This window comes from Acanthochromis polyacanthus, chromosome 3 (genome assembly GCF_021347895.1).
Source record: "Acanthochromis polyacanthus isolate Apoly-LR-REF ecotype Palm Island chromosome 3, KAUST_Apoly_ChrSc, whole genome shotgun sequence".
Lineage (NCBI taxonomy): Eukaryota > Metazoa > Chordata > Actinopteri > Pomacentridae > Acanthochromis > Acanthochromis polyacanthus.
Window position 1 is genome coordinate 32,030,283 of NC_067115.1, and position 72,089 is coordinate 32,102,371.

Below are 72,089 nucleotides of genomic sequence, written 5' to 3' on the forward strand. Positions count from 1 at the left end.
CACTGAACAAATTGTGTGTTTTTCTGGGATAATACTAGAAAAAAAAGAAATAGGATGTCAGCAAAATAAATGAGGGCCTTAACTTAATATACAGTAATGAACAACCATAAATGCTTCACCCAGTGATTAATTTTGTAATCTGTCCATTGTCTTGTCCATATAATGTCTAAAAATAGTGAAAGCATTTTCCTCGTTTGTACTTGCATATATTAGAATAGAATTAATTTTACAGTGGACAGGTGTAATTGTAAGTGAAAGGTTAGAGTACGTTATGCACTACGCAGGGATATGACACAAGATAATAGAAATAAATAATAATAATAATAATACCACTGAGGTATCTACACCTCTTGTAATCCTATTGTTACCTAGAGGGAAAAGTGCAAGGGAACAGCAGACAGTGTTGGAGATTAATATTATTGATAGAGAAATTCATTGAGATTGTCAGGAAGAAAACCTTCAGAGTGGCCACCTCTCACAATTTGGAGGGGACTCAAGTCGTGATGGCAGCATGTGGGAGATTTTAGGGTTGTTTGTCACAACAGAATACACCTGAAAGTGTTACTCAATGATGGAATCACCTTTTGTGTTTTTTAATGAAATCGATCATGTGTTACAGTACAAACAGTAGCTTTCAGCAGCTTTGCCTCTCCCTTTTCTTCTCTTCAGACAGAGGGAAAGCCAAAACTCTGGAGAGGATCCTGGTCAGACTGCAGCCACCATGAGGTGACGACTGTGACGTCTTGTCCTTTTGCTGACTTGAACACATGGCACGGTAGTAAACTGATCCATTACTCTGTTACTGATCTTTGGCACTTTTATAACAATGTCTTGCCTGATTAATCTCTCTACAATTCATAATGCAGCTTTTGTTCATGTGTTGTGCCTCCACAGGATCACTTTGTCCTGCCTGCCAGCCTCCTGGTACTGCAGCGTTTCCCTGTTGTCTCTGGGCTGTGCTCCCAGACAGAGGCTGCTGCTGCTGCTGCTGCTGTTCATCACCTCTATGCTCCTCCTGGCAGTCTACCAGAGGCAGCTGTGGGGCACCCAAAGGCGATCTGGGTCCCATGTCAACAAGTAAGAAGTTACTACAGATCAGAAATGAAAGAAATAGCTAGATAATTACGAACACACACACAATCTTCAAGTGTAATTGACTGTTGAATAATTAAAGCTTATAAAGTTTGAGCTGTATAGGGAGTCTGGCCAGATAAGTTTAAGAGGATGGATGGATGGATGGATGGATGGATGGATGGATGGATGGATGGACAGTCAGTCAGACAGATTTGTGTTTCATGTTAGCTATCTCTAACAAATTTTCCACAGATCTGCAACATAGACTTCCTATGTTGCAGGTGGTATTCACACTTACCATCAACAGTTGCCTTAAAGATGCAAGTGTTGATTTTGAATTTGATCATTCTTGATCCATCTATCCATTATTTATACATTGCTTAATGCTCAGTAGGATAATTTAGAATAATCAATTAACCTCAGCATGTTTTTGGACTGTGGGAAGAAGCTGGAGTACCCGGAGAAAACCCACACATGCACAGGGAGAACATGCAAACTCCATGTAGAAAGATCCCAGGCCCGGATGTGAACTGGGGATCTTTTAGCTGCAAGGTGACAGTGCTAACCACTACTTCACTGTGCAGCTCCACCACAAAATCAACATCTTAAAACATATACAAATTATTGGTAATTTTTAGCAGTGTACACAAATTAACAATAAACTTGTCTATTTTAAAAAAATGATTAAAATTCTTTTCAAAAATGATCCTATTCAGGCTTTTAAAAAAAATATTTATATATCTTACATTTTTCTACTACCTTCTGTTCACCATTCATATAAAGCTCCAGTCAGCAATACGTGTTTATTTCACAATGGTGACAAAATATTCATTGAGTTTTAGATCCTTCAGCAGATTAAAAACATGTGAGCTGAGAGCAAATTGCATCTGATTGCACAAAGCTCAACCTTCATGCACAAATGGGAAAAACATCTGCACCGCTCTTTATTAAACCCTGCTTCAATTACTGTACATGTTCTAAAATGCATACAAAACATTGCAATTTTTTCTCTCTTTTTTTTTCTTTTTAGAAATTATGTGTGTGTTTATATCTTTCTCTGGCTAATATAAAGAACATCTGCAGTCAGTCTCACAAACTGAGTTTGAGTCACCTTGAGCTGTCCAGCAGTTTTCACAAAGCTTATCAACTGTTACCATTTACCAAGAACTTTCCAGTTGAATGTTGACAAGTTCACAGGAAAAATAGGGGGGAGGGAAGTTCAGAAGAGCCTAGAGTTTAACATGATTTAACTGTATAATCTCATCTGTGTGGCTGATTATGAAATGCACCAACAGTTAGAGCAGGTTACAGCATGTTCCTTCATCTTCCTGTAACACTCGATAACCCTTACAGTGTTTTAGTGCTGCTTCACTACGTAGATTTTTTTTAGAGCCATGTTTCCTTCCACTTAGTTTCTGCAACACTCACTGGAAGATAATTTACTTTAAAAGCCCTCCAAATTGTATTTGCCAACTAGACACCAAAAAAAAATCAAGAATGACAGGGCTGCAGAGTAGCTTGGTGGTTAGCGCTTTGGCCTTGCAGCTAGAACATCCCTGGTTCACATCCCGGCATTCATGCATGGAGTTTGCATGTTCTCCCTGTGGATGTGGTGCTTTTCTCCAGGTCCTCCAGCTTCCTCCCACAGTCCAAAAATATGCAGAGGTTAATTGGTGATGCTAAATTGTCTCTAGCAACCCTAATGAGGATTAGGTGTTGTTTAGATATTGGATGGATGGATGGATTTTGTGTTGTGTTTCAATGCTGTATAAAAACCCGGCTTACTGTGCAGGAATATGTTGTTCATCTCTTAATGTGTCTGTTCCACACCAGATACCTCTCTATTGCTGAGTCCATGGAAACTACTGACATAAACAACCCTGCTCTAAATTATGGGATCGTGGTGGACTGTGGCAGCAGCGGCTCCAGGGTCTTTGTGTACTACTGGCCCCCCCACAACGGGAACCCCCACACCCTGCTGGACATAAGACAGATGAGAGACCACGACCGCAAACCTGTGGTCAAAAAGATCAAACCTGGTGAGGAAGGGGCGCTTGGTTGTAGCTGTTCGTTTCTTGTCCTCTCATCGTTCTATGTTTGCTGATAATTAGGGCTGGCCCGAATAGTGGTTTCTGGTCTCCGGATATTCGGGCCCTATTAAAGACGAATATCCAAATATTCGTTCCGCCCCATAATGTCCGTGGGGGGTGGCGGAGATGGCCCGAATATTCGGATCCATTCGTCTGGTCTTCCGGACTGAAGGAGACCCGCATGAGTATTTGGATCCATTTGTCTGGTCTCCCGGACGCAAATTTTGCACACTGCCTTCGTTTTGTCTTCAGTTAAACTGAAGAATTCCCAAACAGCGGAGGTCTTCAGCATCTTAATGTAGCCGCAAGGGGACACAAGCTAGTGTCTTATTGTGCTGGTCCCAAGCCTGGATAAATACAGAGGGTTGTGTCAGGAACGGTATCTGACGTAAAACTATGGCCAAATCAAACATGCAAATCAAATGTATGACTTCCATACCGGTCGGTCAAGGCCCGGGTTAACAACGACCGTCATCAGTGATGTCGACCTCCAGGGTGCCGGTGGAAAATGGACGACTGTTGGTCGAAGGAGGGGAGGAAGGTGTGTTCGTAGGAAGAGAGAGAAGAGGAACACCAAGAGTCTAGGACTGAGAGTAGGGACTTTGAATGTTGGAACTATGACAGGAAAAAGTAGAGAGCTGGTTGACATGATGCAGAGGAGGAAGGTGGACATACTGTGTGTCCAGGAGACCAGGTGGAAAGGTAGTAAAGCTAGAAGTTTAGGAGCAGGGTTCAAGTTGTTCTATCATGGTGTAAATAGGAAGGAAGAGAAATGGAGTAGGAGTTATTTTGAAGGAGGAGTGTGTTAGGAATGTCCTGGAGGTAAAAAGAGTGTCGGATCGAGTGATGAGCCTGAAGCTAGAAATCGAAGGTGTGATGTTCAATGTTGTTAGTGGGTATGCTCCACAGGTAGGATGTGAGCTGGAGGAGAAGGAGAAATTCTGGTTGGACCTTGATGAAGTGATGCAGAGCATCCCTAGAAGTGAGACAGTTGTCATTGGTGCAGACTTCAATGGACATGTTGGGGCAGGAAACAGAGATGATGAGGAGGTCATGGGCAGGTTTTATTATCCAGGAGAGGAACGCAGAAGGACAGATGGTGGTTGACTTTGCAAAAAGGATGGAAATGGATGTAGTGAATACTTTCTTCCAGAAGAGGCAGGAACATAGGGTGACCTATAAGAGTGGAGGTAGGAGCACACAGGTAGACTACATCTTGTGTAGACGGTGTAATCTGAAGGAGATCAGTGACTGCAAAGTAGTGGTAGGTGAGAGTGTAGCCAGACAGCATAGGATGGTGGTGTGTAGGATGACCCTGGTGGTGAAGAAGATGCAGAGGACCAAATGGTGGAAGCTGAAAAAGGAAGAGTGTTATATGACTTTCAGGAAAAACTGAAAGTCATACAACACTTCAATCTGTAAATTTATGCATGAATGATTCTTCTGTTACTGTAGCTGTGTAGCGCCTTTGTGTATTGCAGGCTCATTACTTCTAGTGCATTCTGCGAGAGTATGGATCAGTTATTGATCAAGAATCTGCCAAGCCAGAAACAGCAGAACAGCTCTGTTACTCAGTATATTTGATTTCAGTAGTAATTAAATAACTGGACTGACATCATGAATTTATGTGCAAAATGGGTGGTGAAAGACAGATTTGACCAAACTTTGCTGCAACAATTCCTGCTCTCCCCCCCCCCCCCATTTTGTGACTACAATGGTGCCACTGATGCAGAGCCAGTTAGTCACAACGTGCTCAGTGTTGTTGAACATTTTTGTGCCAGCAGGACAGCCATTTCTGTTCACTGTCTGTCCCTCTGGCTCACTGCCAAGAAAGTGAAAGACAGAGTGTGTGAAAGAGATAAGAGAGAACACACATGGATAACAGAAACAAGTTTTACTTTACAACCCTGTCTGCGATGATTTTTCCTTGTATGGAAAACTTTCTTGTTTTCGTCGTGCGTTGAGCTGTTTATCTATAGTGCTATTTCTGATGACGTTAATTCAGTTAATTAGTTCTATCAGTGGTGAGGACCATTCAGTCTCTGTGTCTTTGCTTTATCTCAATACACAGATTAGATATTCCTGTGTTCGTTCCAGCGGTTAAAGGCTACATGACACATTGAACCCCAGGACTTATATAACTTTCCACATTGAAGTTTCATAACTGACAGAGTCTGCCTGATTATAATTCTAATTTGTGATTTATTACAGTAGTGATCATGAGGGCTGACACTCTCAAGGCCGATATTGATTATTCACAATCAAGGAGGCTGCCAACAAGCACTCTGAACCAATTCAGTGTTTCCTCTAGGATTTTTTTCAGCAGTGGCAACGTAAACAAATGACATTTCACTGCAGATTTTACTTTTGCAACTTATTTATTGAATGGCCAATTTAAAATAGCTTTTTAACAGCTGACTGTAGAAATTATAAATAAAATAAATAAAACTATTTGAATAAGCTCATCTGGAAACGCAGTCAGCAGGTACATCATGATGTATAGATGTTAGTTAAAGCTATCATTTAGTTTACTCATGTTAGTGACACTGAGTTGGCACCGGGCCCGATTAACCTACGCTACTGATATGTTACGTAACGTTAGCTGGCCCTCAATATTTTGCAAATGTCTATTTAACTTGTAAAATATATTGAGTTATCTTAAGCTAATAACATTTCTCCTTTAAGTCGCTGCCCTATTTTCCAAGACCACACTCCTCTGACTCTGACCTGCTGCCTGGATGCTTGACATGACACGCTCTCGCAAGTAATTAACGTCATATTAACCTGACGTATCAAAGAGTAGATACTGAAAAAGATAGTTATCTTTAGTTTACCTTAGTACTCATTAGTACATGACACAATGCAGGACTCTGCTGTGAAGATGGAGACATGCAGCGGTGGTGTATTTTTGACAATTTAAAAAAGAAAAAAATTGGAGGAGCGGTAGCTAAGATTTAGGAATGGTGGACCGCCACTGCTGAATGAAAATAGAGGAAACTGCAATATGTACTTAGAGTAAAAATGAAATCCTGTTAACACAGATTCCAGTAAAATCATCTGTGTGTAACCGATCAGATAATGCTGTAGGTGGGACATTTCTCGAGACCACCGTGTGACGACAGATAGACGACAAATATGCTACTGACAGTTGGAGTAGCATATTTTAAATAAGTTAATTTTATAGGTAATTGAATATAAAAAAAAAGATACTAATTATCAGAAAAATGCTAAATATCAGATCCTATGATCAACCAAACCGATAATCAGTCAATCCTCAGTGATCAGTAGTTTTGGGAATCTAAAATGTAAATGAATAGAACAAATTAATTGTCACTTTATTTTAATCAAAGTCTAACTGATGAATGCGGTTAACTTATATTATTATTGTTATTAGCTTGTGGATTTTCTGTGTTCTTAGAGCAAACATAAATGCCTGAATGAATAGACAGGATAAGAACCGAGCTGGCTACCTTTTAGTCTTTTAATGACACCTGTTCCTCCTCATCTGATTTTTAAACCACAGAAGAGAGTTTCAGTGAATTCAGTGACCACTGTAATTTGTTGTTCTATTTATGTCTCACCCCATCCTGTTTAATTGGATTTTTTTCTATAAAAGAAAGTGAATTCTAGTCTGTTTTGTACCTGAATATTCTGAAATGTATTTGTGTTCTTTCAGGCATCTCCACCCTGGCAAAAACACCAACAAAGGCCAGTGACTACCTCCATCCTCTGCTCAGCTTTGCTGCTGCTCACGTCCCAAAAGCCAAACACAAAGAGACGCCGCTCTACATCCTCTGCACTGCTGGCATGCGGCTGCTGCCCGACAGGTTGATAGAACAACATGTGATAGCATATCAGCTTTTCACACAGTGTTCTTTTAATGTGCATTCTACAGTTTTTTTAATGATCTGTGGTTGATTTCAACATTGTAGTAGCATCTTTTCAAATCGTAATGAAAACTTTCAGTCTTGTTTTTTGTTTTTATCTTTGTGTTGAAGCTTTTTTCTTTGCAGAATTTGCAGAACATCATCACACCTTACATGCTTCTTTTTATTTAGAATTTATGTCAGCACAAATTTAATAAAAAAAAATGTCAGTCATGATAAAGCTCTTGCATTGTGCTTCACTGTTCTCCAACTCTGCATTTGTATGGTTTGCATGCTTACAGTCTCTGTATGTAGTCAACAGGCAGCCATCTTGGAGGACCTGGTCACTCATGTTCCCCTGGAGTTTGATTTCCTGTTTTCCCGTTCACATGCTGAGGTCATCTCTGGGAAACAGGAAGGTGAGGGGTCCTGCTTATTTGTAATGACTTACAGAGTTATGTGAATGAAACACTGTCAGTGGAAGGAATTATTCTTAATTCTGGGGTTTCTAACTGCTGCCTGACCATTTTTTGTGTCTCCCATCGTGTTCCTGTTGCCTCTCGACACACAAGGAGTGTATGCATGGATTGGCATTAACTTTGTTTTGGGCCGCTTTGATCATGCTGATGAGGGTGAGTGTGAAGTTAAAATGTTAAGCTGGCATTTGGAATCATGTCAGATATTAAATACTCCTTTTAATGAAGTAGGAAATATAGGAGCATTACTTCTCTTTTGTGCATTTATGATTTTTGTGCCATAACATTTGAGCTACAGTCAAACGTGCAAAATTGTGAAATCCGTGTTTTTAGAGGACGCCACAGTAGAGGTGACAACAGGGTCTCAAAACCAGCAGCCAATCAGTCGGCGTCGCACGGTGGGCATCATGGATATGGGTGGAGCTTCACTTCAGATCGCCTATGAGGTGCCCAGTGCCATCACTTTCAGCTCACCTCAAGAAGTAAGGAAGCACAGTGAAGTATCAGTCACTGGTGGGAGCCACTGTGACCGAATATTTTCATTATTGACATGTTTAGCCGGTGTATTAGTCTGGAGAGACGTTTTCTTTTACAGCAGTGTAATGTCACAATGTGTTTTTTCAGGAGGAGGCAGGGAAGAGTGTTCTCGCAGACTTTAATCTCGGCTGTGATGTTGAGCACACACAACACGTGTACCGAGTTTACGTCACCACGTTTCTTGGCTTTGGAGGAAACATGGCCAGGCAGCGCTACGAGGACCAGCTAGTGAACAACACCCTGGCCAAGAACAGGTTAGACACTCACTGCTGTGTGTTTTGTGTTGTACAGGCATGCCTCTGTTTGTCTGAGTTGCTCTGTGACACTTAAAAATATCTGCATTTGATAACTAGCTTAACTCTTTGATGCACAAGTGTGTTAAAAATGACCCAGTGAGGTTGTTTTCTTGCAATATCTTTGTAATGAAAAGTTTATATCATTTCATTTTCCCCACTATTCTTCAAAAAATGTTTCTGATATCACTCCATTTAATTTTTATGCTAAATTTTACACTTTTTAAAGAAATTGTATGATTTGTATTACTACCCAAAGCTCTTTATCAGCGATAAAATCATGCAAGAGGTGATGCACAAACTTGTAGGGACGGAGAGCAGCAACAGCTGGAGGAAAGGAATGAAAAAAATTTTGACAAAATGGATGTTGACATGCTTCTATTGTTGTTCTGTGTAATATTCTTCTTTTTAAATTATCAAAATGTTCAGAATTTTTTAAAAAGTGAAAAACAAGCATAATCCACACATGAAATTATTCTTGTGTGGACAAAAATATAGTACAAACAATAATACAAATGATAATTCTGAACCAAAATGGCATAAAAACACCGATTCTTATATGGTTCATTTCTGATCCACTTATGGAAGAGTAGAGTCCAATCACTGGAGCATCTAAGAGTTAAATTATCAAAACATCAAGAGACCAGAGTCTAAATTATTGAATTATTTATCTTCTCTCTTGTCATTTGTATTATTAATGTTATTCAAAATCAGAACTGTATTTTCTGCAGTCACTGAGGATTTACTTTTTGTTTTAACTCAAAATTCTCTGAAGCTTGTAAAAATGTTGTCAATTTTTAGTCAGCATTTCTTCCAACACCAGGTATTGTGAGAAACTGAAATGTTCAGCTGTGTTTTCCTCTGTCCTGTCTTGGTTTGTGCCAGACAGAGGCATATTTTCTTGGAAATCCAGCCAGGTGGCACATTATGTAAAATACAGTTTACATGCTGGTCAGGTCAGCAGTAGCAGTCTGTTGTTTATGACAATTATGTTCATATCTTCAAATGAAGGTGGTGATTCAGTCTTGTAAACAAGCTGTGACCGACAAAGTCTGGCATATTTAATTCTGTCTCAGTGATGAAAAAGTAAATAAATCTGACACTGACTGCAACTTCTAAGGTCTTTTTGTGTCATGTAGGGTAGATAAATTATTTTTAATGTTGTTGTCCAGGTTTCTAACCACACAGACAGGCATGAGTGAGGACAAACCCTACCTGGACCCCTGTCTGCCGGTCGGCCTGTCGGACACGGTCGTCAGAGACAACCGCACGTTGTTTCTGAGGGGCCAGGGCGACTGGACTCGATGTCAGGAGGCTGTGCGGCCTTTCCTGGGCCTCCACAACGGCACCATGTCACCAGGAGGCGTCTACCAGGTACAACGCCTTTACAGTAAATAAAGTATTCAAACACTGGTGTAAGTAGTTTCACTGAGCTGCATGATGGTACCCAGAAACATAGATTTGACCCTAAACAGGCAACATGTTAGTCTAATAGTGGTACAGTGACATGATGAAAATAGCATTTGGTTAGTTCAGAAATTCAAGTCTAGACAAAACCAGGTTCTTTGATGCCTTTCCTTCATTCGATATTCTATTTTAAAAATGAGAGCTAGAGATGGGATTTATGGCTCATTGAAAGGAGCCGGGTGTTGAGGAGTGTCATTGTAACTATGACAAGTACAGTCCATGCATGTTTAGGTCACGTGATTTGGTATTCGTACATAATGTGCACATGCATAACACACGCCTGTGCTCAGCGCACGGTCGTTTTGTTTGTGGGTACATTTATATTAAATGGACACATTCTATGTTGCTGTGGTTTCTGATTGTCATTAGTCGTTCACGTGAATGGAGCGTGGACAGCTCAGACTCATGGGGCACACAGGTGACACATGAAGAAAGCGTGGGCAGTTTGCTCATACAGACTTCTCACAACTGCAAACTGCTGTTCAAACGACTGACTCTTTTGTCACATCTCTAAGGAGAACTGCCGTTATGAACTCATTAAAGTCTTTACTCACTGAACATTCTGACTTTTATTCTTCATAAAGAGAAAATGTTCACTCCTCTGCTTTTTTTCAGGCTCCCATCAACTTTAGCAACAGTGAGTTCTACGGCTTCTCTGAGTTTTTTTACTGTATGGAGGACGTGCTGAGGATGGGAGGACAGTACAACAGTGAGAGATACTCCCAAGCTGCTACGGTATACAGACACTGCAGAGCACCAGTATCAGATTTTTACTTATTTACGGTTGTTGATAGAAAGTTTATCTGTTTGTTTTGGTATATTTAACAGGACTACTGCTCCACCAAGTGGTCGACACTGAAACAGCGCCTGGACAACCAGCTATTCTCTCAGCAGGCCGACATCAGCAGACTAAAGTAAGCTCACTTTTCCAGCTATTTTCATCTTGATCTGAGTCTCTGCTGCAAATGTTGCATGAATGAGGCGGTCCAATGTGTCTTTATGTTGAGTTTCTGTAGGAGGCACTCTTCTGTTCATACAAGCTGGTTGGCATTTCTTTTGCTAGTTACTGTTCAGATTTTTTCCACTGACAAATGACAGTGGTATCCACTGTTTATCACTTTGATTTTTTCCAGAAAGAGCTACCAGGTTATTATTTAACAACACATGCTAAATGGCTTTTGTGAACTTCACCTTTAGATGCATAAATGGGTCAGAAGTGACCCGAAGAGGTCGTTTGTTTGTAATATCTTCGCATGATAAGTTTTTTATAAATTCATATTCTAGATATCCCTCCAAAAACATGTTTTTGATATGATTCTGTTTAAATATTTAAGTTACCTGTTACACATTCAAAGAAATTGTGAAATTGTAATATGTGTATTACTACCCCAAGCTCTTTATCACTGATAACATCATACAAGAGGTGATCCACAAACTTGGAGGAAACGAGTGGAAAAATGTCAACAAAATGGATGTAGACATTATTCTACTGCTGTTCTGTGTAGTATTCTCCTTATTCAATTATCAGAATGTTAAAAATCAGTTATAAAATGAAAAATACACAAATTTCAAACATGATATCATTCTTGTGTGGGCAAAAATATAATACAAATGATTATTCTCAACCAAAATGACATAAAAACACATTAATTCTTATGGGGGTCATTATTGACCCACGTATGGAAGAGTGTAGGGTCCAATCACTGGAGCAGCTACAGGTTAAAATACACCATTTTTATGTTCTGTCAAATCGTATCGGTGACTAATCTTATCATATTAAAAGTTGAACTGTTTGCAAAAAGCATGTTGCAGGTTCTCCACAAGGAGGCGCTGTTCAGTCATTCACTACAGCCTGCCAACCTTTCTTAGTATGAACGTGCGTATTTACGTGTCTCCATGGTTGCTACTAATCTGCTTTTTGTCTGGCCCCGACATGATGCAGGTTGACTCAGAACAGCTAAAGATCCTACTGGGCGGCTGGAAATTGCTGGTTATTTATGTAGATGTCATAATTCGTCCCTGTTTGACCCGTTCTTTCTTTGCTCTTGTTACCTCAGATATCAGTGCTTCAAGTCAGCCTGGATGTTTGAAGTGTTGCACTCTGGTTTCCGTTTCCCCTCCGACTACCCGAGCCTGAAAACCGCCCAGCTGGTTTATGACAAAGAGGTTCAGTGGACTCTGGGGGCGATCTTGTTCAAAACCCGCTTCCTGCCTCTCAGGTAACTCAGCATCTCTTAAAACCTCATGATCAAATATATCATGGTTTAATGTTGTGAACGCATTAGTTGATAGTTTCACTTCGAGGCTCCTGTCCTGAGTAACCTTTGAAGCTTCCAATCTGTTCGTGCCAATCGACTAAAAATCATCTTGAAGTCATTCACAGTGAAATAAAACCCTAAGGTTAGAAAGAAGTATGCAGCTAATGTTTATTCAGGAAATGGGACACGTACCGTGTTAAAGGCCCCGTGTATTATACAATAACGTCCAAAAGTTTGGGGTCACTTAGAAATGTCCTCTTTGGTCTGTGCCGGTTCTGATGTCTTATTTTGAGATCCTTCCGCTGTGTCTAAACAGAAGGCTGCTGGTGTTGTTATGTTCATTAGTATGTGAGGATTTAACATGTGCTGCTCTGTCTGCTCTTGTCTTCTTCTGCCCCATGTGTTTCTCCAGGGACTTGCAGCAGGAAACGCTGCGGCAGAACCACCCCAGCTGGCTGCGCTCTTCTTTTGTCTACAACCACCACCTGTTCTCACTCTGCATCCTGGTGGTGGTCCTGGCCATCCTGCTCTACATCCTGCGCCTGCGGAGGATCCACCAGCGGGAGCAGCGGCAGGCCGAGGCCCTGAACCTCCTCTGGGCTGAAGAGGGAGAGGCTCTCCTCCCCTGAGATGTGATGTGAGGCTTCACATTAGAGTCTGGAGGACAGATATGGAAATTAGTCATCAGAACAGCTTGTGACTTTGGTCAGTGATGATGTAAGAACTGACCCAGGATTTGATTCCGTGGAAAAACATCACAGCACAGAGGCAGTTTAACGAGCCTGGACGTCTCACTCATTTGTATATTCTTTGATTGTGCAGCTTTAAACACAGAGCCCACCTCAGACCGGGCAGTTCTCTGGGTTCACTTCTTCTCTTCAAAACAACTTTGGATGAAAAGACTCACCCTGCATTACCGGATCAAACTTAACTTTATTTACCACCCATTTCATTTAGGATCTAGTTTCTCAGTTCAAGGCCGTCTGGACAGTTAACTGGGATTTAATATCTTCACCGCTGAGCAAGGAGGCCCCTGTGGTGAGGAAATACAGCAATATGAGCTCATTAAGGACTTAGTTCAGGAAATGTCACTTAAAGGGACAGATCAAAAGTAACGCATTCATTTACAGCCCTTATAGGTTTTTTTTTTATTTTTCTCATAGTTAAACTATCATCACCCAAATTAACACAGTCAAAACTTTGGTCCATAACAGAAAACCTCTGAAAGGCTAGCAGAGCATTGTTAGAATGATATAGTGTTTTATTTCATGGTCAAACGACCAAAATCAGACAAAATATTACAAAAACGAGACACTAAATGAAAAAAAATGAGACAAATGTCACAAAACAAAAAAGAGACAAAAAATGAGATAAAAAAGCTGCAAAGCGACAAAAAAATGGACAAATGACAAAAACGAGACAAGAAATGACAAAAGCGAAAAATAGACAAACAGCACAAGTGAGGCAAAGTAAACACAAAATGATACTCAAAACAACACAAAGAAAAACACAGTCACAAAAATAAGAAAAAACACTAGCGAGACAAAAAGGAAACACAAAACAACAAAGATGAAAAACAAAACGACAAAAACATGACAAATGACAGAAGTCAGACAAAAAAACTACAAAAACAAGACAAAATATAATAAAAATGAGACACAAAATGACAAAAGAAGAATGAGCAATCCATTATTTTATTTTATGATCAGAAAAACTTGTCATGTTCTAGAAATTATTTATAGTTTAACAAATTTACAATTTGGAGTTAATGTTTTATCTGTAGTTTTTACACTTTATAAAGTCGTCCCATGGGCTGGATTGGACCCTCTGGAGGGCCGGTTTTGGCCCGCAGGCTGCATGTTTGACACCCCTGCACAGGGTCAAATCCCATGTGTGCATCTATGAGTATTGTGTATTTCTGGACGATGATGATAGACGATTGCACGGTTAGTCGTTTCAGTTCTCATTATGTTCAGTAATTGGCTCCGGCTGACATTAGGAAGACGTGTTTGTGTTCTTTTTCCAGGCCAGTTTCAGTCTGAAAAGTGGACTGTTCTTTGCAGTGTTTTAGTTTGGTGCTGCTCATGTGTTGCTCTGGGTAAAATCTAACCCACACATTCCCTGAACGCAAAAATCCCCCCCCATCGACCCCTAAACCGGAACCCTAACACCCCACCCCCCACCCCCCCGGCTACAGATACACAACACACACATTAAAAACATTAACTTTCTGTACAACCAGAATCTAGTGCAGGAAGAGGCAGCAGAGGCCCGACAGTAGGCAGCAGCAGCGAGGACGTCTTTGTTGTATGCTAACTGAACGGGCGCCAGATGTTTATATGGACCACCCAATGTGAGACATAGATTGTGTACATACACGCCTGGATGCTGTATGAACCATACGGCTATAAATCAGTGCCTGCCTCATTTACTAAAAAGGGTCCAATTTAATTCATCAGAGCTTTCACAAAAGCAACAACTCATTCGTACTCATGACATGTTGACACAAACCCCAGTTACGAGTTGTTTACAAGTGACTCCAACGTTTCATGAGCACAGCTTTACGTAGCATGCTAATGGAACTGAAACTGTGAATGGTTCAGATCAAAGCACAGCTGAGGTTAGAAGAGCATTCTGGTTTGTTTCACATCAGTGTTGTGGCTTGTTGGGTCATGCTAACTGTAACGAATGAAGAACTGTTAAACATTGCCATCCGTTTAGACCAGGGGTGTCAAACTCAGAAACTTAGTTCAAGGGCCACATTCAGCCTAATTTGATCTCCAGTGACCAGTAAAATCACAACATAATAACCTATAAATAACTACAGCTACATTTTTTTTTTTGTTGCTTTAGTGCAAAAATGTTTACTTTTAAAGAATTCTGCTTTTACAAAACATCATGAACAACTGGAAATTTGTTAAGAAAAATAAGATAATTCCACAACATTTTGCTTCAGTTTATGATTTACACATTACAACTTCCAGATCACAGTTTATCTACAAAGAACCAAACATTTAGTCACAAGTATGTGGAAATGAATGATGTAGTATTTTACTTTATGATCAAAACGACATAAGTGAGACAAAAATAGACAAAAAAACAAGACAAAATATGACAAAAACAAGACACAAAAGAACAAGGAGCAAACTACTATTTTACTTTCTGATCAAAACAACTTGTCATCGTCGAGAAATTATTTTAAATATATAGTTTTCCAAATTTACAATTTACAGTTAGTGTCTTCTCTGTAATTTTTGCACTTTACAAAGTCGTCCCATGTTCCAGATCGGACCTTCTGGAGGGCCAGTTTTGGCCCGCCAGCCACGTGTTTGACACCCCTGCTTTAGACGGTGCTTCATGTCCCCAACTAGAAGAAAAAACTCAAACCTGCGGGACCGAACACTCAGCTCTCTTAGGTTTTTGTGAGCTTCCAGTCCACAACATAAAATGATGAGAAAAAGCCGATGCAGTTCGCTTAAATGACTCATGGTGACTCATATCTTTCTACTTTCAGTCAGACTTGAGAACAGATATTTAAAATGATGAGTATGAAAACCTGCTTTCTGTGATTAATCGCCCCACCCACTAAACTCAGTTTCCCCAAATCTCTTCAATGGAATTCAAAGTTTGTTTGACTTATAAAGCCACAGAGGCCACATTAATGATTGAAAATATACAGTAACTCTCCCGTCATAGCGGTCTGGAAAGAGCTGAACCTGAAAACCTGACAAGACCGTCTAGAGTGAAGAAAAGTATCCGTTCATAAATGGTTTGACTGAAACACGTTATGTGTTTTCCTGACATCTAGGTTCATCATTTGTGAGTTCAGATTTGTCTCGCTATCAAGTGTCTCCTTCCCCTTAATGTGTCCACTACTGTTCAAAAGTTTGGGCTCGCTTAGAAATGTCCTTATTTTTGAAAGAAAGGCAGTTTTTCAGTGAAGATGCTGCAACGGCTCCACCAGCAGATCTCACAGAGTTACAGCAACAGTCATAAAAGTAAATTTTACATGACTTCTCGACATGCACCGGCCGGCAACGACTGCAAAGTCATTCTCACTGCAGGATCCAGCTTATGTCAGTTGTGCATGGATTCATCTTGTGGGGCCTTTTAGCCCTCAGTGTCGCCTTACAAAATGCTCTCTCTGGCTGTACAGCCTCCAGCTGTTACTATCTTGGCTAATTTACTTTCCAAAATCTTTACCCTGAGCAAAACTCACTGAACCCAAGTTAAAGGATCAGTTTCACCCAAACGTGCACTGCTGTTCAAAAGTTTGTGATCACTTAGAAATATCCTTATTTCGGAAAGCAAAGCAGTTTTTTCAGAGAAGATAACATTAAATGAATGATAAATCCAGTCTAGACATTGTTAATGTGGTAAATGACTATTCTAGCTGGAAACGGCTGATTTTTAATGTAATATCTCCATAGGGGTACAGAGGAACATTTCCAGCAACCATCACTCCTGTGTTCTAATGCTACATTGTGTTAGCTAATGGTGTTGAAAGGCTCATTGATGATTAGAAAACCCTTGTGCAGTTATGTTGGTACATGAATTAAAGTGTGAATTTTCATGGAAAACATGAAATTGTCTGGCCAACCCCAAACTTTTGAACAGTAACGTACGTGCAAATTTCAACCCATCCAATGAAAAATATCTTAATTGCTAAAAAGGATTTTTGTAAGGTTTCATTAGCGTCATTGAATTTATATAAACCCTAAAAGTATACGACACAAACATTTAATATCTCACAGAAATGGTTTCTGAAACACTTCTACTGGAGGCGTTAGCTTCACAAGCTAGTCAGTGCAATCTGTGTTGCTGTTAGTTAACACACAAACTTAAAGCTTCGATGCAAACAGAATCATGACTGATAAACATCTGTGTGTATTTTCCACAAAAAAATGTCTTCTAGAAAAGTTAGCAGGGAAGCTACTTGTTCATACTGTTAGCATCTGTCCGTCGGCTTTGCCCATATCCTTTAGAGGAGTGTAGGGCGTACTTGACTGCAAAATGACTGCAAATAAGAAAACCAATGAAGCTGTCCTTGTTCCACCCCAAGTCATGGTGACCGTTACCGCCATCTAGCAGCTGAACAGTTCATTGCAATGAGGTGAGATCCCAGTGGGCTGCCATCAAAGACTGTTTCATACACCTCCGTCTGTCCCAATGGGAGGATTTCCTCAAAAGCAATCCAACACGCCGATGATTTCAGCTGCAGAACTCTGGCCTCATATTGTGCTTTGATGCTTGAACGCCACTGTTGTCCTGCCAAGACCCCCGTCCAGCGCAGATTTTTATCAGAGCAGAGATGGAGCCAAGAGGCTTTTCAGCTGAGAGATCTGCTCAGCGTCTGGATTGAGGCGCTGAAAGCAGATGAAGACCCCAGAGGCCTGATTTAAGCAGACGGCATTTGATTTTTCAACACAATAACTCAGAGAAAGGGAAGAAACTTGTTTACTGGGACACCGCAAAAAGTACCGGACAGATCTCAATATGTGAGATGAACGACTTAAAAGCCATTTTTTGAGGAAAAACAAGCCTTACCCTAAAAAACGATTGTGTTTTCTTCATTTTCTGTGTCTACTGTAGTTCCTAGATGTAAAATGAAGCCGGTGTTTGTGTTTTTTAGTGTCATGTTGTGTGCTGACAGGCTGGTCCAACAAACCATGACGATGCAAATGTGTGTCTGAGCAGCACCTGGTGAAACTTCCTGAGGAGTTTCATAATCTGTTGATCCCACAGCGGGAGACTGTTTTGAAATGTTTGAATTTACGATTTATTCTTACTGGTTCTATTCAGAGGCATGATTCATCAAACTGAGTGATGATGACTTCATCCTTTCATAAGACAGGTTGTAAGCTGTACTGTGGTGCTAATGCGAACGATGTGTTGTCAGAAGAGAAGGGAAAGTGTTGGAGAGCTTCGTAAGATTGAAGCTAAAGCTGTTCTAGACAGTTGTTCTCTTTTCTTCTTGTCTTGACACAGATGAGTCCTGACATGTCCTTGTCAAACTGTCAACAGGAGCGTGTTAGCCTTCTGAAATACTTTCCACCTGTGAATCCTCAATCAGTAACAGCATTCCAAAGTGATACTTTATTATCGAAAAGAATCAAGAACTGTAAACCTCTCTCTGATCCATCCTCATGTGGATTTTAGTAATTCTGCTGCTTCTCTCATGTTTCAACTCCTGACAAAGGACCAATCGTTGACTGTGTTTTTCCAGAGCTGGGCATTGTGCAATGTTGAAGACTAATCAACTGAACGGGATGCTTGATTTTTTTTTTAATGTTTGTAATTGAGGTACCTGGAACATAAATGTGAACAGAAACTATTTCAATCCAATAAAGGAATCCTTTTGGAATAAAGTTTGGACTTTGCCAGTTTGTTCCCACAGCAGACAGGACAGGAGGTGGTTGAAATTAGAATTAGAGTGAATTGAAGTGCTTGGTGGTCTGCAGTGTCGCCCTGCAGCTAGAAGATCCACAGTTCACGTCCATCTTTCTGCATGGAGTTTGTATGTTCTCCCTGTGCATGCGTGGGTTTTCTCCAGCTTCCTCCCACAGTCGGCTGTGGCTCAGGTGGTGGAGCGGGTCATCCAATGATCAGTTTGATTCCTGCTCTCACCTAGTCATGTGCTTGGGCAAGACACTTTACCTGCCTTGCCTTCAGCGCTGCTCTCACACTGGTGTATGAATGTGTGTGAATGTTGGTGGTGGTCGGAGGGGCCGTAGGCGTGGATTGGCAGCCACGCTTCCGTCAGTCTGCCCCAGGGCAGCTGTGGCTACAAATGTAGCTTACCACCACCAGAGTGAGAATGTGTGAGTGAATGAATAATGGGTCCATTGTGAAGCACTTTGAGTGGCCAGAAAAGCGCTATATAAAGCTAATCCATTATTATTATTATTAAAAACATGCTGAGGTTAATTGTCCATAGTTGTGAATGTGATTGTTTCTCTATAAGGGTTATTCCACAACTGGAGGAAATTTGGGTTTCCACATTTTTGAAAAATAAACCTTCTCTTTTACAATTTTCTGCTCCATATTCATCAATAATAGGAAATGAACTATCAAAGGCTTGATTGGCTCAGCTTACACATCAGTGGTACCATTTTTATTCCATGTTTTATTTGTTGTTTACTAACCCTACTCTAATCACAGTAACAGAGTTGCTAATCCATGCTAATGTTAGCTTTTTCTCAGCAGTAGAAGCTAGATATTTAGCTAGCTGTTACTGCTGACCAAGAGGACAAACTGACTGATGGAAAACAGTGAAAAGAATTTGTCTGATCCTGATAATATGAGGAAGAGCGAGACATTTAATGAAGTCTGACAATGTTATGAAAATCTGAAAAATAGAAGTGAGGACATAGCTTGGCTCGCCTCATTCTTTTGGAAAACTGTTTGGTGATGTTAGTTTTCTTCTTCTGTCAGATAAAAAGGTTATGCTGACAGGGTACCATGCATAATAATGATTTAAAATATTTTGATTACATTTTTTACAACAATAACAAGAGACATCAATGAAAAAAATAATACCCCAAAAAATAGATTTAAATTTCATTTTAACTGTTTTATTTGAGATTCAGTTTATTCATCAGGGAGGTGGGACAAAAGAATAATGTCATTTTAGGGGAAACTCCTGACTAATTTGGTACTTTTAAAAATATTTTCAAACATTCTTTTCTCCTAGTTTTTTTTAATTTTATTTTTAGATTTGGTTTTGGGACAAATAAATTTCCAAAGCAACTTTATGTTTTAGTGTTTTGTACATGGTTATTTGAAATTTGATGGTAAAATGTCCTAAAATTCTGGGATGACCCACCTATCTGATGGCTTAGTTACTCGTTGCACACATACACACGTGGACAAAATTGTTGGTACCCCTCAGTTAAAGAAGGAAAAACCCACAATTCTCACTGAAATCACTTGAAACTCACAAAAGTAACAATAAATAAAAAATTATTGAAAATTAAATAATCAAAAACAGCCATTACTTTAGAATTGTTGATTAACATAATTATTTAAAAAAACAAACTAATGAAACAGGCCTGGACAAAAATGATGGTACCTCTATAAAAGATTGAAAACTATTTGACCAGAGTGACATGATTAACTCAGGTGTGTCATTTAATTGACATCACAGGTGTTTCCAAACTCATAATCAGTCAGTCTGCCTATTTAAAGGGAGACAAGTAGTCACCCTGCTGTTTGGTGAAAAGGTGTGTACCACACTGAACATGGACAACAGAAAGCGAAGGAGAGAATTGTCCCAGGACATCCGAAAAAAAATTATAGACAAACATCTTAAAGGTAAAGGCTATAAGACCATCTCTAAACAGCTTGAAGTTCCTGTGACAACAGTGGCTCATATTATTCAGAAGTTCAAGACCCACGGGACAGTAGCCAACCTCCCTGGACGTGGCCGCAAGAGGAAAATTGATGACAAATTCAAGAGACGGATCGCTGGAATTGTATCCAAAGAGCCCAGAGCAACCTCCAAAGAAATTAAAGGTGAACTCCAAGGCCAAGGTACATCAGTGTCAGATCGCACCATTCGTCGTCGTTTGAGCCAAAGTGGACTTCATGGGAGACGACCAAGGAGGACACCACTGCTGAAAAAAACTCATAAAAAAGCCAGACTGGAATTTGCAAAAATGCATGTTGACAAGCCACAAAGCTTCTGGGAGAATGTCCTTTGGACAGATGAGACCAAACTGGAGCTTTTTGGTAAGGCACATCAACTCTATGTTCATAGACTCAAAAACCAAGCATACGAAGAAAAGAACACTGTCCCTACGGTGAAACATGGAGGAGGCTCAGTAATGTTTTGGGGCTGCTTTGCTGCATCTGGCACAGGGTGTCTTGAAAGTGTGCAAGGTACGATGAAATCTGAAGACTATCAAGGCATTCTGGAGAGAAATGTGCTGCCTAGTGTCAGAAAGCTTGGTCTCAGTCGCAGGTCATGGGTCTTCCAACAGGACAACGATCCAAAACACACAGCCAAAAACACCCAAGAATGGCTGAGAGAAAAGCGCTGGACTATTCTAAAGTGGCCTTCTATGAGCCCAGATCTCAATCCCATTGAACATATGTGGAAGGAGCTGAAACATGCCATTTGGAGAAGACACCCATCAAACCTGAAACAACTGGAGCTGTTTGCTCATGAGGAGTGGGCCAAAATACCTGTCGACAGCTGCAGAACGCTCATTGACAAATACAGAAATCGTTTAATTGCAGTGATTGCCTCAAAAGGTTGTGCAACAAAATATTAAGTTATGGGTACCATCATTTTTGTCCAGCCCTATTTCATTAGTTTGTTTTTTTAAATAATTATGTTAATCAACAATTCAAAAGTGATGGCTGATTTTGATTATTTAATTTTCAAAAAAATTTTATTTATTGTTACTTTTGTGAGTTTCAAGTGATTTCAGTGAGAATTGTGGGTTTTTCCTTCTTTAACTGAGGGGTACCAACAATTTTGTCCACGTGTGTAACATAAGAAGCCGTTATAGAATATGACATGTTGGTACTAATTAAACTTAAATACGTTTATACTGATATATCAATCACTAAATTAATAAGTAGCTATTTTGCTATTTTTAATTGTCATTGTTTCACCTTCACAAAGGTGATGAAGTGCTGCTTTTAATTGTCTTAATCATCTGAATGTATTTTTAATTATTTTGACAGTTGGTTGCTGTGAAGATGTTTGAGTAACTAACTGCAATGAAGAAAAAAAATTTTTTTTTTAAATAACTATTTAAAAAAACAGCTCCAACAGTAAAGTCCTGTTTTGACTTTAATAGAGGAGTAAAAATAATCTAATTACAGACCTGCCAACCTGTACGCATTTTGCATAGCAGGTACGCAATTTGACATCAAAATACGCTGGTACGCTCTGCTTCATTAAACTACTCAAAAAGCTGCAGACATCTGTGAGTGCTGTTAGAAATGTGGACGTGCAATATTCATGCCTGACAACATGATGCAGCAGTGTAGTGGTGCAATTTCAACCAATCATCATAGAGTAGCGGAGAATAACGAGTCTGCCGAACCCTAGTTGGCCCGCTCTCTCCTGTCCTCTGCCTCCCTCCGCCTCTCTCCCCGTTCTCTGTGCCCCCACCCGCAGCAGCTGGCGGCTAAAACGGTAAAATGGTGTGTGTGTCTGTGTGTGTGTGTGTGCACGCGTGAGTGTACGTGTGTGTCTTTTGGCAAATATCTACTGTTAACGTTACTTTCTCGTTGAAAATACGATGTCATATCAGGGAAATAAGTACCGAGAGTTTTTTTCCTGTCCACATGAGCGCGAGCTGTGTGTGTGTGTGTGTGTGTGTTTGTGCGCGCGCGTGCGTGTGTGAGATTAAGTGGTACGCAAAATATTTCGCCAAGGTTGGCAGGTCTGTAATTATATAATATACTGGACACATTGTTCTGCATTGAGTACTTTTTTAAATGCTTGAGGTAGATTTTACTGCTTATACTTTAAGCAACATTTCTACAGTGTGGTGTTAGTACTTTTACTTCAGTGAAGGATCTGAATACTTCCTACATCACTGTTTGTTTCACAGTTTAAGAAATATCCGCATAAACTTCAAAACCACTGAAGGTACAAAAAGTTTGGGGTCACTTACAAATGTTCTTATTTTTGAGAGAAAAACAGTTTTTTTCAATAAAGATAACATTAAATTAATTATAAATCCAGTCGAGACATTGTTAATGTGGTAAATGACTATTCTAGCTGGAAACGGCTCATTTTGAATGTAATATCTCCATAGAGATACAGAGGAACATTTCCAGCAACCATCACTCCTGTGTTCTAATGCTACATTGTGTTAGCTAATGGTGTTGAAAGGCTAACTGATGATTAGAAAACACTTGTGCAGTTCTGTTAGCACATGGATAAAAGTGTGAGTTTTCATGGAAAACATGAAATTGTCTGAGTGACCCCAAACTTTTGAACGGTAGTGCACATTTGGGTGAATTGACCCTTTAAGTTGGGTTTAGTGAGTTTTGCAGAGGTGTAAAGGTTTTGGAAATTAGCCGAGATGGTGACAGTTGGAGGTCATACAGCTGGAGAGTGCACGAGAGTTGCTCAGTGCATCATGGGAAGCCGCCTGTAACAGCATAAGTAATGGATGGTTCAGGGTCGGGTTTATCAAAAAGAAAATCCTAAAAGTAGAGAGGCCTCCTGCACATGACTATAGGGACGAGTTAGAGGACACATCCTGATTAAAATAACTCCAAGGTCCTGCACAGGAAGACTGGAGGCCAAAGCGATGCCATCCAGAGGAACCAGACGGTGAGTTTCTAGGGTGTTTTAAGCAGTGGCAGATCTTCCATGGGGGCAGAGAGGGGCAGTGGCTCACCTGTGATCTGATTTGCCACCCCGTGTGCCCCCCCAAAATTTTCGTTGGAAATTTACATTACTGATTGTCCGATTTCCGACGCTCCTGAACGCAACTTTGTTGTCCGACTGCACCTGAATGCACCAATGACGTTAGTTTGATCTTTTGATTGTATTTTATTTGGATTTGAAGAAGCTTTGAAGACGTTTCCTGATGCCAGAGGAGAAGACAAGCAGCTTTGTACCTTTGTGGTAAGAAGACTGTTTCTCAGTACGTAACTGTCCGTACCTGGTTCTCACAAACTCGTGAAACGTCATCATCAAGACTGCATCGGGCCAGACGAGTGTGCTTGTAGCTATTGTAGCTGCAGCTGCCCTGAACAGGAGGGTTTTATTAGAGGAAGTCAGACACAGTCACACAGAGAAACATTAGACCTCACGCTGAAACGGAGCTACAGCTCTGTGTCTTGTAGAAGATTTATTTTCAAAGCGAGTGTGTGACGGTAACAATCCGTGCCAGAGCAGACCTCATTAGCACTTCCGCTAGCTCGGCTAACTTTCGGTCACTCCATAGATGCTGTTGTCTGTAATGTAGCCAGAATATGGGTTAATTTTTCGTTTGGGCTTGACAAAGACAAGAAGAAAAATATTCAGAGCAAGTGGAGCAGCTAGCTACCGCTTATTACAGTTTGATTTCCTTCTTAAAAGTCAAATTTTTGAAATCATGTAATTTTTCCATAAAACAAATCACGGCTTTTATTTTGTAGAGAAACCTGGAAACATTGTTTATCCGTAATTCTGCTAACTTGACGGAACGTGGGCTGCAGTTCCCGTTATTTAAACATCAATATGATGTATAAATGCAGATGGACTTCATATATTTCACTATGCAGACATTTTTATTGATGTCCAGTATATTTTATAGACATAAACATATTTGATATAAATATTAGAAATGGATCTCTGTTTCCTCATAATAATTTAGTAAATGCAATTAAATGTTCATCAGTGATTCATCTTTAGTGTGAAACTTTTACTTTGCAGCTATATTTTTTTAAATGTTGGTCATTTTAAGGTAAGACATTAAAGGATGGTTTTCTCAGGTAAATGACTTTAAGGTTTAATTGACTGAAATCTTTCAGTCAATGTTGTGTTTCTTTCAAATTGAAATATCTGAATTTAATTAATACAGCTCAGTCAGTTACATTTTATATTATTAAGAATTCTTATTCAGTTTAACACTAGATGACGCATCAGTTCATTGAGTATTTCAGAGCCAATTTTTTTCTTTTCATTTATCTGTATTTAAAGTGATGTTATTAAAATATAATTGCAATGAAACAGCAGCAACATAAGAAACGGCCAAATATTCAAAGGAAGTGCAGCTATTTTAACATAAACAATGATCTATCAGTTAGAACATGGTGAAAGTGCAGCTAAAGTTAAGTTAGCGAAGCTACAGATAAGCAACGTTTCTTTTTACTTCCAGAAAAATAAAAGCCTCATATTTGCTATTTATTAAAAAATCACTAATAGCAACATTTCAGTTTGTTTTAGAGAAACTAAAATTAATCTGGATCCACCCCTGGTTTTAAGCCAACATGAATGAGAAGTGAACAAGGGAACATCTACGATTTGACAGCTGTATCTGCTCATAAAGGTTTATGTTTTATGATCAAAAGCTTCTGTCACCTCTCGTGTTTTTTTAGTAAAAGGATTTTGGATTTCCTGCAACCATCCCCCAATGTTTCAGAGAGCTTTATCCGAGGAGTAACTGAACAATCTGACAAGCATGTTGGCTTCAATCAGTGACTGGAGGTTAGAGAGGAGGCAGCGTTCGAACTCAGGCTCTTCTTTTATACATTTACTTATATCACTTTTAATGTGCAGAATTGAGAGCAACACGATGAACACCTTTGAGGGAAGTCTGCCTTTCAGTGTGGCTTTTCTGTGCAGCCACAGTGGTGTCTGGATGCTGAAGTCACTGTTGTGGCATTTTAAGACTGAACCAGGCAAATAGGATGTGTAAGTAAGATTATAGAACAACCATTGATATGACTGGAAGACCTAACGTGTCAACTGAATTTATCCATCCATCCATTCTCTATACACCGCTTTATCCACACTAGGGTCGCAGGGGGTGCTGGAGTCTATCCCAGCTGACTCGGGCGAAGGCAGGGGACACCCTGGACAGGTCACCAGTCTGTCACAGGGCCACACACACAGACAAACAATCACACTCACATTCAAACCTACGGGCAATTTAGAGTTATCAATTAACCTCAGCATATTTTTGGACTGTGGGAGGAAGCCGGAGTGCCCAGAGAAAACCCACGCATGTACAGGGAGAACATGCAAACTCCATGCAGAAAGATCCCAGGCTCAGGCCGGGACTCGAACCAAGGACCTTCTTGTTGCAAGGCGAAAGTGCTAACCATTACTCCACTGTGCAGCCCAACTGAATTTATGAATATACTAAATAATCCTGTGAAAAGAGGCAACCCAATGGAAGCCCATGGAGCCTGTGTAAGGCAGAAGTGCATGATCACTCTTGGTCTGCACTCGGGAATTGAAACCAAAATAACGCTGAGCTAAGTAGAACTAATGCCAATCTAGCAGAAATAAATAAAGAGGACGCAGTTTAACATTTGATACGATGACATCATACACATCCTGATTAGGTCTTAAGATGTTGGATTGTGGCTTTCCAGAATGGAAGAGGAGTGTTTAGGAGACGTTTACATCGGTTTAAAAGATGCTGTAACACTTTGTGTAGTCAGTCAAAATCTCAAGATTTTGCTCATGTTGGTTCTTACAGCCTCTGTATAGAGTAAACATCGAAGACTCTTTCTTGAAAACTTTTTGAAGACTCCAACTTTTGATCCAGAATTGATTTCTGACTACATGTTTGACAAAGCTTCCTGATCATCACTGGTCTTTGGTGGGTAGACTGAAGTCACATCACCCCTAAAAATGCATAGATTTCATTGCATTAAATACCAATGTGTCAATGCAAATGGCATGTACACTACCGTTCAAAAGTTTGGGGTCACCCAATGTCATGAAAACTCACACTTTTATTCATGTGCTACTCAAGGGTTTTCTAATTATCTGTTAGCCTTTCAAAACCATTAGCTAACACAATGTAGCATTAGAACACAGGAGTGATGGTTGCTGGAAATGTTCCTCTGTACCTCTATGGAGATATTCCATTAAAAATCAGCTGTTTCCAGCTAGAATAGTCATTTACCACATTAACAATGTCTAGACTGGATTACTGATTCATTCAATGTTATCTTCATAAAAAAATGCTTTTCTTTCAAAAATAAGGACATTTCTAAGAGACCCCAAACTTTTGAACATTCGTGCACATTTGTGTGAATCAATCCTTTAAGTTGGGTTCAGTGGGTTTTGCTCAGGGCAAATATTTTGGAAAGGAAATTAGTCGAGATGGTGACAGTTGGAGGCCGTACAGCCGGAGACAGCGCTTTGTAAGGCAACACTGAGGGCTAAAAGGTCCCACGAGCTGAATCCTGCAGTGAAAATCACAGGCAGTCATTGCCGCTCGGTGCACGCCAAAAACCTTCACCTTCAGGAGGAAGTTATGTAAAATCGACTCTTATGACTGCTGCTGTAGCTCTGTGAGACCTGCTGGTGGAGCTGTGCATCATTTATCAGCTGCTGAATCCTGCCTCCTGCCACAAGATGTGAACAGAAACCGCTAAAAAGCAACACTTCAAACTGGTCACACTTTCACCTCAGTGTGCAACAGCAAACACTAACAAGTTTCCATCAGAGTTATTGGGTAAAACATCACTTTGTGTTCCAAAATTCACAGAAAGGTTGATTCAGATGATATTCAGTGACTGAATTAAATGGAGAGTTTATTAAAGGAAAACATCAACACACAGACGAAGCTCAGTGTTTTATGCTGCATGTTAAAAGAACACAACTCACCAGTTTTATTTTAAAAATATACTTTAATACAACAGCTGCATATAAATATTAAAATATACATTATACAGGTGTACAGTACACTCACACAAAACAAAAACAAAAAATATTAGGCTTCTATTTGTACGGCACTTCTTGTATTTTTTTTTCCGTTTTTGTATTATTTTCTTAAAGGTTACTTACTGACGAAGGAGTTGTACATAAAGATGTGTTAATGTGTTAACAGGTCCAAAGTATTACTGTAGTATTGTGATTACTGGGTTACTGAGAGACAGACAGAGGGGGAGGAAGAGGGAGGAGGAGAAAGGATTGCTGTACAGTATATGACATGGCATTGTGGAATGTTTGCTCGTCTCTTGGTTTTCCTTTCTTCCCATCATTCAGCGTGTTTTCAGACAGATTAAAGAACCAGCGGGGATGTGATTATCCAGCCTTTACTCTCTCCACAGGATTTCTCTTTCGGATACCAAAGTATTGTTTCATATCTAGTGAGACTTTTTCTTTTCCTGCTCATGTCAACGACTGGCCTTTGGTTTCGACTCTGGACAGAAACGACTGACTTGGTTTTGGTTAAAGCCACGAGGTGCGTCTCAGCTGCCAGTTTATCATCATTACATCTGCAACAAAGAACTAAGCATCTGTGTTTCAGATCTCTGGCCTCCCACTGTTCACCCATGGGCTGCTACCGACATGCAAATATCCACAGACTGCTGGAGTGAAAGGCTAAGTACATGTGAGTACACTACCGTTCAAAAGTTAGGGGTCACTCAGACAAGTTCATGTTTTCCTCTAACATAACTGCACAAAGGTTTTCTAATCATCAGTTATCCTTTCAACATGATTAGTCCACTGGAAATGTTCCTCTGTACCCCTATGTAGATATTCCATTAAAAATTTCCAGCTAGAATAGTCATTTACCACATTAACAATGTCTAGACTGGATTATTAATTAATTTAACATTATCTTCTTTAAAAAAATGCTTTTCTTTCAAAAATAAGGACATTTCAAAGTGACCCCAAACTTTTGAACAGTAGTACATGCGTAGGTTACGCTTCTATTTTGCAGGATTACACAAATGAAATGCAGCGTATCAATTAGTGAGATCTAGAGGTGCTGGTGGGCAGATTTTGGTTTCCAGTCAAAGCTAAGCTAACTGGCTGCTGGCTGTGGCTTCAATGGGAAATATGAGAGCAGTGTCAGCCTTCTTATACAACTCTCGGCAAGATAAACGAAAAAGAATATTCCCCTAATCCTTTAAACATTAAAACTGTGGTATCTCTCTTCCTGGACAAAATGTAATTAGGTTTGTTTATCTCAATTAATGCTATTCACTGGTGATGCACCGATCCAGCCTTTTCTATCCCACTGTATAGTATAATCTCTTGCAATATAATTAAACTGCTCTAAATTTGGCAGAACATGGTGCACCCATGTTGTTCTTAGCAAGAAGCTGATTAAGGAAATGGGTTTTCAGGGTCTGTAAGCAACCTTGTGGGTTTTAATCTTCTGCAGAGGCAGATGTTAAGTTCTGTGATTTAAACGTAATGATAAGGCATGAGAGGTGCTAACTGGAGCTAGCCGCAAACCAAACGTCGACCCGCAGGTTCGAGACTGACACCTTCCCCTCATCAGATGGAGGTTTCCAGGTCAGTGGCAAAGGAGGCGAGGGCATGGAGGTGCAGCGACTGAAGTCCTCTGAAGCTGTCAGAGAGTGACAGCGGGTGGAGGGGGCGGCGGGGATTAAAAGGTTTCGGATAAACTACTCAGGGGCCCCGGCTAAGTGCTGCTTCCCCGGCCTCCTCTGCCTGGAGGCCTGTCGCCTTTGAAACCGGAGAAGCCTGAGTGTCTCCAACAATGTGAGCACTGGAGCAGAGTGGGGACGGGCACCCGCAGGTCAGCAGCGTCCCACCAGTGTAGGCTTACTGATGGGTCTATTCAGCGCCGCCACGCCCACCACGCCTCAGCGCCTCCACCAAAAACACACCAGGAAAGCTGGGGAAAGTGAACCGTTTCTGCCTCCAACACCAACGTCTCCAAGCAGGTAACCCAAACATACCAGCATGGGGACAATGCATCTTTCAGTCAAATGTCAAATCTTTCAAGCCACCCAGGACGCTCACATTCTACTCATCTACTGATTATTCAGTCTAGAAAATGTCTGAAAATAGTAGAAAATGAGAGCCAAATTGAGAACCTTCCACAGATATTCAATTTACACAGATAAAAACAGAGAAATGCAGCAAATCCTGTCCACAGAAGCTGTACTGTTTGCTTGTTAAATTACCTTTGTGATGATCAGAATTGCTGTTGAATAATTTCATCATGTCTTTGCACTTCAGATATCCACTGGAGGCCTTTTAAAGCAGAGCACTTCAGAGCAGTATGTCCTTCAGCAGCTATTTTCCTCGATATCAATTACATTTTCTACTGTGTTTTAAAAGCATATTGAATAGACATTTGCAGTGATTTTATTTTGCTCTGCAGATGGAATTCTGTTGGCTTAATTACGGCGCACAGCAGCACACCATCTTTTAGTCATTTTTAATCCGTATTTCTGAAATAATGTGCAGTGGGAGAAGAACCATTCTCAAATTCAGTAATGCATCAATAAATATGACATTTATGTCAGAATCCAAGCACTTACAAACAAAGTGAATTTCAGGTTTCACAAGGCAATCAGATCCAGTGTGAGCTGTTCTATCACGCATCCAGTAGACATTTGCACGCAGGAAGTTATAATTGTCATTATTATGTGACAATTGGCATTGGTTTGTCTGCCTGTCTGTGTGCAACATTACTCAAAAACGGATCAACAGATTTGGATGAAATTTACAGGGAAAGTCAGAAATGACACAAGGACCGAGTGACTATATTTTGGCAGCGATGCGGCTTATAGTCTGGATCCACGGATTTGTTAAAGATTTCTGTATCATTGTGAGATAGCAGCACGGAGTCACTGTAACCATGACAACAAGTGAACGCTACGTCAGCTGCCTGCTGACGATCACATGATTGTGATTCCACTACAAATCCTCCGCTGCGGACTTATCAGGACCTATCTGTCAGAAATGATACAATGAGCAATTAATTAAATTGTGGGGGTGTTTCTAAATCCCATCAATTCCTGCTGTTTGCTACATATTTAGGTCATGCGATTTGGTATCCGTACATAACGTACACATGCATAACACACACCTGTGCTCAGCAAAAAGTCATTTTGTTTGTGGGTACGTCTGTATTAAATGGAACCATTCTATGTTGCTGTGACTTCTGATCATCAATAAAAGATAAATAAAAAATGCTGCATTTCTGACAATGCCATATGGAGGAATGAGCAGCCTTGTAGGAGTACTGTGCTCTCCGAGTTCTTTTCTTGTTGCCAGATGTGTTCATTAGCAGCCTCACTAATATAACAGACATCCAGAGCAGATTGTGAGCTAAATCTGTTCTGTTGGTGCACAGTTTCCACCCATCACTGTCCCCTCAGCAGCTTTTACCATGCAGACAGAGATCAGTTCAAAACTTCCCCTTTCAAACAAACTTTCACTTTCTCTGAAAACCCCAACGGCCACATCAGAGGACGGCTGTTTACTTCTCTGTGTCTCCAGCAGACGGTGACACCCAACAAGGAAGAAACTCAGATAAGAATCGTCCAGTTTATGCAGAGTCATAGTCCATATTAGGTCAGAGCTGGCCAAATTTGTAAGCTGAGAGAATTAGTTTTGTGTTCTTTAAACGTCAGCGCTTCCCTGGTTGACCTGAGCCAGGATCACGAAAACAGCTACAGAGAAGTGACCAGACAGCTGACGTCTTTGGGTCATTTCAGTTCCTGCCTCCTGCTTCCAGGTGCACATAAACAGAGACTTTCTGGGAAACTGAATCAGGAATGTGAGCAGAGACAAGTGACCTTGCCAAGCCTGGCCACTCCCCATTAAAGCTTTACAGTTAAAGGGATATTCCATGTTGACTCAAAAGTGTCAATGTATGTTTTTAGAAAAAGGGTGAATGCTACAGTATCAATTAAAGCTCGTGTATGAGCTCACAAGTTGCATTAAATCTGCTGTCATGTCTTGTTTGCTGTTTGGATCTGAGGCAGGAATTCACTGTGTCACAACAGTTTTCTCCTCAGTTCAGTTCTTGGCATATAGATGAATGTACACAGCAGATGGTGTTTTGCGTTACATAACACTGCTTTGGAGGAAGGAAAATATCTGGACAAACTTGTGAAATCAAAGGGGAATCTCTCTTAAACCCATCGCCTTCGTCTGACATGACAGATGGGTTGTAGAACATTTTAAACCTCAATGATATGTACAGTTGTTTTCTGTTGTTTCGTCTCTTTTTGTTTTTTTGTTGCACGAGCCGCTGCCAGCATGAGATCCTGTGACTCTGCTGGCAGCGCCGCCAGCTTCCTAACCCTGGAGACAAAGTGGGAGGAGGGAGGTAAGCAGCAGAGAAAGTGTAGCGCACACCTTTAACCAAACAGGCTGGCAGTAATGAGTTTGTCCTCGACAATCCGTCTTTCTCTTCTGTAAAACGATCACATGAAACCCTGATGGGGTTTCTGTGGTAACATTTACGAGGCCGCAGTGACATCAGAGCCTCCTGCTGCTGCATCTTTATTTTTTTGCAAAGCCGCAGACTATCTGTGTTTGGCATCAGAGCTTAAAAGCTCTGCTCACCAGCAGCAGACTTCCACGGTAAAACCATTCCAGCTGAGCGACAGGAATCCTCTGTTTACAGTACAGCTTCATGCTCATGAGCAACACTTCCCAGAATGAAAAGGATACTGAAACCGGAGCACCACTAAACACCCCAGCACTCCACAGCTTTCAAAATGACCGCAAGCAAGACCTCCAGGACGGCAAGGTTCAAGGTCAACTCCTCCTCTCCTGGGCCAAACAGGAAATGGATTTTCCATAGGAGGAGAACAGTGTGTTATAGAACAGCAGCTTTGGAACGCAGCCCAGATGGGAGCTCGTCAAGGTTGAAAAACAAAAGTGTTCAGCTCAGCTAACAGCCACTCCTCCATGTATGTTTCCCAGAGTTGATGTTCACAGAAACCAGCTACTGTTTCCATGTGTAGGTTCAATCTGAAAGGAAAATATTTTGGCTCACTTGTTTTTGGCTGAATCAGTGATAATATCCTACACAGCCTGTACTTTTTTTTCCCTTCCAACTAAAGTCAAGCGAGGCCGAGCTTGGAGCAGTAGTCATGGGTTACCTTGTAATTGGATTTGAGATCAGGCATAATAACACAGGTCCCTGTGGCTTTAAGCTCCAGGCACTTTAGAAAGGCGTCATTATGCAAACAAACTGCCTATTACAACAGGACGTGCTCGCAGGCCAAAACCCAGTCAGCAGTTACTGCCTGATGCCTCCACGCAGGTTTGCATTGCTTTTTAAAATGTTTTAACATATAGTAGCACCATACTGCAACAAACCGAAACCACCAGTCGGTCACAAAGCGCCGGGCATCCTCAAGTCTCTCTCTGTCTTTAGAAAAAGGTGCCAAGAGTTTTTTTTTTCTCTTTTGGAGGATCTAAAGCCCTCTTTGAAGGTGCTTGGTTGCTCTTACCACAGTGCAATTCAAAGGGTCCTTGACTTTTTTTTACGTCCAACAATATTTAGAGAGCGTGGACAAGTTGGTCTACAGCTTCAAGCAAAGACCACAGAAGAAAGGCAGATTTCAAAACTCTCAAGACTGACACCCACTTTGTGGGCTGTGGCATCGCCAAACAACAACAGAAATCATTCAAAAACTAAACAAATTAGACTTATTTGCTGTCTAGAACTACAAGTGTTTTTCTCTATTTGTCATTGCAATTCAGGAAGTTGCGCTACATAATCAGGTCAGGGGTTGAGGAGAGGGCTTGGGGAAGGCATTGAGGACACTTCCCTTTTGTGGGTGAACGTAAAGCCACTGCAGACGAAGTGAAGGAGCGCCAGGCTGCAGAGCTGGAAGGCTGACCCGAGAATGACCCGTCAGCCCTTTCCTTCCTGCCACACCACGGCCTCATAGATCTGCGGTGGTAGTGCATTTACATGAAGGGAATCAATGATCTTTGAAGGATGCACGCGGGTGAACATGACAACAATCAGTCACTTCATCCCTCACTATGCAAAACTTAATGACATGTTAATGGTTGGCAGCATCTGAAGCGGTGAGAGGTTTTGGTGTCCGAGTGGTTCAGCAACATCTTTGGTCAGTTTGAATTAAGGTGCAGTTTTCTCTTTCGTTTTTAAACTTTGCTTACATTTTGATGGGGGTGAAGGGGATGGTAAAGAATGGGTCTATTAAAGCTCCAAGGACTTTTCCACAACAAGCAGAGGGCTGTTGTTTCCGTTAACAGTTGGTCTGACATCAGGACTCTATCATTTGTTGTGTATCGCAACACGTACTGACATTTCAGATGCCAATGCAATCCAAATGGTATGCAGTGCTTCTGCAGGAGCCCAGCCAAACAAAAAAAACACACACCCGCTTCTTTGTTTTCCAGGCTCGGGCTCCTCCCACTTCCTTATTTTAGAACTTCCTCTATCCTCAAATGCCCCCTCGCCCTCGGCTCACTACCGGTCCCCTGCCGACAACTACGACCATCTACAAAACAGTGCAATGTCTATTCATAGGCACAATGGGATACAAATACAGCACACGGAGGGAAAGAGGAACACTATGCACGCTCATACAGTATGTTACACGCACGCACGCACACGCACACGGACAGAACACGGAACACAAGAGACGTCAGCAGCAGCAGCAGCAGCAGCAGCAGCTCTGGCCTGGCGGTGGTTGTGGTGCAGCCTGCAGAGACAGAGCGGTGAAGACAGCTGCTGTTTGGAGAGGACCGGGAGCAAGGTGGCAATTTACCACCATTTTGTTTCGGCTACTCCTTCCTCCTCTTGTTCCCCAGCCTCTCCACCTCTCCGTCTCGTCGCTCTCTGTGTGAGTGGAGACGGCGTGCAGAAGCTCGGTCGGGTCAGGTTGGTGCTGGGAGGGGAGGGCGTGGAAGAAGACGGGACCTGGATGAGGTTTACTCCGCCGCCTCATCTCCTCCCTGCTGGGGATCTTTACGCTGGTTTTGACTGCCGGCGCTCGCTGCCAAAATCCTCTGCACAAAGTCTTTGGTCCGCCCAGCAACCAAGGGACCTGAAGGCATCACGGAAACAAATAGGGGCAGAATGACGGAAAGAAAAGACGGGAGACAGGAATGACTCTTAGAGCAAAACAAAACTTGAGGGAAAACGTGTCAGAATAGTTCTTGTTTTATATGTAAACTCTGCGGTCACAAAAACAAAATTAATCCACAGAACTACTAAAATACAGACAATAAAGAAAACATTTTAAATCAAGGAGTTTTATGGCCCATGTACACTACTGTTCAAAAGTTTGGGGTCACTTAGAAATGTTTTTCTTACATATAGAGCAACTTTAACTAATATAGCGCAACTTTAAGCAATACAGAGCAACTTTTGCTCCTTTAAAGCAACTTTAGCTCATATAGAGCAACTTTAACTCCTTTAAAGCAACTTTGGGTAATACAGAGCAACTTTCACAAATATGAAGCAACTCTGAATAACATAGAGCAACTTTAGCTAATATATAGCAAATTTAGCTAATATAGAGCAACTTTAACTCCTTCACAGCAACTTTAGGTAATGTAGAGCAACTTCAATTCCTTAAAAGGAACTTTTAATAATATAGAGCAACTTTAATATAGAGCAACTTTAACTAATATAGAGGAGCTTTAACAAATAATATCAACACGAGACACATGAATAAAAGTGTTTTAGGAGTTTTAATTGAAAACATGAAATTGTCTGGGTGAGCCCAAACACTTGAACAGGAGTGCATCATGTAAGATTATTCACTAGATTCCCTGTTGAGGTGGCTCAGATTGCTTATCCTCAGTGAACACAGTGTAGCTAACATGCTAGTGAGGTCAGCCATGACAGTGAAGCGCCTTAAACTCGCTAACTACTAATTAATGATGTTAGTGTGTTTCTCACCGCTGGACTCTCTGAGGATGTCTTCCAGGCGTTGGGTCATCCCTCGTTCGTCTGTGTCCTCTTCCTCGCTGCTCTCCACCCGTCGTCTGATCACCTCCTTGATCCTCAGCAGAGCCCCCAACAGGTTTTCTGTAAACAAAGTAAAAAAAAAAAAAAAATCGGCACAGTGCGTAAGAAAGATGATACCAAAGCTGGAATTCTTTATCTGAAAGTTGATGGAGAACATCTGCAATGATTTTTCAACATTTGTGCCAACACCACTGAAGCTAAAGTTTTTTTTCTTCACCTCATACAACTCAAACTACAGCGTTTAACCTTTTCATGGCCACACAATTTGCTTGGAACTTCAGGTTACAGCCCTGGCCACACACAGTACAGTTCAAAAGTTTGGGGTCACCCAGACAATTTCATGTTTTCAATGAAAACTCACACTTTTATTCATGTATCTTGTGTAAAGTTGATATTATTAGTTAAAGTTGTTCAATATTGAAGTTGCTCTATAATAATTAAAGATGCTCTATATTAGCTAAAGTTGCTCAAAAATGAGTTAAAGTCGCTCTATAATAGTTACAATTTCTCTGTATTGGTTAAAGGTGCTTTAAATGAGTTAAAGTTGCTCTATATTAGCTACAATTCTTCTATATTAGTTAAAATTGCTTTAAAGCAGTGAAGGTTGCTCTATACTAGTTAAAGTTGACATACACAACTGTTCAAAAGTTTGGGGTCACTCAGACAATTTCATGTTTTCCATGAAAACTCACTTTTATTCATGTGCTAACATAACTGCACAAGGGTTTCTAATCATCAATTAGTCTTTCAACACCATTAGCTAACACAATGTAGCATTAGAACACAAGAGTGATGGTTGCTGGAAATGTTCCTCTCTACCCCTATGGAGATATTCCATTAAAAATCAGCTGTTTCCAGCTAGAATAGTCATTTACCACATTAACAATGTCTGGACTGGATTTATCATTCATTTAATGTTATCTTCATTGAAAAAAAACTGCTTTTCTTTCAAAAATAAGAACATTTCTAAGTGACCTCAGACTTTTTATCGGTAGTAATTTTTCCACATGAGCTATCTGTCCATCTGCCAAACATAAATTGTTTGAGGCTCAACTCTGATGCTGAAGGTGTGAATCATCGTGCTGTGATCCTCCCCTTGTGAGCTCATGTGACCCAATGCTGCCATGACACCCCTTCTGTCAGCGTGCATTATTCTCGTATTGATGCGATTTCTCTTTTGTCCAGCTCTTGTCTCAGCAGGGAGTGTGTGTGTGGGCGAAGGACCACAGTGGGTCTGACCAGCTGCGCACCCCCCCCCCCCACACACACACACACAAAATCTGGAACACACACACACACACACACACTCTGGAGGCTTCAAAGCGCTGGCCTGATGCCAGCATCCCATTTGTTTGAAGTTTCCTGTTGAATCCGCGGCTAAGTATGTAAAGTGTGTTTTGTATAGATGCAAATTCCACTGATGGGAGAGAGGACAGAAACAGCGAGCAAATGGGAGAGAATTATTAATATTATTATTATTTTTTTTAAAGAGTCGCATGAAGAGATGAGGGAGCGAAGAGAAAGAGGAAGCAGGGGAATGTGTGAGGTTAAGCCCTGTGTATTTTGGCTTCTTGCCAGGAGGACAAAAATTTGTGGGAGCCAAGACTAAAGCCTTTGCAATGAAATGCAGGGCTGGGATCAGGAATGACTGGAATGCTAAAAAATTCAGAGAAGAAAAGGACAAAGCAAGTTGGATGCTGGTGAAGTTGGAAGAGGTGGAACTGAGGAGGAGGAGGAGGAGGTAGGCAGGACTGGGCTGACAGATTTGGCAGAGTCGAGGTGTTGATTATCGGGAAAGAGGTGACTTCACACTTCTCAGGTTTTCCCTCAGAGTGTTTACATGCTCCTCAGTGGTCTTGTTACTATCAGCTTACCGCACGAAACTGGCTTCTTAAACAGAGCGTCATCACAGTGTCTTGAAAAGATGGTTCCACGGTCTTTTAGCTTGATTCGTAGTTTATATTTATATTGTGAACATGTCGGCTTGACCACTCTGCAGTTATTTGCTGTATGCTAGAGGACAGCCAACAAAAGTCATTAATCTCTGTTGTGATTTTTGCTGCTGTGCTTAAAAATACATTTTATCAATCAATCAAACATCATGAAAACCACTGTTCAGTTTCTGTAGAAGACGCCTGATATCTGTGTCCATGTCTACACCGACCTGATACAACATTACAGCCGATGGCAGATGCTGATCGTCTTGTTGCAACTGCTCAGAAACTACTCCAGGAACATGACAAAGCTGGAATAAGGCTGCTTTACAGAGGCTCCACCCAGCCACCCAAAGGACTAAAAGCATCAGCTGCCAGCGTCCAGGGTGGCAGACACTATAGGACAGCCCCAGAGGTCCTGTGTTCAAGACCCAGTAGGTCTAAGCAGTCTGCAGCGGACTACAGACTAATGCAATAACAACAACACGACCACGGTGTCCCATCGTCATCAACCTGTTTAAGTGATGCCATTCTATCATCAGACATTAGCCACTTTTACAGTATTATTCCTGCTCCGAGGAACGGTGGAGTTATGTGATGATTGGCGTTGGTTTGTCTGTCCGTCTGTTAGCAGCATTACTCAAAAACGGACTAACGGATTTGGATGAAAATTTTCAGGGAAGGTCAGAAATGACACAATGACCAAATGATTAGATTTTGGCAGTGATGCAGCTTATAGTCTGGAACCACGGAGTTATTAAAGATTTCTGCATCATTGTGAGATTGTCACTTTGTCACTGTAACTATGACAACAAGCGAACGCTACATCAGCTGTCTGCTGATGATCACATGATCGCGATCCTGCAACAAATCCACCTCTGCAGACTTATTGGGATTTATCTGTCAGAAATGATACAAGGAACAACTGATTAAATTGTGGGGGTGTTTCTGAGTCCCATCAATTCCCGTCACCCGCTACATGTTTAGGTCACGCGATTCGGTATCCGTACATAACGTACACATGCATAACACACACCTGTGCTCAGCACAAGCTCATTTTGTTTGTGGATACATCTATATTAATGGACACATTCTATGTTGTTATGATTTCTGTCACAAATTTTTCCACAAATTACACAATGACTGAGCAGCCTTGGTGGAGTACTGCGCTCTGAGTGCTTTTCTTGTTCTTCATGGCATCGTTCAGACAAACCTACCACAGAGAAGAAGGGAGCGAGACTGGATAGCACATAAAGGATCAAGGAGCTACCAACAAATGAAAGACAAAAGCTAAAATAATAGCAAGTGTGTAAAAAACATGGAGGACACGGCTGATCAAGACTGAACGGCAGATGACACTGTGCACTTTTCCTAACCTCAGACAGAGTTTATCAACTGCAGTTAAATTATTACTTACATAGCAGCTGTCCTCTGGTTGAATCCTGAGCTCATCACAGATTATTTTACTGCAGTCTGAGTAAAAGTCCAAGGGCAATGTATTTCTCTGTCATATTAAGTTTTTTTTATTAGGAAGGTTTTTTAATTTCACAGCCTCACAGCAGGATTTTCAGCTAATAATATTTGTGCACCTGGATGCGTTCCCATTACTATATATAAATGTAACCTCTTTAAAGCTATTGTATGAACTATGCTACCACATCTGACCCAGTGCCACTGAGATGGCATGGATAAACTCACCATGGGATGTATGTTATAAAAAAATATCATTTAGTGAGGGCTTGTGGCGGTGGTTAACTCCATGACAGTCGAAACTGTCTGCAAACAGCAGCTCAGTTAATTTTTTAACTAGACTTTCAGAGCCAAATTTTACAAACTAAAATGGGTTAACTGTCTTAAAGAGCATCATTACTTCAAACAAAATGTTTGTTGTCGTGCCAGCAGTTTCTGCAAATTCAATGTCTTGAATGAGATGCTAGCATGGGGAACTGGATGACATCAAAAGCTGCATGGATGGCAGAATCAAAACTGGGTATTCTTGTTGAGAGAACCTACACTATCGTTCTAAAGTTTGCTATCACTCAGACAATTTCATGTTTTCCATGAAAACTCACACTTTTATTCATGTGCTAACATAACTGCACAAAGGGTTTCTAATCATCAGTTAGCCTTTCAACACCATTAGCTAACACAATGTAGCATTAGAACACAGGAGTGATGGTTGCTGGAAATGTTCCTCTGTACCCCTATGGAGATATTCCAATAAAAACCAGCCGTTTCCAGCTAGATTAAAGTCATTTACCACATTAACAATGTCTAGACTGGATTTCCGATTCATTTAATGTTATCTTCACGAGAAAAAAATGTTTTTCTTTCAAAAATAAGGACATTTCTAAGTGGCCCCAAACCTTTGAACGGTAGTGTACGTTTGTTCTGTGGCATTGCAATTGGCTTAACCAGTAAATTTACTATTTAAAGTGATATTTCATGCAATATTCCATTAAAGTATAATCATTTCTTCTATCGTTAGCAAAGGTGTGCTACTTCAGGCATAATGTGGTGCACCTTCTATACAAAACACTGCAGGAAACCCAGCTGAAAACAAACGTAAGCGGAACGGCTACTAAAACCATAGCTTCAGTGAGCTGAACAAAAACCTTTTTACTCTGCCAAGGAACGTGACCAAGTGACGTGAAGGTCATTTTGTTTGTGGGTACATCTATATTAAATGACCACATTCTATGTTGCAGTGATTTCCACAAAAATGTTAAAGATTTCATGCGTCAGAAATAAGACGACTGAGCAGCCTTGGTGGAGTACTGCGCCCTCTGAGTGCTTTCCTTGTTTCATGTTTTACAAATCCATCCAATCATGATAAAATGTCTTATTCACAAACATGCTCTTTTTGAGTTCTTATTGAAGGAATTCTAAAAGGTTTAATAAAGTGGTTAGGCAGGACAGAATCCTTCAACCTTAAACGTATGAGTCCAGCACTGACCGTACTCCTGGTTGAGCCCCCACAGCTTGATCTTGTTGGCTTCGTGCTGGGCCTTCTTCTTCAGCCGGCAGGCCCTGAAAACAGAGGAAAATAAAACACCGTCATTCTGTGGAACAGGAAACGCTGCTCTGGCATTCCCGTTCTCCACACGATCCTGTTAAGGAGTCGGCAGGAGTCACGCTGAGAGCAGCTGGAGAGCGATGAGTGGAGGATGTATTTCCAAACTGTGAGGGAGATTGACTGGAAACCTCCCTCACCCCTCTGAAGCACCATTTGACACCGTGGCACCGAAGGGATACAGCCGGCTTGGTTTCGGAGTATTTGGTGGAAAAAAAGGCAGCTGAGAGTGAAACAATCAATGCGTGTTAAATATTAATGCATCTCACTGGGACTATTCTTTCCAGAGAATTTCTCTTTTCCTGCAGCTATGAGTCAGCTAAATGAAAGTTGAGGAAACTAAATACTTGCAGGTCAGTAGTGCTGGACAGAAATATTCCCTCCACATGTTGGGTTCTGCCTCTGCCAGGTTTTTCTTTTTGTACCACAGTCCCTGCTGGTTTGAGGACGATGTGGACGACCACGCCACCACAAAACTGTCTCTAATCAAAGTACTGATGATGTTCCAACATGTACCGCAGGTTTTTAGATTTGTGTATGTGATTATGGAGGTATAGAGTATTTGAAACAGACCCAGCTCTCAATGCGAATCTAAAAATAGCCCCACAGAAGCCATGCTGTTCATTGTGATGGATTACCTGCAGCTGCAAATTGATTTAATTGGTGCACTGAAAGTTAAAAAAAAAAAAAAAAAAAACAGCGGCTGCCTGAGGTAAGAAAAATACATTCACCAAGTTAAAAGCTTCTTTCAGCAGGTTTGTCTTTAGGATCTCTGGAAGCCTATGCAAACCAAAGGCTTTACTTTCTTTAGAGATGAACCTAGCAGCAAATCACATGGTGGAAGCTAACAACTGTGTCTTTAGGACAAAGACGACTGCAGTCTAACAACTCCTCATGGTCCTTTAGGCGTCTGTTCTGTGTGGCACTGAAAAACAAAAGTGGTGTTTGTACCCGGCCCTGGATTTATGAACAGGAACATGAAAAGCATTGGAGGAAATAAAGCCATGAGAAAAAAAAAAAACTACATTACTGTTCAAAAGTTTGGGGTCACTCAGACAATTTCATGTTTTCCATGAAAACTCACACTTTTATTCATGTGCTAACATAACTGCACAAGGGTGTTCTAATCAGCAGTTAGCCTTTCAACACCATTAGCTAACACAATGTAGCATTAGAACACAGGAGTGATGGTTGCTGGCAATGCTCCTCTGTACCTCTATGGAGATATTCCATTAAAAATCAGCCGTTTCCAGCTAGAATAGTCATTTACCACATTAACAATGCCTAGATTGGCTTTATCATTCACTTAATGAAATCTTCTGCTTTTCTTTCAAAAATAAGGACATTTCTAAGTGACTAAAAACTTTTGAACATTCGTGTGCGTGGCATGCAGTGTAACCATTCAGCACTGTGACTGAACTGTTTCGACCTACAGCCAGTCTTTTGGCTAAGCTAAACGAAAAACTAATGAAGGAAATGACTGGAAAACAAAAAAAAGGGGACATGGAGGCCTATTTTCAACCTCAAGACTCTAGTTTTAATTATCAGTTGGCCTTTTCATGCCTTTATTGTTGAGAGGCAGCTGAAGACAGACATGAAAGGGAACGTGGGAGGGATGACATGCAGCATGTAGCCCTGTGAGGAATCGAGCCTTCAGCTTTTGTGCATCTGCCGCAACCAGAAGAGCTATCGGTGCATCCGAAGATTAAACCTCAAAGCACCACTGAGTTAAACAGCCTTTAACACACTGAGGTGAAATCGATGGCATTCACCTCACAAAGAAAGCAAGCAATTATTTCCAAAAAGTTAGCGCATTCCTGTTCGGACTAGTCAGCAGGTCGGCATGCAGGACTTGATCTTGGAGCGTTAAGTGAAGCTACAGGCGTCACTGCTAAGAACAATGCGAGCGTGATTACGGAGAAGAAAGAGAGGGAAGGTCTTGAAGCGGTCAGGATAATCCCAAGGCTAACACTGGCAGCCACAAGTATGACAGTATAGAAAAAGCTAATCTTCACAGGAGAAATTCCTGCATATTAAATTAGAGCATGAACTCGGCCATGTTCCCGTATGAGTGGAAGACACACTTCCTCCTCTCCCCTCGCTGCTTCTGTCTTTATCTTTCTAGTCTTGTTTCCTTGTCAACTTTCTATTTCATGGTGCGTTTGTGTCGTGTTTAATATATGTTTGGAATAACAAGATATTCCCAAAGCCCCTCTCCTCTTTAAACTGCCTGTAATAATGTCCTGGATTCTGAACACTCCCTCCTCCCTGCACAGATGAACTTCACATGACCCATCTTTTCCTCCACATCTAACTCCTCGTCTGCCTCCTCAATCCTGCCTGATTTCCTCCTATTCAGCATTTCATCCTGCTTCCCTCCATCCTTCTTTCACTTATTCTTTCATAATAATGTCCAAGTTGAACCCATTAAAAAGCCAACAACGTTATATGTGTTTTTCGTGGGGACGTATTTAAATATCTTGAAATGTATAAAAGCATATTATGGCAGCTTCTTCTGAGGAAGGTTTTTAAAGGTCATGATGCAGACTTATCCATCGGAAATGATACAAGGAACGATTGATTAAATTGTGAGGGTGTTCCTGAGTCGGTATCTATACATAACGTACACGTGTGAACACACGCCTGTGCTCAGTGTAAGGTCATTTTGTTTGTGGGTACGCCTTTACTAAATGGCCACATTCTATGTTGTTGTTGATCAGAAATCATACGACTGAGCAGCCTTCGCAGAGTACTGTGCTCTCTGAGTGCTTTTCCTGTTTACATGTGCATTACAAGTTAAAGATCACAGAGTATCTACAAAGGCACAAAACATTTATGCGCAGGTATCTGGAACTGAACAATCTAGTATTTTAGTTTACAATCAAAACAACAACAAAAAAGACAAAAGAAAGACAAAAAACAACAAAAACAAGACAAAATATTACAAAAACGAGACTCAAAATGACAAAAAAAAAAGGTCAAATGACACAAGCGGGACAAAAAAAAAGAAACAACAAATAAAGCAAAACACAAGATGAGAAAAATAAGACAAAAAAACACAAGCGAGACAGAAAGGAAAGACAAAATGCCAAAAACAATAAAAACGTGAAGCAAATGACAAAACTCTGACAAAAACATGACAAAAGACGACAAAAACGAGACACAAAACAGCAAAAGCAAGAAACATAATGACAAAGAATGATACAAACGATACAAAACACAAAAAAGACAAAAAAATTAGACAAAAAAGTTACAAAGTGACAAAAAAAATGAGACAAACGCCACAAGCAAGACACAAAATGACAAAGAACAAAGAACAATCTAGTATTTTACTTTATGATCAAAACAACTTGTCAGGATCTACAAATGACTTTAAATTTAAGCTTTTAAAATGTATAATTTGCAGTTAATGTCTTCTCTATAATTTTTACACTTTACAAAGTCGTCCCACGGGCCGGATTGGACCCTCTGGAGGGCCGGTTTTGGCCCACGGGCCACATGTTTGACACCCTTTTCGTAGACAGCTGAAATAAAATCTTTCCTGACATTTCAAAACAAAAGTAAATGGCACTGGGCAGACTAATTTCCTCAGATTTTCGATCAAGTCAGTTTAACTAATGCCTTAAACTCCACACAGATGTTTTCCTCGCTGTGTTCTTCTCTGTCCACGGCCTCCAGAAACAGCATTAGAGGGTCAACCATTAAATGCACAACATATTTGAAAACCAATCCTGACAAGGCTAAAGACTGCACACACTCAACCACAGAGCCCTGCAGGATTGTCTTTTCTGCCAACTATTTAAAAACACAGAAAACCTCTCAAAATTCCCACTCATGCCTCATAAATCAATAACAGAAAGTTTCCGGGGCTCTGACTCGGTGCAGAAGATGTAGGAGGGCGGTAAAAAGCTTCTGGTACCTCGAGGCCAGCTTGTTCTTCTCCTTGCGGGACCGGGCTCGGGCCACGGCGGGCAGGTCGTTGACTGGACCCATGCCATCGATGGCAGCGTTGAGCTTCTGCAGCTGCTCCCCGATGTTGTGGAGCTTCTGGGGGTTCGGTGTCAGGTCGCTGGCGTCGGTTTTGCGTGCTTTGCGACGCCCTTTTTTGCCTGAACAAAGGACAGCAGAATGGATACAATGGCTCTCTGAAAAAATCTTCCACTGTTCAGTGTTTTTCCATAAACCCACCATAATGTTGTGCAGACAAATACTACACACGTGGACAAAATTGTTGGTACCCCTCAGTTAAAGAAGGAAAACCCACAATTCTCACTGAAATCACTTGAAACTCACAAAAGTAACAATAAATAAAAATTTATTGAAAATTAAATAATCAAAATCAGCCATCACTTTTGAATTGTTGATTAACATAATTATTTAAAAAAACAAACTAATGAAATAGGGCTGGACAAAAATGATGGTACCCATAACTTAATATTTTGTTGCACAACCTTTTGAGGCAATCACTGCAATTAAACGATTTCTGTATTTGTCAATGAGCGTTCTGCAGCTGTCAACAGGTATTTTGGCCCACTCCTCATGAGCAAACAGCTCCAGTTGTCTCAGGTTTGATGGGTGTCTTCTCCAAATGGCATGTTTCAGCTCCTTCCACATATGTTGAATGGGATTCAGATCTGGGCTCATAGAAGACCACTTTAGAATAGTCCAACGCTTTTCTCTCAGCCATTCTTGGGTGTTTTTGGCTGTGTGTTTTGGATCGTTGTCCTGTTGGAAGACCCATGACCTGCGACTGAGACCAAGCTTTCTGACACTAGGCAGCACATTTCTCTCCAGAATGCCTTGATAGTCTTCAGATTTCATCGTACCTTGCACACTTTCAAGACACCCTGTGCCAGATGCAGCAAAGCAGCCCCAAAACATTACTGAGCCTCCTCCATGTTTCACCGTAGGGACAGTGTTCTTTTCTTCGTATGCTTGGTTTTTGAGTCTATGAACATAGAGTTGATGTGCCTTACCAAAAAGCTCCAGTTTGGCCTCATCTGTCCAAAGGACATTCTCCCAGAAGCTTTGTGGCTTGTCAACATGCATTTTTGCAAATTCCAGTCTCGCTTTTTTATGAGTTTTTTTCAGCAGTGGTGTCCTCCTTGGTCGTCTCCCATGAAGTCCACTTTGGTTCAAACAACGACGAATGGTGCGATCTGACACTGATGTACCTTGGCCTTGGAGTTCACCTTTAATTTCTTTGGAGGTTGCTCTGGGCTCTTTGGATACAATTCGAACGATCCGTCTCTTCAACTTGTCATCAATTTTCCTCTTGCGGCCACGTCCAGGGAGGTTGGCTACTGTCCCGTGGGTCTTGAACTTCTGAATAATATGAGCCACTGTTGTCACAGGAACTTCAAGCTGTTTAGAGATGGTCTTATAGCCTTTACCTTTAAGATGTTTGTCTATAATTTTTTTTCGGATGTCCTGGGACAATTCTCTCCTTCGCTTTCTGTTGTCCATGTTCAGTGTGGTACACACCTTTTCACCAAACAGCAGGGTGACTACTTGTCTCCCTTTAAATAGGCAGACTGACTGATTATGAGTTTGGAAACACCTGTGATGTCAATTAAATGACACACCTGAGTTAATCATGTCACTCTGGTCAAATAGTTTTCAATCTTTTATAGAGGTACCATCATTTTTGTCCAGGCCTGTTTCATTAGTTTGTTTTTTTAAATAATTATGTTAATCAACAATTCAAAAGTAATGGCTGTTTTTGATTATTTAATTTTCAATACATTTTTATTTATTGTTACTTTTGTGAGTTTCAAGTGATTTCAGTGAGAATTGTGGGTTTTTCCTTCTTTAACTGAGGGGTACCAACAATTTTGTCCACGTGTGTATACAGCTTCATCAAACTGTTTCTTAAGATTCCAAATGTGTCGATCAGCCACAGCATTGAAACCACCAGTGAAGGTCCCCATCATGTTGCCAAAACCGTAGTGACTTTTATGGACATCAGACTTTATCAGACATTAGCAGTGGATTCTTTGGGTCCTGAGGGGCCTTCAGTGGATCTGTTCATGCTGTAGATGCTCAATCAAACCCTGATCTGAGGAGTTTGGAGGCCTCATCAGAACCTTTGGCCTCTTTATTGTATCCTGAGAACCATTCTTGAGCAGCTTTTACTGTGTGGCAGGGAACGTTATTGTAAAAGGGCGTGCTTGGTTTGCAACGACGTTCAGGTGGGTGGTCTACATGTGAACCACAGGAATGCCAGGATAAAAGTTTCCAGTGGTTGTAACGCTGTGGCTGATCACTGTGTATACTGAAGGTCAACTTTACCTCCTTCAGAGCAACCCAATCTAATATGGAGCAACTTTAGCTAATAATATCAACGTTAGCTAACATAGAGCAACTTTAACGAATAAGGAACGACTGTAATATGGAGCAACTTCAGCTAATATGGAGCAACTTAAACTTATTTTAAAGCAACTTCAGCTAATATAGAGCAACTTTAACAAATATGGAACAACATTAACTAATATGGAGCAACTTTATCTTATTTTAAAGCAGCTTTAACTAATATGGAGCAACTTCAACTAATAATAGCTAAAACTGTAGCTAAAACAGAGCAACTTTAATGAATGTGGAACAACTTTAATATAGAGCAATTTTAGCTAATATGGAGCAACTTTAGCTAAAATAGAGCAATTTTAGCTAAAACAGAGCAACTTTGGCTAAAATAGAGCAACTTTAATTCATTTTGGTGCAACTTTAGCTATTATAGAGCAACTTTAGCTAATATACAGCAACTTTAGATAAAACAGAGCAACTTTAATATAGAGCAATTTTAGCTAATAAAGAGCAACTTTAAATAATTTTAGAACAATTTCATCAAAATACAGAGCAACTTGAACTCATTTAGAGCAATTTTAGCCAATATGGAGCAACCTTAGCTAATAAAAACCAACTTCAACTTATTTTAGAGCAACTTTAACTCATTTTATATCAACTTTAACATAGAGCAACTTCAGCTAATATAGAGGAACTTTAACTCTTGTCTACTACCATTCAAAAGCTTGGAAGAATTTTTGAAAGAAAAGCAGTTTTTTTTTCAATGAAGCTACCATTAAATGAATGATAAATACAGTCTAGACATCGTTAATGGGGTAAATGACTATTCCAATTGATGATTAGAAAACCCTTGCGCCGTTATGTTACCACATGAATAGAAGTGTGAGGTTTTTTGGGTGACCCCAAACTTTAGAACGGTAGTGTACATGTATATAAATGGGTGAACAAGACATGCAAATTCTCTTCTATTTGCTGCAACAGAGCAGCTACAAAACGACCTTCTAGATTTAATGAGTGATACATAATACTGACAGATTGGATGACAGTGCTGAATGTTAATTTTTGAAGCAGTGGTTTGTGATTTTACTCTGCTGGGTTAGATTAATGGGCCGTGTCATATTGGCTTGTTCTGCAGAACACAAGCTGCCAAACTGCTGCACAGCCACAGTTGTGCCTGACACAAGAATCACTTATCAGAGGAGTGCTGAAAAATTCACATTTTGACATGAAAGTTGTATGTAGGGCACACGCCTGAGGGTCCTGAACTGATTTGTGTCGCATGAGGGAAAAGAAATGGGACGCTCTGAACGGCAGTGTCGGTCAATAATGACTCCTGCTGCTAATAGGTTCTCATTTAGCGGATCTTTGAACTTTAACATCTGGCTTCTTCCTCTCTGTGATTAGGACTGCAATTACCAATCAACCTAACAATTATCTTTCATATCAATTAGCTTAATCCCCCAAAAAACAACCGTTCTCACCCTCTCTGCGGTACAGTGTGCTGGGTAGGGTGCTGGAGCTCCAGGACAGAGACCAGTGGACGTCACCGCCCAGCTTCTTCTTCGTGGTCGACTCCCGAGCGCGTCTGTACTCCCAGAAACAGCGACGCTTCGATGGACGCTCGCCTGGCTGCCTGGCTGGCTCCGCCTCCACCTCTGGAGGTACAAACAGACACCGGATTGTGAATTTGTGCACAAAGACGACACGTTTCAGTTTTGCTAGTGTCGTAGTTTCTCTGACGTTCGTGAAGTACAGGTGGAGAAGAAACATCCGTTGACACTGACTTGCTTAATAATAAGTTTATTATAAGGAAGAACAGCATCGATCAGACAGAGAGACTGTCTGGGAGAATCCGGCCAAATGAATCTCCCCGAACAGCAATCAGAGATCATATTTATATGTTTTGGACAAGTATGAGGTCACAACATACGTTTCCTAATTAGAAGACATCTGGTCATGGAACAAGACCCTACAGAACAACCCCCTGTCATTAAGACACCCAAAGAGTCATTAGGGCACAAAGAACAATTATCATTACCTGGACATAATGATCCCCAATCTAATCACAGCAATGACTTCCTTCGGCAAAAACCACATCTATTCTAATAAGCAACATATATCTCAACGTATATCTCAGATCAGATACTACACTAGCAACAAATTGGAAACTCGCTTTCTGTAATTTCAATGTAGTGTGATGGTGTGGGGGTGATTTGCTGGTGACACTGTTGGGGATTATTCCAAATTGAAGGAACACTGAACCAGCATGGCTACCACAGCATCCTGCAGCGACATGCCATCACATCCAGTTTGTGTTTAGTTGGACCATCATTTATTTTTCAACAGGACAATGACCCCAAACACACCTCCAGGCTGTGTAAGGACTATTTGACCAAGAAGGAGAGTGATGGAGTGCTGCATCAGATGACCTGACCTCCACAGTCACCTGACCTAAACCCAATCCAGATGGTTTGGGATGAGATGGACCACAGAGTGAAGGCAAAACGGACCAACAAGTGCTCAGTATCTCTGGGAACTCCTTCAAGACTGTTGGAAAACCATTTCAGGTTCTACCTCATGAAGCTCATGGGGAAAATGCCAAGAATGTGTAAAGCAGTAATCAAAGCAAAGTGTGGGTGCTTTGAAGAATCTAAAATATAAAACATGTTTTGACTTATTTCACACTTCTGTGTTTACTACATAAGTACTCTGCCAAGGAACATGGTGGAGTTATGTGATGATTGGTGTCTGTTTGTCTGTTAGCAACATCACTCAGAAACAGACTGATGGATTTGGATGAAATTTTCAAAGAAGGTCAGAAATGACACAAGGACCAAGTGATTAGATTTTGGCAGTGATGCAGCTTATAGTCTGAAGCCACATATTTGTTAAAGATTTCTGTATCATTGTGAGATAGCAGCATGGCGTCACTGTAACTACGTAACATGAGTGAAATCCTACTACAAATCCACCGCTGCAAACGAATCAGGACTTATCTGTCGAAAATGATCGAAGGAACAACTGATTAAATTGTGGGGGTGTTTCTGAGTCTTATCAATTCCCGTCGCCCACTACATTTTTATGTCACACGATTCGGTATCCGTACATAACGTACACATGCACAACACACACCTGTGCTCAGCATAAGGTCATTTAGTTTGTGGGTACATCTATATTAAATGACCACATTCTATGATGCCATGATTTCTGATCATCAATGCCTTCAGTGAGAATCCACAATGTAAACAGTCATGAAAATAAAAAGATCACGTTTGCATGCAAAAGACATTGAAATCAAGCAAAATTATGTAATTAACAGGCAGTCTTCTCTTTTCTGACATGAGTGAGGAAAGGCAAGAATAAACAGAATGAAACGGTTGGGATTCCACGTCTCCAAAAGTCATTGCATCTTCAGAATGATGAGAATTCATCCTCTGGGCAGCATGAATGTCTGGATCAGGTTTCATGGCAATCCATCATGTAGTGGTTGAGATCCAGTATTTCCCTGTGGTGCTGCCCCCGAAACAGACACATCACTGTTCATCGGGTAAAAGTGATTTAGTCTTGATCTGGAAGTCGAGCCGCCAGCTCTGTTTTGCTCCATTTCTCTTATCTTGTCTGATCTTATCTGCTGGTTTAATTTCACAGTGAGGCACTAAATTACACAGAACCACGAATACAAGTGACAGAACTGCTGAACCATCAAAGAGTTTCTTTAAACACCAACTGACCTCAGACTCGTCAGTGCATGGTGTCAAACATGCAGCCCGCGGAACAAAACCAGCCCTCTAGAGGGTCTAATCCGGCCCATAGGACGACTTCATGAAGAGTAAAACTACAGAGAAGACATTAACTGGCAAATGTTAATTTGTAAAACTATAAATTTTAAATAATTCCTAGACTATGACAAGTTGTTTTGATCATAAAGTAAAATACTAGATTGTTCATTGTTCCTTGTCATTTTGTGTGTCAATTTTGGAATATTTTGTCTTGTTTTATTGGGGTTTTTTTTGTCTGACTTCTGTCGTTTGTCTCATGTTTTTTTAAAATTTTGTTTCTTGTTTTTGTCATTTTGCATTTCCTTTTTGTCTCGCGTGCGTTTTTTGTCTTATTGTCATTTTGTGCTTGGCCTTATTTGTTGCTTTGTCCATCATTTTTTTTCGTTTTGTGTTTGTCTTGCTTGTGTCATTTGTCTTATTTTTGGTCTCTTTTTTTTCTTGTCATTCGTCTCATTTTTTTGTCATTTTGTTTCTCACTTTTGCGGTCTTGTGTCTCGTTTTTATCGCTTTGTGTCTCATGTTTGTCATATTCTGTCTTGTTTTTGCTGTTTTTGTCTGACTTCAATCAGGTGTCTTGTGTATTTGTTACTTTGTTTTTCGCTTTTGCTGTTTCATATTTCTCTGTTGTCTTGCCGGTGTTTCTTTGTCTCATTTTCATCATTTTGTGCTTTGCTTTATTTGTTGTTTTCCGTCTTACTTGTGTCAATTGTCCTTTCTTTAATTGCTTCGTGTTGCGTTTTTGGAATATTTTGTCTTTTTTTGTCTGACTTTTATCGCTTCCATCATACAGTAAAATACCATACCATTCAGTTCCACATACCTATGACTAAATGTTGTGTTCCTTTGTGATCTGGAAGTTGTAATGTGTAAATCATAAACTGAGGCATAATGTTGTTGAACTTTAACTTGCTTTTCTTAAGAAATTTCAGGTTTCTCATGATGTTTTGTAAAAAGATAATTCCTTAAACGTGAATATTTTCAGAACATACTTTTTTTACACTAAAAAGGTAAGATTTGGAGTTGTGGTTACTTATAGGTTATTATGCTGTGATTTCACTAGTCACTGGAGATCAAATGGTGCTGAAGGTGGAGCCTGAACTAAAATGCGTTTGACACCATTTGTGTAGCGTCATAATGCCAAAGCACAAACTTAAAAGTGTTACAATTACCATTTTTGAAAAGTGTAATATCCCATTAATCCCCATTATTTTGACCCAAGAACGAAATCTAATTTGGTCCAGATCATAGACTGTATATATAGTGGACGTAGCATCTGGCTCCAGAATTGAAGCCAACCTGGAAGTGTCAAAAACTTGCAATATCACACCGTCCGCTAGGGTTGGCTCCAAAAAGCTTTTTCTCCATCGACCCCAATTCATTTTTGGAGAAAATAAAATTTGATGGACTGATTTTCTACAGCTCAGGATTTTTTTCCCGTTAGTTTTCATGGTGAAAATGAGAGATCAGGTGGCCGATCTTAAAATAAATCAATACTGAATTTTAAATAAATCGTTAAATTTGGCGGAGCCAGGGGGCGTGGCTAGACTTGATAGACAGCAACAGAAGCCTCTGCGGTAAAATGTGGGCGGGATAAGAGAGTCTTCAGCCAATCCTGCCCCTAGTTGCTCTCCGGTCCAGTCTGTTTGATGACGCTTTTTACGTCACTGGCTCCAAAAAATCCAAAATGGCGACCAGGAAGTAGCAAAATCTGGGCTTCATTTTCTCGGCGTTGAAACCAACGGGTGACGTCACGGTTAGTTTACGCCTGGTCCAGATGTTACAGCAGCATCACTTGAGATTTGGAAACTAATATAGAGAGCCTGTAATGAAATTATCCAAACACAGAATCAATGCTCCGAGCCAATTTATCGTTTATTAGGAGGAAAACTGAATCTCATCCGTTACTGCGGAGGTGGACAGCATTGACAGCCTTGTACAAGATATTTATTATTAGAAAAATACCCTGCAACTTAAAATGACAGAAGAACCATAATCATAACTGACAGGTATTAATGTTTACGTTTGCCTGCTATGAAATCACGCGGTGAGCCCTAATCCACCAACACATGCTGTATGTCCTAATGACAAAGGAGACACCAGCCAAAACTGTATGCATGTACACCGTTTCTCACACACACACACACACACGTCACAGAGGATTAGCCTCAGGCGCGCAGAGCCATGAATAATGGCATCATAAATAATACAACGTGCAAAGCTCCACCAGCATGAGGACAGAAGAGATGCTTCTTCGAAACCACCAGAGCTACAGCCTTCAAAAAATAAACAATACGCTGCTATAATGAAAATAAGTCATTTCCAGACGGATTAAATCTCACTCGGACCCAACAACCGTGAAGTCCGAACCTCCATTAGTCAAGGATGGTCACTCCATGGACACATGCACATACACAAGGCTTATGTAACATCATGTCATCTGGTCCAGTCTACAGATAACGCCATTGTCTGCACTCTACCCTCAACTCCAGCTTTTGCACCATGGCTTTCTGTGCATTTGTCTATGCGCACACACACACACACACATATATATATGAAAGCTTGCTCTTACAATCTCCTCTCCTAAACTATCCCTCTGTCAGAACACACCATGTATGTTCTCATCCATCATCTAGGCCGCTGCAGTTGCCACGGGCTAATGGTAAGAATAGCTCGACCGGGCACACAAACACACACAAACACACACTGCCATAACAATAGAGAGCAACAATGGTGTCCTGCGACTGCTGAAATATGAACCGCGTTGGTCTCTCAGAGCGAGCCAGCGACCTCTCCATTACCTTGCAACAAGATGCCTGAGATTTGTTTATTCAATGCGAGGACGATCAGAGCAGAGAGAGCCTGGGAAAAGATGGTAATCTGGAGTGAAGTCGGTTTATGTGTGCGTGTCACTGAATGTACATGTTTATAGTTCATGTCCTGTAGTCTGCAAGCAGCTACCAATGCTTCACATGTACAGCTACTTGCTCTTCATCATGATGGGATTAGTCTAGTGAAATGCGCCAACAGCTCTATTAGAACATTGCATTAACTCTGCTAAGATGCCTCCAACTCGGTCTGAATGATAATTTATACAACATTAGAAAAGAAACGAAGTGATTTATTATTGTGTATCCAGAAGGTTAGAAGACTTCACACAGATATGATCAAATACACACTACTGTTCAAAAGTTTAGGGTCACCCACACAATTCCATGTTTTCCATGAAAACTCACACTTTTATTCATGTGCTAACAAAAATGCATAAGGGTTTTCTAATCATCAATCAGCCTTTCAACACCATTAGCTAACACAATGTAGCATTAGAACACAGGAGTGATGGTTGCTGGAAATGTTCCTCTGTACCCCTATGGAGATATTCCATTAAAAATCAGCTGTTTCCAGCTAGAATAGTCATTTACCACATTAACAATGTCTAGACTATATTTTTCATTCATTTCATGTTATCTTCATTGAAAAAAAAATGCTTTTCTTTCAAAAATCAGGACACTTCTGAGTGACCCTAAACTTCTGAACAGTAGAGTAGACACTTCCATTCTGCAGCTGTACCTCTATGTCTCTACATAAACAGTTGCTGTAGGATTTCTCTGAACTGTATCTGTTATTAAAATGCAACCCGGCACTGTTTTCTGAAGGTTGTCAAACATGTCACGTTCACTGCAGAGGCTGCCTATTACTACTGTGACTAAACTGAATAAAACAGTGTTCAGCTTCTTCTCTGTCGCGTCAACTTTGGTCGAGTTGCATCTGAGAATTATTAGAACTGGTTCAATAACATTAGTGTCACTGACTCATTGTTATGGGGCTGTTATTTACTCTCTAATTAACAGTTCTAAGTAGGCGGATGATGAGAAACTGTCACTTTTTGCTGAAGTTTGTCCGATTTCGCTCTGGTCTGCTGACGGGAACACAGAGACTCATTGTACAAAGAGCACAGAGTTGTCATTTTGGCCAAACTGTGGAGCTGTTACTGACTGAATTTGTGGTTGCTTTAGTCAGATTTCAAAAACTACATTTGAGCTTAAGTAGTGAACAAAATTGAGATCCTTTCTGGTCATAAAACACACATTTGCCACATGTTAACGTGGATTTTAGGACAATAGTTGCCACTGAGACCTCAGGATTTACCCTAGGAATGTGAATATTTTTGGCCTTACATGATTATAGTTCTGTATTTCATACTAAAAGTTTAAAAACTTTGGTGACCATAAATAAATCCATATTTTTACACCAGAACTTTATTCTTTCTACTGCATAGAAGGAATTGGTACCTTGACCTAAATATTTCTAAAATCCTCTCTACATCCTTAAAAGTAAATACTCCCCTCAGACTTCAAAAACTAGACGTTACACAGCATGTACTTTTACATACCAGCACTGTAGTACTTAATTAGACAATAGTCCTTAAAAACATCCTGTACATCGACCACTTGTTTGACTCATGGCTTCACTGATTTTGACTAAAGTTGCCCTCAGATGTGAATCAGTCTACTAACAACGTGGATTAGATTGTTTGACTTGTGATAACTTCTGTACAATGTCTTGTGTGGCTCCAGAAAAGCTCCTTCGTTTCTTGTTAAAACATTTCTGTATTTACCACACATGAAGGCTCTAATGAAAGATTTTGTCAGGTTGCATTATGGGAATGGTAGGCTTCACATTCAGAATGTCACAAGAGCAACAGCATTTCAAACCATAACAAAAACAAAACTAGATAAGCACTCAGAGAACGCAGTACTCCGCCAAGGCTGATCAGTCATCTAATTTCCGGCGGATGAAATCTTGAAAAAAATAGCGGCATAAATTGTGGCGACATAGTATGTGGCCATTTAATATAGATGTACCCACAAAATCATGTGACCTAAATATGTAGCGGGACTCAGAAACACTCCCACAATTTAATCAATTGTTCCTTGTATGATTTCCCATAAGTCCACAGAGGTGGATTTGTAGTAGGATCGCAATCATGTGATCATCAGCCGGCAGATGATGTAGTGTTCATTTGTTGTCATGGTTACAGTGACACCGTGCTGCTATCTCACAATGATACAAAAATCTTTAACAAATCTGTGGATCCAGACTAAAAGCTGCATCACTGCCAAAATCTAATCACTTGGTCTTTGTGTCATTTCTGACCTTCCCTGAAAATTTCATCCAAATCTGTTGGTCCATTTTTGAGTAATGTTGCTAACAGACAGACAGACAGACAGACAAACACCAATCATCACATAGCACTGCCGCATTCCTTGGTTGAGTAATAAGCAGCTTACCAGGACATAACACAGAAAAGCCACAAATCGTCACATTAAAAAACTAAACAATCAAATGTTTTGATCCCTACAGTTGAATAACTGTTAAAACATCTGTCGACTGAAGCGTTTAAGTTACTGCTTCAGTTCTTCTATGTATCCTCAATATTTGTGAATGATAAGTGAAGTGTAAAGAAATAATGAGGCAAGAAAACTATTCTATAATGAGCCACCAGCTGCAGTCTGGAATGTTTGTGTTGCTTTTGAAGCTGCTTCAAAATCCAGTTCTTCTGTAATGGTTGTTTAACAATCTGCACCAACTTTCATACCATATTTAACACAATCAACCACAAGCCCCCCACCTCATCCTAAGGACAAAGCAACTTAAAAAAAAGTCTTACAGATGGTGTTTCAATACATGAGAAGTCTCCAACCCTCACAGCCATTTCATAACAGTAACACTGTATGATGTCTGGGAATTACACCCGCAAATTTGGTATGTAATGTGCCTCTGCTCAGCCAGCCCAGTCAGAAGAGGCGGTCTGAGGTCTCGTCTGGACCGGAGACAGATTTAAATGGCTTCTGAGTGGGCAGACGGGCTGCTGGCAGCGCTGTGATGAGCTGAGATGTCCTCACCGACACACACAAACTCAAGCCAGAACTCACCACATTCAGTTTCCGAGGAACTTGAGAGTTCGGCCTCCACCGCCGTCTCCTCTGCTCCCTCCTCTCCTTCCTCCTCCTCCTCTTCTTCCTCCTCCTCCTCCTCCTCCTCCTCTTCCTCCTCCTCATCCTCTTCCTCCAGCTTAGTCTTGGCCTGGTTTTCCTCCCTGTGCACCTCCTGCTGTGTCTCCGCCTCCTGCACCTCCTCTGACTGGGAGTTGTGACCGGGTCCTGCCCCCAGCTCCCCCCCTGGCTCAGGGAGTAGTTGTGCTCCTCACTGCAGTGCTCCAGAGCCAGCCCGGCCGCAGTTGCTGCCGCCACCACTTCCTCTTCCTCCTGCGCCACCTGATACACCTCCACCGTGCGCTCCCGTGACATCCCCCCATCCTGTCCTCCTTCTGCTGCCCTTCCTGCAACACATAACTCCCTCTCTGTTGTCGTGGCAACAGAGACATGCCCCTCCTCCTCCCGTGCAGCAGGAGGCCCCTGGACTTCCTGGGTGACGGGAGGGGATGCGTGTCTGCTCCTCCTCCTCCTCTCCTCCTCCTCTTCCTCCTCCTGCTCCTCCCGGCTCCTCCCCCAGCGGCCGATCAGGACCGCCTCCTCGGAGCAGGCCAGCAGCTCCCCCCCGACCCCCAGACCCAGCTTGGTGTAGCGAGCCATCTCGTCCAGCGCAGACACATCCCAGCGCTCCGGGTGCAGGTCCTCGCCAAAGCCTCCGTCGTCCACTAGGTCGCTTAGCAACTCAAAGGGCCGTTTCCTTGGCGATGCTGGGGAGCCCAGCATAAGGAGCACACTCTGAAAGAGGGCAGAGGCACGCTTAAAAACAGCTGATCCGGAGCCAAAAATAAACTTTTTACAACATACTCCTGAACCACATTGTGCCTTATATTTTTATTACAAAGATTGTACATTCCCTGCTGCAGCAAGTTAAACGAACAGAGCCTAATGCTGTATTTGTTCAACAGCTGGCCCTCATATACAGAGTCATACCTGATGGATTAAATTAGCTGCAATTACAAACACTGCCAGGCTAACCAGCAAAGGTGCAACTGTGCCTCATTTATGGGTTTCTATTTCTTTCAAGGTCTTGTTGGTAAAATTCAAGGACTGTAAGGAAAGGAATGATGCTCACAAATGATTTGAAGGACTCTGGATTCAAATTTTAACCCCTTGATGCCCAAATGTATTTACAGTTAAATAAAAAACATTTTTTGTGTGTTTTTGCTTTCCAGCTGCTGCTAAAATAAGTGGAGATTGTTCATTTATCTATTACACATAGAACATAGATACATAATTAGAGTAACAGATACATAATAATTAGGTCCAACTTCGACCGGTCCTACGAGAAACCACTGCTTGCAAAAGGTTCCGAGGTACGTATTGAATATGCATAAACTGGCATTGGGGGAATGAATACGCTATCTCAGTTGCAGTCTGAATGAAAGTGATATGTTGCAAATTTGTGACAATAGGCATCAAGGGGTTAATTAAAAAAAATCCATGACCTATAAAATGGCTACTTTCTCCAAAAAACAAAGGGATGGATTTTACCGTTCACAAACAAAGCAATATTTTCAAGGATATTCAAAGCCCTTGAGAAGTGTCAAAATGAGGTATGTTTCTTGTGAAATTGTTGCATTCGTCTCACCTGATCGTACTCAGTCCTGCCCCCCTGTGGCGACATGGCCAGGGGGTAGGGGCTCAGAAGACCCCTGTGTCCCCCGTAGGCCTCGCCAAACGCAGGCTCCATCCCGTTCATACCCGGCTAAAAGCGAAGAAGCACACAAAGACGAAACGTAAGACACAAATCCAGCACGGAGACAAGGAGGACTACAATCCAGAGACGTTGGGTAAGAACCATTTTAAGGCTGCAGCGGCGTTCCTACTTTACCTGAGGCATGCCCGAGGCAGGAGGGTGTCAGGTCGCGGTCACAACGTCAGCTTAAGTGAGTTCTGCTGCAAATAACGCAACCAAATTCAGATAAGAGCATTGAGAGGCGTCAAAGGGAAGACATGGGAGGAAAAGGTGGAGGAATGAGAGGAGGCGAGGATGCTACTTACCTAGGGTCGATAGTTGAGAAGGTGAAGGGGTCGAGCTCTTTTCACATGTCGCAATCTCTCAGCCTGAAAGAAAAAACAGAGAGGAGGGAGGAAGTTCAATGCGGGAAAGTAGAACAGCAAAAAGTGATGATAAGCACACTGTTAAATCATCCATCCATTCTCTATACACCGCTTAATCCTCATCACGGTTGCAGGGGGCTGGAGTCTATCCCAGCTGACTTAGGGTGAAGACAGTCTATCGCAGGTTTACACATAAAGACAGACAATCACACTCACATTCACACCTACGGACAATTTAGTGTTACCAATAAACCTCAGCATGTTTTCGGACTGGAGGAGGAAGCTGGAGAACCCAGAGAAAACCCACACATGCACAGGGAGAACATGCAAACCCCATGCAGAAAGATCCAAGGACGGGCCGTGAACCAGAGATCTTCTAGCTGGAAGGTGAAGGTGCTAACCACCAAGCTGTTCAAAGGTATAGGCGGGTCACCCAGACAATTTACTTTTTATTATTATTTCACATCTGATAAGACTTTTTCTTTAGTCATTTTCCTGCTCATGTCAACGACCGGCTTTTGGTTTCAACTCTGGACAAAAACAACTGACTTGGTTATGTTAAAGCCATGAGGTGCGTCTCAGCTGCCAGTTTATCACCATTATATGTGTAACATAGAACTAAGCATCTGTGTTTCTGGCCTCCCACTGTACACTCATGAGCTGCTACCAAAATTATTCACAGACTGCGAGGGTGCAAGATTAAGCGTATATGAATACGCTAACGTTCAAAAGTTTGGGGTCACCCAGACAACTTCATGTTTTCCATGAAAACTCACACTTTTATTCATGTGCTAGCATAACTGCACAAGGGTTTTCTAATCATCAGTCTTTCAACACCATTAGCTAACACAATGCAGCATTAGAAGACAGGAGTGATGGTTGCTGGAAATGTTCCTCTGTACCTCTATGTAGATATTCTACTAAAAATCAGCTGTTTCCAGGTAGAATAGTCATTTACCACATTAACAATGTCTAGACTGTATTTATGATTCTTTTAATTTCATCTTCATTGAAAAAAATGCTTTACTTTAAAAAATAAGGGCATTTTTCAGTGACCCCAAACTTTTCAACAGTAGTGTGTATAAAGATGTAATGTGTATCAATGGCAAGACTTTAGTATGAGCATAACATGCACACTATCAGCTAGAACATTTTATTTTCTTAGTGAGATGCAGCACCAGTCGTTTGCTGGTTGCTGCTGAATTTAGTTTGTTTGATCAGCGCAATAAGAAGAGATGACAGCAGTGAAGATGATAAAGTGCAGGTTCTAAAATGTGTCATTTTAACAACAAACCTGGGTGTCCTTCCGAGACAAACGCACTTCTTTGACAGAAAACATTTCACAGAACCAATCTGTGAAATTCTGTTCTGCTTTGTTTGTTTTTTTGCGACATGTTTTTTCTTATATGTTCAGCGAGTGAAGTGAAACATTCAGAACTCTTTATCGTCTGTTCAACCACCGTGGCCATTGTTGCTTACATTAGCTGCCTAGTTCTTCTATTAATACATCCATTTATTCAACATGAAAAAACTTGCTGCTGCCAGGAATGTAGGACATATCACTTCCTGAGAAAGCGCTGCCAACAATGAGCATTTAAAATAGCAAATGCAAAAGCTTTCATGCGCTAAATAAAGGTTGGATTTTATTGTGTGGCACAGCATTCATGTGACATTTGTAGATTCAATGCGAATAATTATCAGATGGTGTTTTTTATTTTAGTAATATGTGTTCTTATTGTCACAGGATGCAGTGAAGAAGGAGAACTTTGATGTTAATTTGTTAAAAAATACCTGACCCATAGAGGACGAAATGAAGGCGCTGGAATGGAGAAGAGTTTAGAAAAATCAGCAAGGGCATTAAAATAGATTAGAGCTAAAGTTAAATATTTGAGAGGAAAAAATCAGTTTACTAGTCAGGCTAAAGCTCTGTGGAAGGAGTCCAGTTTTTCTGCTTAGTAATGCTGAACAGCCAGAGAGCAAAGCAGGTGAAGGGGGGAAGCTAATAATCTCAGGCTAAACATTAGCTCTCCTCCAGCTAGCTGGAAAATGTGCAAAGCAAGCTAGCTTAGCTGAAACGATGAATTTAGCCCTGTTAGCTTGTACCATAGCTACTGCAGTCCTGAATGAACAGAAAATAAGTAACTACCATTCAAACTTCTTAGAGATCTTAGAAACACAGTTGGATATGTGAAAACTGGTGTTTCTTGATATATCCAATGAAAAAAAACACAAATCAGTCCTTCCTCCTGTGCTAAAGGTTATTCCAGAATTGGAAGACACTTCACGTCCCATCCATTAAATTTCAAATAATCCATGTGCAAAATACTATCCATCCATTTTCTATACACCCTTTTATCCTCATTAGGGTCGCGGGGGGTGCTGGAGCCTATCTCAGCTGACTCAGGTGAAGGCAGGGGACACCCTGGACAGGTCACCAGTCTGTCACAGGGCTACATATACAGACAAACAATCACACTCACATTCACACCGACGGACAATTTAGAGTTATCAATTAACCTCAGTATATTTTTGGACTGTGGGAGGAAGTCAGAGTTGCAAAATACTAAAACGTGCTTATTGTTGTGTAAATTTACTTGTCCTGAGACCAAATCTAAGAAAATAGGAGAAAAGAATGTTTTGAAAATATTAAATAAGCCTGGAGTTCTCCCTAAAATGTCATTTTTCTCTTGTCCCACCCCCCCGATGACCAAACTGAATCTCAAATAAAACAGTTAAAATTAAATTTAAATCTCCTTCTTTGGTATTATTTGTTCATTGATGTGTCTCGTAATCGTGGAAATTCTTTTAGCAACATAATACTTTAAATAATAATTTTTATGCATGCTATCCTGTCAGCATAACCTTTTTAGGTGGTAAAAGAAGAAGAAAACAGTAAATCACATGAAACGCTGGAATTAACATCACTAAACTATTTTCCAAAAGAATGGGTAGAGCAAAGCTAGGTCCGCTCTTCAATTTTTCATATTTTCATAACATTGTCAGCCTTCATTGAATGTCTCACTCTACCTCATATTATCAGGATCAGACAAATTCTTTTGACTGTTTTCCATCAGTCAGTTTGTCCTCTTGGTCAACAGTAGCAGCTAGCTAAATATCTAGTTTCTACTGATGAGAAAAAGCTAACATTAGCATGGATTAGCAACCCTGTTACTGTGATTAGAGTAGGGTTAGCAAACAACAAATAAAACATGGAATAAAAATGCTACCATTGATGTGTAAGCTGAACCAATCAAGACTTTGACAGTTCATTTCCTATTATTGATGAATATGGAGCAGAAAACTGAAAAAGAAAAGGTTTATTTTTCAAACATTTTGAAGCCCAAATGTCCTCCAGTTCTGGAACAACCCAGCAGCTCAGTGTTCAACAGATGGACACTGCAGTTTTTAAGCAAATGTGGCTTAAACAGGAAGAAATAGTGTTTGTTGGGGACTATTTTCAGCGGATGTGAAACTGAGACCAAATAATAATGGCGAGTTTGTCCGTGAGAATGAAGAAAAATATCACTGAGTGCAATAGTGTGACTAACTGATGCGTTTTTAAGTGTTTTAGAGCAACAGAGCAGCTCTGTGGCACAGAGGAGTGATACATAACCAGCCTTGGATAGACACACACACAATGTGTTCTAGGATCAATTCATTGTTGGCTTCGGTCTTTTCACACGAGTCGTTGCCAGTAAGAAAATTATAGAATATGGCTGACCTTATTCTTTAACCTAGCTAACTTGCCCTCTAACTGCTTCTTTAACTCCGCCCAATACGGTTAAACTCAACCAATGACATTGTTTTTGAGCCGCACTGCATCAGTTAATGTTTGTGCAACCAAAACTCCAATTCTGCCTTAGAGGAGAAGAGAGGAAGCCACGTTGCAAGCAGTGATCAGACTGGGCTCCGTTCAGATGGCAACATGATGAAACACCGAGCAACACCAACACACACACACACACACACACACACACACACACACACACACACACACACACACACACACACACACACACACACACACACACACACACACACACACACACACACACACACACACACACACACACACACACACACACACTGCGGGAACAATGCGGACCTACTGTTCAATACCTGTGGAAAACCCAAGGAAAAGCAGCTCACACAGACCCGGGTTCAGTGATTTGAGAACAATGGCATGATATGTTCTCTCTGGATTGACCTCAGGCACACAAGAATGAGGAAATGAGGATTGGCTGGGCGGTTATGACATTGCCTTGGCACGCCACACGAAAAACTGGTATTTGGCACACAAAGCAAGCCAGCTACCAACATACTGTGTACACAAACACTTATCAGACACATGCAGAGTTTTGAAGTACATAACCAAGTGGTGGAATGAATTAAATAATCCCAGCAAAGCTGCACAAAGGATGCGCATTTATATCATAACATTACAGCAGGACTATTTGAGACACAAAGCGCTGTGAGTTTGCACATTTTTATATCAGTAGTTTGCTCGTAACAGCAAAACAACTTGTCCGAGTGCCAGCAATCACTCTGTTGTTAGCAGCCACCTATTATTTTATGTCTCATAGTGCTAACAAGAACAAATCTGTTCACCTTAACCCTTAGATGCACGAGTGAATGGACCCTACATGTTTCCAAAAATGGGTCAAAAATGAGAATCAATGTGTTTTTATGCCACTTTGGTTAAGAATAATCATTTGCATTATATTTCTGTCCACACAAGAATGATTTCATGTTTGAAATGTGTTTATTTTTCACTTTTTGACAGATTTTGATGATTGAAAAAGAAGAATATAACACAGAACAGCAGTAGAATGTCAACATCCATTTTGTTGACATTTTTACAGTTTCTTTAAAAGTATAAAAGATAACTTAAACATTTAAATGGAATGATATCAAAATGATGCTTTTTGAGGAATAGCTGGAAACTGTAATGATAAAAACTTTTCATTACAAAGATATTGCAAGAAAATTACATCATTTTTGACCCATTTATGCATCTAAGGGTTAATGGCATCCTTTTAACATTTTCCTTTTATTCGTTTTATGTGATCACAGAGCTCTTCCAGGTATTTGCTGCATTTACGAGGTAAATTTACACAGTAAAACTGATGCACGACGACACATTCTTGTTTGTATTTGTTCATGCTGCGGCTGATATAGGAACCGGGCATGCCTTTCTGCAATAACAACCTTGCAGTCGTTTCATTAGTTCAACATAGGGCTCGGTCCAAAGGTCTCCTAGCTCATAAACACACCGACAGGCAGAGTTCACGGTGAGGCTACAGGGACACAAAATGAAAGCACTACATCTCAAACCACGCTGGGTCAATAACCACCAATAACCAGCGGCTTTACATTCAGCCAACGATCCATTTAGTCTTCTGTAAACAAGACTCTGCAAGCAAAGTGGATGCCAACACAACTGCGGCTTATGTAACGACACCAATACACACAGAAAGAGCAAACATATATGCTAGCACTCACGGTGTGGTGAGATTACGGTTGGTGCAGTGCAGTTTGTGATTGACAGAAGTCACTTTTCCTCCACCTGACAATAACTCCAGTCCTTTTCCAGCCACATCCACACTTACAAATGACTCCTCTAATAATGACTTATTAATGCACTGGAGCAATTACTGCGAACACTGTGTGGGCACAGAAAATAAAAAATGAACCCATATCCTTGCAACAGCTTGTTATGCAACACAGGACAAAAGAATCTGCATCAAAACATGGCTATACTTAAGATCTGTAATCGGTGATTGTATTTTTATTGATTTTTAAGTTTGAAAAAATCCCTTTACATTTCCCTAAATAAAAAGTGAAGTCTTTAAAGTTCTTGTTTTGTCAGATGAACAGCAGCATATCAATGTCATGCTGCTGGAATGAGGAGATGTTTGATATGTTAGTGTAAAAACGACTCATTACTTATCAGAAGAGTTGTTGCTGACGACATTATTGAATAATTAACTAATTATTAATCACCACTGTGTTCAAACGAGATGTCTACACAGAGTGTTTGTGGTCAAATATAGGCCCAGCAAGAAGTAAAAAGTAAATTAAAGTGAGTTTGAACACTTTGTCATTAGTACTCTGGTGAGTTTTCTAGTAACCAAGAAGTATTTTAAGGTGTTTCTGCCACATATGGCATCACTACTTTCTTCTGGGAAACTTTCTAAACATAAGTAGACTATTCTAGCTGAAGATAAAGCACAGATCATCCAATCCAAACATGTGCCAAACACAAAACGGTGACAGTAGACCAAGGGGCAAATTTAGAGCATGAGCAGTCTGACCAGACAATGAACCTTTAGCAGCTGGAGGCCTCTTCAAAAAACATTACAGAAAGAAGAAAAAACTACAGCATGATAGCGGGCAGCCTGTTACGGATGGATGGAGGTTACGCACAAGAGAAGAGAACGAGGACTGACAGGAAAAAAGTAAATGAAGCAGAAGCCCGAGGAGAGGCTGTGACGGCAGAGAGTGTGGCCGAAAACACCGAGGAGGAGGCGGGAGAGCAGGGAGGAGAGACGGCCTGGCTGTCAGTCTGTCTGGGAAGCCAATTTGCCAAATTAAAGCTCCCAAAAATCTGGGCGGCGGACAACGCTCCGCTCCGCCTGGGAAACCTTCCCTTTTCTGCACTAATTGAATCAAAACATTTGAATAACTACAAAGGAGAATAAAAAATGAACAAACACCCTTAACGACCTGGATGCGCCCCCGCCTCTCTATGTCCTTGGAGCTCCGTTTCCCGTTACGATGGAGAGCAAAAGTGGCCCCGTTCGCCGCCCCTCGCCTCGCTCCCTGTCCCTCCGGTGCGCGTCCACAATATCCCCCCAATAAAGCTTTTAATTTGGCCATGAACCGATCGGTGGGAGCGAACCGACGGGGCATGACGGTGTCCGCACAGCTGGAATGAACAACAGCAGAGCCAGAGCACGAAGGGAAGGTGCCATGGTGGCAGCCAGCAGTGTGTCCCGCATGGCACGGCGAGCCGAGGAGCCGCGCTTCCACATGCAGCCCCTCCGCTCTGCTTCCCGCTGCACGTTCCCATCTCCTGCATTTCTACTTTTTTTGTTTTTCTATGAAATAAAAACGCGTAAATTCTTACCGAAAAGCGGCCACCACGCTTCGCGGAGTATCCAGCCGAGACAACAGGGATCCTTTCAGCGCACAGACAACAATAAAAATGGGGCGCAGCTGGCACTGCCACCGGATGTCCAATATTAATTGTTAATACGGCCGATTTGTGAGCATGTGGATCGGCCGCAGCGGCTCCAGCTGCTTCCAGGTGGAAAGGCTGCTTTTTCTGACCAACACCGCCTCGGACTTTAGTTAAGTTGAGGCGAAGAATAAACCGCAGAACAACTTTGGCTGCTGTTTGTCCACCTGCAGGTGCTGCTGGTAGTTTTAGGCTGCAGGCCGAGGCAACTTCTACTCGGTCTAAAACGCAGCTTTATCACCGTGAAACTGCACAATTTTGGCTGTTAAACAAACAAACAAAAAAAAACTGCAATGTTTACCGACTGTGTGCGCGCAAAAATATGGTAAATATAATGGAACAGTGTAGCTTTAAGCAGAAAGAAGGCTGTATAAAGTGGAATTACGCACCGGTTTAGAAATAAACCGACATTCAGGAGTAGCCTACTCTTTCCAATTAGTGTTTGGATATTAAAAATATCAAGTGTGTGTCAAGCATGCTGCTGTATCCATGAGAAAGTAGCCATTTTTTTATCATAGGACACCATTAAAAGCGCACGTTTTTTTTCTGGATATGGTTTCAAAACGTATCTCTGACTTCTGAGTCGTTAAACTTCATTTATTTGCCCAAATGCGTAAAACTCAAGCGACTGGCTTTACCTCAACGCGTGTCCTCGGATGTCCCCTCGGAGTTAAGGCTCCTCCGGACCGGGGTAAAATGTCGGCCTCGGCCTCTCCAGATGATATTATTCCGCACCATCCACGGAGGGGAGAGCAGGGGATCACGCATGGACGGCAGCGGCGGCCGCTCAGCCCCGTTAAACCTATAGCCACATGCAGGAAGTTAGTTGACAGCGGTGCGGAGCTGCTGGCCTGTATGGCGGATAAACGGGACAGAAAAGATGGTTGTAGAATTGTAAAACACCCCCTCCTCCTCCTCCTCCTCCTCCTCCTCCCCCCGCTCATGCCTCTCCCTCCCCTCCATTGGTGCACAAGCCTACCGTTTTAGAGATGAGAGGGTGGGAGAATAAAAGCCCTCATCTCTCCCCCTACAGCTTTATGAATAAAGTTTATCGGCCTGCTGCAGCAGAGCTCCTCAATGTGGGACAAACAACCCTACAGGACTCTCGGTACACCGGCTCCGTGCTCTAAAACCACTTTTTTTGTAGACATAAACAAAAAGAGAGAGATGGAGGGCGTGGATCCGCGCTGCTGGATGTGGTTTGTGTGCCGTCACTGTGTAGCTGGTTGTTGTTGTTGTTGTTGTTGGTTGCAGAGGTTCCCTACATGTTCCAGGGTTCTTTAAAGGTGCAGAAAGCAGCGGTGAGTGACTGACCTGGTCCAAACGGGAAGTGTGTCAGCTGTAACAACAGTTGTAGAGTTCTCTCGGAGGATTGGGGGGCACTTGAGTTTACGAATAATCCCACAGACTGAGCGTCAGTGCGCGCACGTTACACTGTCATACTGCTGCAGGAGGATTTCAAAATAAAAGCGGTGTATGGTGCACATTATTAGTCTATGATAGAACAACACTTTTTAATGCAAATGCAAGTTTTTAAAATGATGGTCAATCAATCAAGCAAAGTTTATTTATATATCTCTTTTGCACTGTTCTGAATATCCTGCACTAAACCCGCCACATTATCTCATGGTCGTGTTTCACTCAGTTCTGCTGTTCTTAGTTCTTAGTTGCTGCTTGGTTCTAGTTCTGCTTCCTTGTTCTTATTTTACCTGTCTTTTGCTCTCTAGTTCTGAATTTACATATTTTTTGCCTTTTTACGTTGCACATTACATTTCTAAAATTTATACTATTTCTTTTATCTCAGAACCTTCTAAGCGTTTATTTAATGTCTACTGTTGCACAAAGAGAGAGTAACATAATTTTGATTCTTGGTATGTCATGTACATACTGAAGAATTGACAATAAAGCTGACTTTGACTTTACAACAGCCCAAAGGGTGACCAAAGTGCTTCATGGTGAAAACAAGAGAATGACTTAAAACAGAGACAGCAGTAAAATTTTCAATAAAACAATAAAAATAAATTGCAATAAAACACACTAAAATATACATCATAAAGTTAGGATGGAAAAAAAATCAAAGCTTGTCACAGAGTCTGGGTGCAGCTACAGAGAACTCCCATTTATCCCATCCATCATCAATACACCGCTTAGTCCTCATTAGGGACTCTATCCCAGCTGACTTAGGGTGAAGACAGAGGACACCCTGGACAGGTCACCAGCATGCTTTGGATGGCTTGGTGGTTAACACCTTCGCCTTGCAGCTAGAAGATCCTTGGTTGGCATCCCAGCCTTCCTGGGATCTTTCTGCATGGAGTTTACAAGTTCCCCCTATACATGAATAGCTTTTCTCCAGGTTCTCTGACTTCCTCCCACAGTCCAGAAACATGTTGATAATTCTAAATTCTCTGTAGGTGTGAATGTGATTGTTTGTCTCTCTATATAACCCTATGATAGACTGGTGACTTGTCCAGGTGTCCTGTGCCTTCACTTTAAGTGACCTGGGATAGACTCCATCCCCCCACGACCCTGATGAGGATTAAGCGGTGTATAGATGATGGATGGAAAGATTAATCTATGCTACCAGTGACACAAAAAGCAGAACATTCATCCAACCTGGAGAAAACCCGTGCATGTACAGGGAGAACATACAAACTCAACACAGAAAGATCCCAGAACCGGAGATCTTCTAGCTGTGAGGCGACGGTGTTAACCACCGATCCACTGTGCAGCCCAATGTTTGTAAAAATACATATTAAAAGAATGTTGTTCATGTTTAAAAATGAGTTACTACAAAGGAATCTCAACTTTTTGAGAAATTTAATTTCTCTACCTACAAATAGGATTGAAATGAAGTTCCAGGGACTCTGTTTATCTGTTCGGAGGGTCGTGCCGTCTATAGATTGAGGATCTGTCAAGGTAGCACATGCAGAAGATCCCAGACCAGACGACAGAAGCAGAACATGCTCACAGTAACTTCAAAATCTGTAATAATTGTGGATAAAATAGATGTAGTGTTACTATATGAGACCTCTGACTTACGATGTGCAGGATGTCTGAGTATTTATACTACTGTTCAAATGTTTGGGGTCACCCAGTCAATTTCATGTTTTCCATAAAAATTCACACTTTTATTCATGTGCTAACATAACTGCACAAGGGGTTTCTAATCATCAATTAGCCTTTCAACACCATTAGCTAACACAATGTAGCATTAGAACACAGGAGTGATGGTTGCTGGAAATGTTCCTCTGTACCTCTATGGAGATATTCCATTAGAAATCAGCCATTTCCAGCTAGAATAGTCATTTACCACATTAGCAATGTCTTGACTGTATTTATGATTCATTTAATGTTATCGTCATTGAAAAAAAAATCTTTTATTTAAAAATCAAGGACATTTCTAAGTGACCTCAAACTTTGAATGGGAGTGTACAAGGAATAAAGTTGCTCTTTATTATTTAAAGTTGCTTAAAAATGAGTTAAAGTTGCTCTATTTAGCTAAAGTTGATATTATTAGTTAAAGTTGTTTTATATTTAAGTTGCTCTAAATTAGCTAAAGTTACTTTCAATGAGTTAAAATTGCTCCAGAGATTCCCCAGTGACCCCAAACTTAGAAAACGGCGGTATCCGTTTGAGTATGAAGGCCTCAGTCCTCTTTTGTTGTGAAGAGCCTCCTTCCATGGCTGCGTGTGCGCGCCGGTTCACTGACGCTAACTTGACTTTGCTGAAGTGCTGAAAACGGATATGGCTTGCATTAGGACGTCAGAGGGGCGGGGTCACATGACCCGTCTTTAAGGACACTGGGAAGGCTGAGGCTGCGAACCCGCTGACCTCTGCGCGTCCCCGGGCAGCTTCAGAACCGAGCCCCGCTGGAACCGTTTCACCTCCAGACCAACATGCTAAAGAGAGGCGGAACCACAGCGGGACGCCTGCAGCCTCACTGCCGTTACGCAACTACCCCTAACCTCTGTTCACGCACTGTGCATGCGGATGCTCGTGGTTTACTTTGTGATGGTAATAGCTGATAAAACGAGGTTAACCAAATATTAGTAAAATCTACTTGACCCGCAGATGCTCCAGTGATTGGACCCTACACTCTTCTAAAAGTGGGTCAAAAATATATAAGAATCAATGTGTTTTTATGCCATTTTTTTGTCAGTTTGGTTATTAACAATAATTTGTTTTATTGTTTGTATCATATTTCTGTCCACACAAGATTGACTTCATATTTGAAATATGTTTAATTTTGACTTTATAGCAGATTTTGAATATTTCAATAATTGAAAAAAAAAAGAAAATTAAGCAGAACAGCAGTAGAAGAATGTCATCATCCATTTTGTTGACATTTTTCCATCCTTTTCCTCCAGCTGTTGCTGCTCTCTCTCCCTCTTGTATGATGTTATCAGTGATGAAGAGCCTGGATTAGTAATACAAATATTACAATTTCTTTAAAAGTATGAAAGGTAACTTAAAAATTTAAATGTTGTGATATCAAAAATGTATTTTTTGAGAAATATGCTAGAAAATGAAATGATAAAAACTTTTCATTACAAAGATAACAATTTCACCGGGTCATTTTTGACCCACATATGCACAGCATGGGTCCAAAGTGGCCACATGAGTTTTTTTCTTTTATTTTTTTCTTTTATCTTTTGGACTTTTAAAGAAAAACAAATTTCTTCTATCACTACTGCTCTAATGCACAACATGGATCCAAAACACACATATACACACCGTTCAAAAGCTTGGGGTCACTTAGAAATGTCCTTATTGCTGAAAGGAAAACAGTTTTTTCAAAGAAGATAACATTAAATGAATCATAAATACAGTCTAGACATTGTTAATGTGGTAAATGACTATTCTAGCTGGAAGCGGCTGATTTTTAATGGAATATCTCCATAGGGGTACAGAGGAACATTTCCAGCAACCATCACTGTGTTCTAATGCTACATTGTGTTAGCTAATGGTGTTGAAAGGCTAATTGATGATTAGAAAACCCTTGTGCAGTTATGTTAACACATGAATAAAAGTGTGAGTTTTCATGGAAAACTTGAAAATGTCTGAGTGACCCCAAACTTTGATCAGTAGTGTTTGCTATGTAGTTTCATATACAACTGAGTTTTCCTTTGTTCCATCTTTTGAAATCAATTAAAATGATCATTTTACAATACAAGTGGCCATTAAGTATCTTGTGTTTGGTTATCACAAGTCTTTTCTTTTGCATTTCCTTTTTTTTAACTTCATGAGCTTAAACAGCTTTTGCATTTTTATGGCACATTTGATCTCTTTCATTTGGTATAAAGTATTTAAAACCAAACAAAGAGAGATGCAAAATGACCACTAGTTGAAAAAATGAGCAAAAAACAGATAAAAAACAAGAGATGCAAAAGAAACCATGACACAAAATAACCACAAAGAAACCGCAAAGATGCAAAACTACCGTAAGGAGACACAAAATGACCAACAAACACAAAACAACCCCAAAGAGACAAAAAATTAAAACAAAGGCAAAAAACACTGCAAATAGGTTTGAAAAAGTTGCAAAACAGCTACAAAGAGACACAAAGAGATGCAAAATTACCACAAACCAATGAAAAATGAAAAGAAAGAGACACAATATGACAACAAATTGAAAAACATTTGCAAAAAACAAAAAATGACCACGACGAGACAGAAAAATGAGCACAGGATAGAAAACAATCATTTAATGAATCACCAATACTCATGTGTGGCATTATTGTTTCTATGCAGGATTTTCAGGCAAAAACACCCATTATTCTCTGATCCATTAACATATACACAATTGATTTTCTAAAACATTTGCCACTACCTACTGCTTATTTAGTCCTATTTAGTTCCAGCTTGTAAAGCACTTTAAACTGCATCTGATGTGCTTGAAAAGCACCACATAAATACAGTTTGCATTTGTTTAAAATAATTATATAAGCTTGTAGAGATATTAAACCAGCAACCTCAAATGGAATTAACAATGATACAGGTACAGATAGATTTACCTTCTAGTTAAACGTCTCAGTTTGAAGAGTCGCTTTTGGAGCCTTTCTGCACCAATTTTAGTCCTGAAAACAACAGGAGACTGCTCACACTGAATTCATTAAGCTTACAGCTGTAGGGGATGAATTCATATTAACATCCATCATTGTTCTTGGTTTACATTTTCATGAACAGCAGTGATTAATTAACACATGGTAAAGACACACAGCAGGTTTCTGTCATTTAAAGAGTCGACGGAGAGTTTTGACTCTG

The 72,089-nt window shown here is 40.9% G+C and overlaps 2 protein-coding genes across 2 annotated transcripts in view; one reads left to right on the plus strand and one right to left on the minus strand.

The window, feature by feature from the left end:
- Positions 1-18,429, plus strand: part of LOC110960435 (ectonucleoside triphosphate diphosphohydrolase 7-like) — a 19,069-nt gene extending 640 nt beyond the window's left edge. The window contains exons 2-14 of the mRNA XM_022207671.2: positions 670-775; positions 895-1,077; positions 2,908-3,113; positions 6,841-6,991; positions 7,346-7,449; positions 7,603-7,662; positions 7,840-7,988; positions 8,131-8,297; positions 9,509-9,710; positions 10,419-10,538; positions 10,632-10,717; positions 11,861-12,022; positions 12,474-18,429. Coding sequence (XP_022063363.1) covers positions 768-775; positions 895-1,077; positions 2,908-3,113; positions 6,841-6,991; positions 7,346-7,449; positions 7,603-7,662; positions 7,840-7,988; positions 8,131-8,297; positions 9,509-9,710; positions 10,419-10,538; positions 10,632-10,717; positions 11,861-12,022; positions 12,474-12,690 — 1,815 coding nt within the window. The 5' untranslated portion in view covers positions 670-767 and the 3' untranslated portion in view covers positions 12,691-18,429. The remainder of the gene's footprint in view (positions 1-669; positions 776-894; positions 1,078-2,907; positions 3,114-6,840; positions 6,992-7,345; positions 7,450-7,602; positions 7,663-7,839; positions 7,989-8,130; positions 8,298-9,508; positions 9,711-10,418; positions 10,539-10,631; positions 10,718-11,860; positions 12,023-12,473) is intronic.
- An 8,939-nt stretch (positions 18,430-27,368) lies between these two features.
- LOC110960436 (CREB3 regulatory factor-like) lies at positions 27,369-58,223 on the minus strand. The gene is made up of 8 exons (XM_051945985.1): positions 58,113-58,223; positions 57,049-57,259; positions 56,465-56,731; positions 48,234-48,407; positions 44,369-44,558; positions 40,333-40,406; positions 35,374-35,502; positions 27,369-34,513 (listed from the first exon to the last, which is right to left on the minus strand). The coding sequence occupies exons 1-8, from the start codon at positions 58,221-58,223 to the stop codon at positions 34,398-34,400; spliced, it is 1,272 nt and encodes a 423-aa protein (XP_051801945.1). The 3' UTR covers positions 27,369-34,397.
- Between the last annotated feature and the right edge of the window lie 13,866 nt (positions 58,224-72,089).

Bases quoted from the DNA above. Each gene is read 5' to 3' on its own strand.
- LOC110960436 (XM_051945985.1), bottom strand. From the start codon at position 58,223: ATGAACGGGATGGAGCCTGCGTTTGGCGAGGCCTACGGGGGACACAGG. The intron at 57,260-58,112 runs GTGAGACGAATG...GCCCTCTTTCAG, and splicing joins GCAGGACTGAGTACGATCAG to AGTGTGCTCCTTATGCTGGG. The intron at 34,514-35,373 runs GTGAGAAACACA...TGATGCCTTCAG, and splicing joins CATCCTCAGAGAGTCCAGCG to GTCCCTTGGTTGCTGGGCGG.